The sequence below is a fragment of the Triticum aestivum genome, chromosome 3A (genome assembly GCF_018294505.1).
Source record: "Triticum aestivum cultivar Chinese Spring chromosome 3A, IWGSC CS RefSeq v2.1, whole genome shotgun sequence".
Lineage (NCBI taxonomy): Eukaryota > Viridiplantae > Streptophyta > Magnoliopsida > Poales > Poaceae > Triticum > Triticum aestivum.
Window position 1 is genome coordinate 179,559,179 of NC_057800.1, and position 72,089 is coordinate 179,631,267.

Genomic DNA, 72,089 nt, shown 5'->3' on the forward strand with positions numbered 1-72,089 from the left:
GACGTTGGCTATGTCGATGTCCCTCTCAATGAGGCTTCGATGCGACTTTGCAGAGTTCGCACAACATTCGCTGATTCCCAATCCAGCCCCTTGTTAATCCATGATGCAAGATGAATTGGGGGGCTGGATCGGAATGCGGGCGCAGTTGCCCACTTGGAGCCGCGGGGCTCTGTGATATAGAACCTCCCCTGCTACCACAGATCGGAAGATTTGGTGAAGGATCCTTTCAGCCAAACGGCGCTAGCAAGCTTGCTCACTGTAGCGCCACCGCACTCGGCCTGCTCCCCCTCTACCACTTGCGGCTTCACATCGAAGGTCTTGAGCCACAAGCCGAAGTGCGGAGGAGGGCTTCGCACGTGACGATAAACGCCGAGATAAAAATAATAGAGTCCGGGGCCAAATCGTGAAAGTCTAGCCCGTAATAGAACATGAGCCCTCGAACGAAGGGGTTAAGTGCAAACCCCAACCCGCGAAGGAAGTGGGACACGAACACGACCCTCTCGCCGGATCTGGGGGTGGGAATAACCTGCCCCTCGGCAGGAAGCCGATGATGGATTTCAGCGGTCAGGTACCTTGCCGCTCGAAGCTTTGCAATGTCTTCCTCCACAACAGAAGAAGCTACCCGCCGGCCTTGACGGCTGGATCCAGACATGATTGGGGCTGGTGGCGACTGAAACCCGGGTGTTGGAGCTCGGGGTAGCAGGGGTTGAGAAAGAGGCAAGCGTGGAAGAAAAAGCGGGTCTGTACCCCTATATAAAGGCTGCAAATATCAAACATCTCCTCTTGGGCCTCAAAAACTTGCTTGTTTCCAAGGAGTTGTACCTAGGCGACGGTTGGGTTACCCACGTCTGGCTTGACAGGAATCCCTTAAAAAAGGGAGGCATGATCTCCGCTTGGATAAGACGTGCCAATAAGGCCATGTCTTGGGATGTGGGGTGACGGGCCTGCTAAAACGGTTCGCAAGTAGTGGCCGTGCAGGCGTGGTGTCATACTGCCAAAAAGTGGTCGGTGGGTTGGACCCGTGAAATATTATGTCATCTGTGGTTGTGCATACAAGTCTAGATACAATCATTACATCTGAAGATCAACTAGGAGTTCGGAAGGGGGAACCCGCCTTGCAATGTCGAAGACAATCTGCGCGTCGGACTCCTCGTCATTGAAGCCAGGTTCAGGGGCTATTGAGGGAGTCCTGGACTAAGGGGTCCTTGGGCATCCGGCCTATTATCCCTGGGCCGAACTGATGGGCCGTAAAGACATGAAGGCTGAAGACTGTACTTGTGTCCGAATTGGACTCTCCTGGGCGTGGAAGGTAAGTTTGGCAACCGACTATGAAGATTCCTTCTTATGTAACCTACTCTATGTAACCCTAGATTCCCTCCCCGGTGCCTATATAAACCGGAGGGGTTAGTCCGGGAAGGATATACTCATTACCATAGTCATACAGGCTAGGCTTCTAGGGTTTAGCCATCACGATCTCGTGGTAGATCAAGTCTTGCAATAGTCATATTCATCAAGATCAATCAAGCAGGAAGTAGGGTATTACCTCCATAGAGAGGGCCCGAACCTGGGTAAACATCGTGTTCCCCGTCTCCTATTACCATCGATCCTAGACGCACAGTTTGGGACCCCCTACCTGAGATCCGCCGGTTTTGACACCGACAATGACTAAAACAGGTCATAACCAGGGTCGGCGTAATCATAATCATATAGAATTAAAGAATATCATACATGTGATACTTAATCGCACTACCGGCTTATCATACCAGTGCAGTAAGGGTGTCAACCCAAAAAAGATTGGACACATAATGACCTATTTAACTGTCATATACAGTAAGGGGTAATATCCCAAAGTTCAAAACCAGAACTCCAAGCACATAGGCTATTATCATATACTGGCGACTTATAGTCGGAAACCAGTCCGGGTTATCAAACTCCATATATGGTTAAGCATGATCCATAAGGATGAAGACTTCATGGCCTGAATTGTCTCAAGCCAGTTCACGACAGTAGTAACGCTATGTTCTCTTTGGTGAATACACCTCTGTTCTAACAGGAAGCCCCACGTGCTTTAGGGCATATAAGACGGACCAAGAGGGATATTCAAAGCAATGCTCAATGAGCAGGAAGCCCCCAAGTGCGTTGTGGCATTGAGCCGATCAAGAGGGATATTCACAGCTATGCTTCAAATATGAGCAGGAAGCCCCCAAATGTCCATTTATAGTGAAAAAGACTCATTATTCTTTGAGATGAAACAAACAAAGACCTTGTATTAGTAGGGGTTCCATCTTTATTATAAACATCATAATATATACATTGTCAAGATATGTACATCGTAAGAGCCGGTGGCTCAAGTGTAGTAAGGCCGAAGATGTGCAATATTCCACGGCCGGCAGGTCTCCTCCTTTGACGTGCGTGAGTCCTTGTGGTCTCGAACATCGACAAGGTAGTATGATCCATTGTTCAGATTCTTGCTGATCACAAAAGGCCCTTCCCAAGGTGGGGATAGTTTATGCACATCAATTTGATCCTGAATAAGCCGGAGCACCAAGTCACCTTCTTGAAAGGTTCTGGTCTTAACCCGATGGTTGTGATAACGATGCAGATCTTGCTGATAAATCACTGATCGAGCCGCCGCGAGGTCACGCTCCTCATCTAACAGGTCAAATGCATCTTGACGTGCCTTTTCGTTATCAGCTTCAACATAAGCCGCCACACGGGGTGAGTCATGACAGAAGTCACTGGGGAGAACGGCCTCTACTCTGTAACCATGAAGAAAGGCATGTAACCCGTAGATCTGTTGGGGTAGTATTGATACTCCATAACACCGAGGATAACTCCTCCACCCAACAACCTAGTGTAGTCTGCAAAGGAACCATAAGCCGGGGCTTGATGCCTCTCAGGATTTCTTAGTTAGCTCTCTCCGCTCGACCATTAGACTGTGGGTGAGCCACTGATGATACATCAAGCCGGGTATGCTCACGTTGGCAAAATTCCTCCATGGCACCCTTGGATAAATTAGTGCCGTTATCGGTTATGATACTGTGGGGAAAACCAAAATGGAAAATCACCTTTTTCATGAATTGAACCGCTGTCGCTTGATATGTCTCCGTCGTATCTATAATTTTTGATTGTTCCATGCCAATATTCTACAACTTTCATATACTTTTGGCAACTTTTTATACTATTTTTGGGACTAACATAGTGATCCAGTGCCCAGTGTCAGTTCCTGTTTTTTGCATGTCTTTTGTTTCGCAGAATATCCATATCAAACGGAGTCCAAACGGGATAAAAACTGGCGGAATTTTTTTTGGAATATATATGATTTTTGGGAAGAAAAATCCACACGAGACGGTGCCCGAGGGAGGCACGAGGCAGAGGGACGCGCCCCTGACCCTCGTGGCCACACCGTAAGGCGGTTGGTGCCCTTCTTTCACCGCAATAAAGATAATATCCGGATAGAGATCGTGTTAAAATTTCAGCCCAATCGGAGTTACGGATCTCCGGGAATATAAGAAACGGTGAAAGGGTAGAATCTGAGAACGCAAAAATAGAGAGAGAGAGAGAGAGATCCAATCTCGGAGGGGCTCTCGCCCCTCCCACGCCATGGAGGCCAAGGACCAGAGGGGAAACCCTTCTCTCATCTAGGGAGGAGGTCAAGGAAGAAGAATAGGAAGGGCCCCCCTCTCCCCTTCTCTTCCGGTGGCACCGGAACGCTGTCGTGGCCATCATCATCACCGCAATCTTCACCAACAACTTCACCTCCATCATCACGAACTCTTCCCCCCTCTATGCAGCGGTGTAACCTCTCTCTTACCTACTGTAATCTCTACTTAAACATGGTGCTCAACGCTATATATTATTTCCCAATGATGTATGGCTATCCTATGATGTTTGAGTAGATCCGTTTTGTCCTATGGGCTATTTGATGATCAAGATTGGTTTGAGTTGCTTGTTTTATTATTGGTGTTGTCCTATGGTGCTCTCCATGTCGCACAAGCGTGAGGGATCCCCGTTGTAGAGTGTTGCAATATGTTAATGATTCTCTTATAGTGGGTTGCGTGAGTGACTGAAACACAAACCCGAGCAAGGGGGTTGTTGCGTATGGGATAAAGAGGACTTGATGCTTTAATGCTATGGTTGGGTTTTACCTTAATGATCTTTAGTAGTTGCGGATGCTTGCTAGAGTTCCAATCATAAGTGCATATGATCCAAGTAGAGAAAGTATGTTAGCTTATGCCTCTCCCTCATATAAAATTGCAATAATGATTACCGGTCTAGTTATCGATTGCCTAGGGAAAAATAACTTTCTCGTAACAAAAAGCTCTTTACTAAAACTAACTTAGTTGTGTCTTTATCTAAACAGCCCCTACTTTTTATTTACGTGTTCTTTATTATCTTGCAAATCTATCCAAAAACACCTACAAAGTACTTCTAGTTTCATACTTGTTCTAGGTAAAGCGAACGTCAAGCGTGCGTAGAGTTGTATTGGTGGTTGATAGAACTTGAGGGAATATTTGTTCTGCCTTTAGCTCGTCATTGGGTTCGACACTCTTACTTATCGAAAACTGTTGCGATCCCCTATACTTGTGGGTTATCAAGACCTTTTTCTGGCGCCGTTGCCAGGGAGCAATAGCGTGGGGTGAATATTCTCGTGTGTGCTTGTTTGCTTTATCACTAAGTAATTTTTATTTGTTGTTCTTAGTTGTTCTTTATCTTTAGTTATGGATATGGAACACGAAATACCAAAAAAATTAGGTGTACTTGCTGCTCATGGAGATGAGGAACCTCCTAAAACCCTCGATGCTCATTATGTGATAGATATTATGTACTACTTTGATAATCCAGAGAAAACCCCATTCAATTTGGTAATGGGAGACACGTTGGATCAACATGAATACTTTAGAGATTATTGCTTGACTGAAAAAGGGAAACTATTATGGGATGAAATTTATATGTTGTATTGGTATGCTAGGCAACTATGCTTGAGATATGATTATACTTGTTGCTCTAGGATGAAGGCTCCACACCTTCCCCTTCCCTTTTCATGTGAATTTAATGATAATAAAACTTTGGCTTCTTATGCTAGAGGTATATATGACTACTATGATGTGGAACAAATAGAAGAATTTGTTGCTTTTATGGGTGCTTATGAAATTGAATCTATGTTCAAAGAATATGAAAATCTTTATGATGCTGTGTATAGACCTGAAAATTTAGCTATCCTTAAATATTGTTATGAGAATTATGAATACAATTCTGATATTGATGCGTTTATTGAGAAAGTCTCCGCTGTCCCAGAAGAGACTAATATTTTGCAGGAATCTATGGAAGAAGAAATTGATGAAACTGTGAGCTCATTGGATGAAATAGATGAGGAGGAGAGCGAAGAACAAAAGGAGTAAGAGCGGATTGATCACCCATGCTCACCTTCTAATGAGAGTAACTCTTCAACTCATACATTGTTTAATTTCCCTTCGTGCTTACCGAAGGATGAATGCTATGATAATTGCTATGATCCCGTTGATTCTTTTGAAATATCCCTTTTTGATGATGCTTGCTATGCTTGTGGCTAAGATGCCAATATGAATTATGCTTATGGAGATGAACTTGCTATAGTTCCTTATGTTAAACATGAAATTGTTGCTATTGCACCCACACATGATAGTCCTATTATCTTTTTGAATTCTCCAAACTACACTATATCGGAGAAGTTTGTGCTTATTAAGGATTATATTGATGGGTTGCCTTTTACTACTACACATGATGATTTTGATAGATATAATATGCATGTGCTTGCTGCTTCTACTTGCAATTATTATGAGAGAGGAACTATATCTCCACCTCTCTATGTTTCCAATACGATAAAATTGCAAGAAACTGTGTATACTATGCATTGGCCTTTATTTTGTGTGCATGAATAGTTCTTTTATGACATGCCGATGCATAGGAAGAGAGTTATACTTCGTTGTTGCATGATATATGTTACTTTGTGCTCACTACTAAATTACAAATCATTGTTAATTAAAATTGGCTTTGATATACCTTGGGATCCGGGTGGATTCATTACTTGAGCACTATATGCCTAGCTTAATGGCTTTAAAGAAAGCGCTGCCAGGGAGACAACCCAGAAGTTTTAGAGAGTCATTTACTTCTGTTGAGTGCTTTTATATAGTTTAAAAACAACAAAAATAAAGAGGGGAACCCAAAACTTATTCAAGAAGGAAAGCGAAAGTGAGAAAGACGAGCATTGTTGAAGTGGGAGCTAGCCTTGAACTTTGTTCATGCTCACAGAAACTTTGTGAATCTTGATTACAGAAACTTTTCAATAAAAATAATTATCCCCTTGTACAATTCCATTGTATTATAAAAATAATGTGCCAAGGTTTGCCTTTAGGATGTTTACAATGCTTGTTGGTTTGTACGGTGCAGGACAGAAACTTTGGCTGTAGTGCATGATTTTTACATTTTTTTACTGGAACGTCAAATGGTTCTGATTCTTTTTGCACTCTCCTTCTATACAAATTGTTTAGTTTTCCTAATTTTGGTAGAATTTTTGGAGTACCAGAGGTATGGTGAATGTTCAGATTATTACAGACTTTTCTGTTTTAGACAGATTCTATTTTTGATGCATAGTTTGCTTGTTTTGATGAAACTATCGATTTATATCAGTGGATTAAGCCATGAAAAAGTTATATTACAGTAGACACAATGCAAAAACAAAATATGAATTGGTTTTCAACAGTACTTAAAGTAGTGATTTGCTTTATTATACTAACGGATCTTACCGAGTTTTCTGTTGAAGTTTTGTGTGGATGAAGTGTTCGATGATCGAGAAGGTCTCGATGTGAGAAGAAGGAAGAGAGGCAAGAGCTCAAGCTTGGGGATTCCCAGGGCACCCCAAGTAAATATTCAAGGAGACTCAAGCGTCTAAGCTTGGGGATGCCCCAGAGGGCATCCTCTCTTTCTTCAACAAATATCGATATGTTTTCGGATTTGTTTCGTTCATGCGATATGTGCAATCTTGGAGCGTCAATTGCATTTAGTTTTCACTTACCTTTTATGAAACATGCTGGTATGAGATAGTCCTTGGTTTATTTATAGAATGCTCATTGCACTTCACTTATATCTTTTGAGTATGGCTTTATAGATTGATTCATGTGCTTCGCTTATATCATTTGAAGTTTGGATTGCCTGTTTCTCTTTACATAGAAAATCGCCATTTGTAGAATGCTCTTTTGCTTCACTTATATTTGTTAGAGCGTGGGCATATCTTTTGTAGAAAGAATTAAACTCTCTTGCTTCACTTATATCTATTTAGAGAGATGACAGGAATTGGTCATTCACATGGTTAGTCATAAAATCCTACATAAAACTTGTATATCACTGAATATGATATGTTTGATTCCTTGCAATAGTTTTGCGATATAAAGATGGTGATATTGGAGTCATGCTAGTGGGTAGTTGTGGATTAGTATAAATACTTGTGTTGAGGTTTGTGATTCCCGTAGCATGCACGTATGGTGAACCGTTATGTGATGAAGTCGGAGAATGGTTTATTTATTGATTGTCTTCCTTATGAGTGGCGGTCGGGGACGAGCGATGGTCTTTTCCTACCAATCTATCCCCCTAGGAGCATGCGCGTAGTACTTTGTTTCGATGACTAATAGATTTTTGCAATAAGTATGTGAGTTCTTTATGACTAATGTTGAGTCCACGGATTATATGCACTCTCACCCTTCCATCATTGCTAGCCTCTCTAGTATCGCACAACTTTTGCCGGTACCTTAAACCCACCATATACCTTCCTCAAAACAGCCACCATACCTACCTATCATGGCATTTCCATAGCCATTCTGAGATATATTTCCATGCAACTTCCATCATCATCATATACATGACTTGAGCATTCATTGTCATATTGCTTTGCATGATCGTAAGATAGCTAGCATGATGTTTTCATGGCTTGTCCATTTTTTGATGTCATTGCTACGCTAGATCATTGCACATCTCGGTATACCACCGGAGGCATTCATATAGAGTCATATCTTTGTTCTAGATATTGAGTTGTATTATTGAGTTGTAAGTAAATAAAAATGTGATGGTCATCATTATGGGAGCATTGCCTCACTGAGGAAAGGATGATGGAGACTATGATTCCCCCACAAGTCGGGATGAGACTCCGGACTTCAAAAATAAATAAAAGAGGCCAAAGAAGCCCAAATAAAAAAGAGGCCAAAGAAGCCCACCAAAAAAACAACAGAAAAACAAAAAATGAGAGAAAAAGAGAGAAGGGGCAATGTTACTATCCTTTTACCACACTTGTGCTTCAGAGTAGCATCATGTTCTTCATATAGAGAGACTCTTGAGTTATCACTTTCATATACTAGTGGGAATTTTCATTATAGAACTTGGCTTGTATATTCCGATGATGGGCTTCCACAAATGCCCGAGGTCTTCATGAGCAAGCAAGTTGGATGCACACCCACTTAGTTTCAGTTTGAGCTTTCATACACTTATAGCTCTTAGTGCATCCGTTGCATGGCAATCCCTACTCTCTCACATTGATATCTATTGATGGGCATCTCCATAGCCCGTTGATACGCCTAGTTGATGTGAGACTATCTTCTCCTTTTTGTCTTCTCCACAACCACCATTCTATTCCACCTATAGTGTTATGTCCATGGCTCACACTCATGTATTGCGTGAAAGTTGAAAAGGTTTGAGAACATCAAAAGTATGAAACAATTGCTTGGCTTGTCATCGGGGTTGTGCATGATTTGAATATTTTGTGTGGTGAAGATGGAGCATAGCCAGACTATATGATTTTGTAGGGATAACTTTCTTTGGCCATGTTATTTTGAAAAGACATGATTGCTTTATTAGTTGGCTTGAAGTATTATTGTTTTTATGTCAAATGATAGACTATTTATTTGAATCACTCGTGTCTTAATATTCATGCCATGATTAGATACATGATCAAGATTATGCTAGGTAGCATTCCACATCAAAAATTATCTTTTTTATCATTTACCCACTTGAGGACGGGCGGGAATTAAGCTTGGGGATGCTGATACGTCTCCGTCATATCTATAATTTTTTATTGTTCCATGCCAATATTCTACAACTTTCATATACTTTTGGCAACTTTTTATACTATTTTTGGGACTAACATATTGATCCAGTGCCCAGTGCCAGTTCCTGTTTGTTGCATGTTTTTTATTTCGCAGAATATCCATATCAAACGGAGTCCAAACGGGATAAAAACTGACGGAGATTTTTTTGGAATATATATGATTTTTGGGAAGAAAAATCCACGTGAGACGGTGCCCGAGGGAGGCACGAGGCAGAGGCGCGCCCCTGACCCTCGTGGCCACCCCGTATGGCAGTTGGTGCCCTTCTTTCGCTGCAGGAAAGCCCATATCCGAATAGAGATCGTGTTAAAATTTCAGACCAATCGGAGTTACGGATCTCCGGGAATATAAGAAACGGTGAAAGGGTAGAATCTGAGAACGCAGAAACTGAGAGAGACAGAGAGACAGATCCAATCTCGGAGGGGCTCTCGCCCCTCCCACGACATGGAGGCCAAGGACCAGAGGGGAAACCCTTCTCCCATCTAGGGAGGAGGTCAAGGAAGAAGAAGACGAAGGGGCCCCCTCTCCCCTTCTCTTCCAGTGGCGCCGGAACGCTGCCGTGGCCATCATCATCACCGCAATCTTCACCAACAACTTCACCGCTATCATCACCAACTCTTCCCCCCTCTATGCAGCGGTGTAACCTCTCTCTTACCCGCTGTAATCTCTACTTAAACATGGTGCTCAACACTATATATTATTTCCCAATGATGTATGGCTATCCTATGATGTTTGAGTAGACCCGTTTTGTCCTATGGGCTATTTGATGATCAAGATTGGTTTGAGTTGCATGTTTTATTATTGGTGCTGTCCTATGGTGCTCTCCATGTCGCGCAAGTGTGAGGGATCCCCGCTGTAGAGTGTTGCAATATGTTCATGATTCGCTTATAGTGGGTTGCGTGAGTGACTGAAACACAAACCCGGGCAAGGGGGTTGTTGCGTATGGGATAAAGAGGACTTGATGCTTTAATGCTACGGTTGGGTTTTACCTTAATGATCTTTAGTAGTTTGTGGATGCTTGCTAGAGTTCCAATCATAAGTGCATATGATCCGATTAGAGAAAGTATGTTAGCTTATGCCTCTCCCTCATATAAAATTGCAATAATGATTACCGGTCTAGTTATCGATTGCCTAGGGACAAATAACTTTCTCGTAACAAAATGCTCTTTACAAAAACTAACTTAGTTGTGTCTTTATCTAAACAGCCCCTACTTTTTATTTACACGCTCTTTATTATCTTGCAAACCTATCCAACAACACCTACAAAGTACTTCTAGTTTCATACTTGTTCTAGGTAAAGCGAACGTCAAGCGTGCGTAGAGTTGTATCGGTGGTCAATAGAACTCGAGGGAATATTTGTTCTGCCTTTAGCTCCTCGTTGGGTTCGACACTCTTACTTATCGAAAATTGTTGCGATCCCCTATACTTGTGGGTTATCAAGATCGTTGCGTCACATTTACTGACCGGCTCTGCTTCAACCCACTTCGTAAACTTATCAACTGCAACTAGGAGGTGCATCTTTTTGTATTTGGACCTTTTGAAAGACCCAACCATATCCAGCCCCCAGACTGCAAATGGCCAAGTAATTGGAATCATCCTTAATTCTTGAGCCGGCACATGAATGCGCCGTGAGAACTTCGGACAACCATCACATCTACTAACTAGATCCTCTGCATCCGCGTGCGTCGTCGGCCAATAGAACCCATGACGAAAAGCCTTGGCTATAAGAGATTTAGACTCAGCATGATGACCACAATCCCCTTCATGAATCTCTCGTAGAATCTCACAACCTTCTTCAGGAGAAACACAACATTGAAACGCCCCTGTGACACTACGATGATGCAATTCCCCATTGATAATAGTCATTGTTGGTGTCAAAACCGGCGGATCTCGGGTAGGGGGTCCCAAACTGTGCGTCTAAGATCGATGGTAACAGGAGGCAGGGGACACGATGTTTTACCCAGGTTCGGGCCCTCTTGATGGAGGTAATACCCTACATCCTGCTTGATTGTTCTTGATGATATGAGTATTACAAGAGTTGATCTACCACAAGATCGTAGAGGCTAAACCCTAAAAGCTAGCCTATCGTATGATTGTATGTATATGATCTATCGACTAGCCTAGCCCTGGTTTATATAATGCACCAGAGGCCTAGGATAACAAGAGTCCTAGCCGAATACGCCAGTGGGGGAGGAGTCCTTGTCTTGATCACCAAGTCTTGTGGAATCTTCCTTGTATGCGGCAGCTGTCCAGACTGGCCCATGAGTATACGGCCATGGGGGTCCTCCGCCCAATCCAACTGATCGGGAGACGACGTGATGAGTACCCCCTAGTCCAGGACACTGTCAGTAGCCCCTTGAACCGGTCTTCAAGTTTGGGACGCTCCTCGATTCTTCCGAACTGCTCTTCATCTTCGGTCGTCGTTCTTGAAAACCGGTTCAACAAATCTTCTCATCTTCGATCTTGAGGATTGCCGAAGTGCATCCGATGAGTTTACACGTCGGGTATCCGAGGAGCCCCTTTAAGTGTCCGGCCTTTATCAATGCCTTGTTATTTTTATGCCACACCTCAGGTTTGAAGTTGTTCCCGGGAGGCAGTGTCCTCTTGCGTCCAAGCTCTAACGCCGGACTGCATTCGAGGTATCTTTTGCAGCCGAGCACCAATGCTGGACTGATTCCGAGCTCCAACGCCAAAATGTAACCGAGCTCCAATGCCGGACTATGTCCAAGCTCCAACGCCAGACTATATCCAAGAAGTCATAGATCATCTTGGTCCAAAAAAGTTGAAGGAGTTTAGCCGCGCTTAATGCCGGAAATGCCCTCTATGGAGCTAGCCGCTAGCGCCCGAGCTTTATGCCGGACTGCTTCCAAGGTGGTGCACCACCCCGACCGCGGGCTGATTTATTGTGAATATTTTTAACTGGTGCAGTTTATTCTCTGCCGATGTATATCCAGTAGCCCTCAAGGTGTATATCAGTCTAAAACCCGAGATGCACCTGAAGGAAAGCATAAAACCGCTGTTCCTAGTAGCCCCTGAGACTCAGGTCGATGCGCGAAATCGGCCTGAGGATAAACTCCTAGCTCGACAGCATACATAGGAATAAAAACACAGTGTAATATATTAAAGATAATAGTGATCGGTGAACGGGCCCCTAAGAGAGGGTCGTGAGAAGTCGTCGTGATATATAGCTTGATGCCAGATAGGTCCACATGGTACTTATTGCTGTCTGAAGACGCGCTTCCCATAGTTCGGTCAAGCCGAACACTGAGCCCTTTGAATTTTCTGCATTGAATAGGCAATGCAGTAGCCCCCGAGACACTGGTCGGGTGGCAACACCAGATCAGGGGATCGATGTGCCCCTTTAATATTTGTAAATAATGAGCGCAAAGCCCAGTAGCCCCCGAGCCTTAATGTGGGCACGGGTGGCCAAATTAGGGATCAATATCCAAAGTAAAATCACAGATTATGTGTAATGATTCTATGTATCCAAGTACTTTACATCATTATTTTGACTCCATTGTGACCGTTTCTCAGTTGAAAGTGGCCCATCGTCTGCTTCTACCCCTTGGTAGATACTACGTAGGGTGTTTCCGCAATAACAAAGCAACCCTTAGTTGACGTCTCGGTGCCAGAAGGCAGTTGTGTTAGCGGAAACGAGGCAATCAGATATGCGGGCTTTAAAACTTTCGTTTAGTCATAGGAGCTTTAAATTGGGGAAGCTAGCTATGAGCCCCCAATTACTGTTCGGCCACATCTGAGGTCAAGCCGTAAACACTTCGGCCAATGTTATGAACGGCCCATCATTTAACATAGTCATCGGATCCCTGACCAGTTTACGCCTATTGTGACAGTCAGTTTTCGGCTTTCTCCACTAAGGTGCTTGACCATGCGAGCTCGAAGCACAATCACTGTGGTTCTCTCTTTGCACACCTAGCCGAACAAAGCGAAACGTAGGAGGCAAGCACAGGAGCCGGGCAACCCAACTATTGACCGAAGAGACAATTCGAAACCGATGCATATATAGCAATATCCGAGAATGTTTTTGCCGAATCCCTATAGGTGTCCGGCGTTGCACTGCGAGACTAATGCTGGAAATGCACAGATAGTTTAAAAGTACCATAGGCTCGAAAAGGCAAGAAAAACTTATTCAAAAGTTTAATGTCCCAACTAGATCAAGTGTTCGGTGCCAATCCGAAAATTGGACCTGAAAAAAGTGCTCCTGTCCTGCTTTAACATGACACATCCTATCTCAAGACTTCAAGCGGGTCAGCCTACGGCTTCAACCTCCTATCCCGAAGGTGGAGTACTTCTCATTAGGCTAGTTTACCAAACTAAAGTCTAGCGATTTCGAGAGAGAAATTAGGCTCCTCAGCTAGTGACCACATACTTGTGTCAAAAAAAGGAATGATAAATAATAACAATAAAAAACTTTGCAACGACTAAGAAGAAAAACACTTATTATAAAATGGCTCAAATAAACTTAAGAGCCCCCAAGTGACTTGGGTAAAAGAATGATTGCATGTACCGAAGTACTTATATCATATCTATGTTCACCCGAACTTTAAACGCGTCTTAACCGACCGTCGGCTTGTCCCTCTTCGGTCAAGGACCGAAAAGTGTTATGTACTCCACATGTCGAGAATATCGATGGTGTTTCCAATAACCAGGCAATCAGGCCATAAGGCTGTAACAGACAAAGCGCGCTCAGGGAACTTATGCTATATTACTGCGAAGTGTAAGAAGCATCTTCGAAGAAAATAGTACCCCCACTGATACCTTTCATCGGTGCTCATTGTTACTATGAGACTTGTGAAATAGATTTTTTGTACTCATGAGTTCCTTTGTGTGCCGACCATCATTGAAAACTATAAGAGCGCTAGCTTTCGGCTTCACCCAGTCTGAGGTCCGGCTTGGATGACCCGATCGTGACAATCGCAGAGGTGCTCCCTTTACTCCCTAGCCGAACAATCGGGAACGTAGGGGTAAACACAGGAGCGAGGCAACCCAGCTTACAAATCGCTTAAGTCAATATGGTGCATATTGTGGCGTAATACACGAACAAGGAACGAAGCCGTACAAGTATAATCATATGTATGAGCAAAGGCTTCATGAAGGAATGTAACGCCCCATATATAACTTTCCCAATTTGTACTCCAACTCTTGCCGTTTCCGGCGTTAAGTTATATTTATTTTTCTCGGGTTCGAGTCTTTGTCTCCGTGTGTTGTTGTCTTTGTCATGCATCTCATATCATGTCATCATGTGCATTGCACTTGCATACGTGTTCATCTCATGCATTCGAGCTTTTTCTCCGTTGTCCGTTTTGCATTCCGGCGCTTCGTTCTCCTCCGGTAGTCGTTTCCACCTTTCTTTCATGTGTGGGGATTAAACATTTCCGGATTGGACCGGGACTTGCCAAGCGGCCTTGGTTTACTACCGGTAGACCGCCTGTCAAGTTTCGTACCATTTGGACTTCGTTTGATACTCCAACGGTTAACCGAGGGACCGAAAAGGCCTCGTGTGTGTTGCAGCCCAACACCCCTCCAATTTGGCCCAAAACCCACCAAACTCTGCTCCATCTCCTAGAGCGTTCGATCACGATCGCGTGGCCGAAAACCGCACCTCATTTGGACTCTCCTAGCTCCACTTATGCCTATAAATAGCCTCCCCCCCGTTTTCGGATCTCTCTCCCTCTCCGAAACCCCTAAAAAAAAGCAGATCTCGCGCGCCGGACGTGTCCGACCTGCGCCGGACAACGTCCGCCGGCCGCCACCGCCAATCCGCCGCCGCCACATGGAGCCGCCACCTCGCCGCCGCCGCGGCCCGGGAGGCCCAAACCGGGCCCCCGCGAGCCCGAGCCGCCCCCGCGCCTCCCGGCCTCTTCTCGCCGCCGCCTCCCTCGGCTCAGGCGGGCGCCGCCGCCGCGGGCCGCCACCGCCGTCGACGCGGGCCGCCACCGCTCCGCCCCGAGCCGGCCGAGCTCCGCCGCCAATCCTCACCGCCTCGCGCCGCTGCCTCCGCCCCCGGCCTCTCCCTCCTCGAATCCGGTCTCCGGCGACCTCAACTACGGCAGTGAACAGTGTTTTCCGGCGATCCTCGGAATCCGTACCGATCCGGATCTGAGATCTGAAATTTGACGGTTGACTTTTCCCTCCGAACCCTAATTTTTATGCAATCTTTGACCTGTGATATCTCCGCATCCGTAGCTCTGATTTGGGCATGTAGTATATAAAAATGTTCGTCTCGATGAGTACATCATTTCATTCCATTGCATCATTTTCATTTGAGTTCATCTTGATGCCCAAAATGCTGCTAGAAGGAGGCTTCATGAGTTAATTGTCAGATCCGATAGTTCATCTTAGACTTTTGTCATTTTTGCCATGATTATTGTGTGCATGATATGCCTGTGAGTCCTTCTTATATTTTGTTAAGCATCTTGTTATCTTTCTAGAGGTGCAACCCATGCATTTTTAGGATGTGTGTGGTGACTTGTGCAAGCTTGCAAAGTGAGGCACCCAGTAAATCTGTTTTCAGGGACTTAGTAGTTTTCACTAAGTCTGGGATTATTTAGTTCACGATGCCATATATTCATGCTATTTCCTAGTGATCCGTGCCTCTTTTGAGGATGGTCAGTAAGGGAGTTTTGTTAACCTTATAGTGCTCTATCCATCCATGTCTTTGTTTGCAATTATGGAGCACCCTAGCTTGAGTCAATTGAGCTCTACTTTTGCTTCGTTGTGAATCTGGGCAGATCGTCAACTTGTTTGCGATTTTGCCGATGCTATTGTAGTTGATTCGTGCATGCTATGCCATTGTTCTTGCCATGTCTAGCTTGCATTTTGTGCCTTGTTAAGGGATGTATGCTTGTCTTGCCATGACTTGCACCGTGGTGAGTGCATCGAGCAGTTTTGATGCAAGAGAAGAAAGTGGTTGCTTATACATCTCGCCAGTTGAAGCCTAATGAGAAGAACTACCCCACTCATGATCTCGAGTTGGCGGCAGTTGTGCATGCTCTTTTGACTTAGAGACATCTTCTATTGGGAAGAAAAGTGGACATTTTCACTGATCACAAGAGTCTCAAGTACATCTTCACTCAGCCTAATCTCAACCTCAGGCAAACTCGATGGGTCGAGATGATTCAAGAGTATAATCCGAGTATTGAGTACACTCCAGGCAAGGCTAATGTGGTTGCTGACGCTTTGAGCAGAAAGGCTTACTGCAACAGTCTGATTCTTAAGCCTCATCAACCCGAGCTTTGTGAAGCTTTCCGCAAACTTAATCTGCAAGTTGGTCCTCAAGGTTTCCTTGCCAACCTTCAAGTCTCTCCTACCTTGGAAGACCAGATTCGCCAAGCTCAGCTCCTTGATGCTATGGTGAAAAAGGTGAAGATTGGGATTGCCAAGAGTCAGTCCAAGTACAAGTGCTACCGCCTTGATGACAAGGACACTCTCTTCTTCGAGGATCGTATTGTTGTGCCCAAAGGTGACCTCTGTAAAGTGATCATGAACGAGGCTCACAATTCTCTCCTCTCCATCCACCCTGGGAGCACGAAGATGTATCAGGACCTCAAGCAAGCTTATTGGTGGACTCGAATGAAGCGCGAGATCGCTCAATTCGTGAATGAATGTGATGTCTGCAGAAGAGTGAAGGCAGAACACCAAAGGCCAGCTGGTCTCCTCCAACCTCTTGCCATTCCAGAATGGAAGTTTGACCACATTGAGATGGACTTCGTGACTAGGTTTCCAAAGTCCAAGCGTGGCAATGATGTTATATTCGTTGTCATCGACAAACTCACCAAAGTGGCTCATTTTTTGCCTATCAAAGAGTCGATCACTGCAGCTCAATTGGCAGAACTCTATACCTCTCGTATTGTCTCTCTGCACGGTATTCCTCAAGTGATCTCTTCAGACCGTGGCAGCATATTTACCTCTAAATTTTGGGATTCTTTCCAGAAGGCCATGGGCACTAACATCCACTTCAGCACAGCTTTCCATCCTCAAACAAGCGGTCAAGTCGAGCGTGTCAACCAGAGTCTTGAAGATATGCTCAGGGTTTGTCTGATCTCCTTCGGCATGAAGTGGGAGGATTGTCTTCCTTATGTTGAATTCTCTTACAACAACAGTTTTCAAGCAAGTTCGGGCAAGGCCCCATTTGAAATTCTGTATGGCAGGAAGTGCCGTACCCCTCTCAACTGGTCTGAAACTGGTGAACGTCAGCTTTTTGGTAATGACTTAATCACAGAAGCAGAAGAAATGTGCAAAGTCGTTCGAGATAACCTCAAAGCAGCCCAATCCCGCCAGAAGAGCTACTATGATAGTAAGCACCGTGATTTGGCTTTCGAGATCGGAGATCATGTTTACCTCCGCGTCTCTCCTATGAAAGGTACTCGTCGCTTCGGTATCAAAGGGAAGCTTGCCCCTAGATACGTGGGACCTTTCAAGATTGTCAGCAAGAGAGGCGACCTCGCCTATCAACTCGAGTTTCCTTCAAACTTTGCAAATGTTCATGACGTGTTCCATGTCTCTCAGCTTCGAAAGTGCTTCAAGACTCCTGACCGCACCGTCAACTTCGAGGACATTGAGCTCCAAGAAGATCTCTCCTATCGTGAGGACCCAGTTGCTATTCTTGAAGAGACTGAACGCAAGACTCGCAACAAGTCAATCAAATTTCTCAAAGTCAAGTGGTCACACCATTCCGACCGTGAAGCTACCTGGGAACGCGAGGATCACCTCCGTTCTGAGTACCCGGCGTTCTTTCAGTCCTAGATCTCGGGACGAGATCCTTTCGTAGTGGTGGAGTGTTGTAACACCCCGGATATAACTTTCCCAATTTGTACTCCAACTCTTGCCGTTTCCGGCGTTAAGTTATATTTATTTTTCTCGGGTTCGGGTCTTTGTCTCCGTGTGTTGTTGTCTTTGTCATGCATCTCATATCATGTCATCATGTGCATTGCATTTGCATACGTGTTCATCTAATGCATTCGAGCTTTTTCTCCGTTGTCCGTTTTGCATTACGGCGCTTCGTTCTCCTCCGGTGGTCGTTTCCACCTTTCTTTCATGTGTGGGGATTAAATATTTCCGGATTGGACCGAGACTTGCCAAGCGGCCTTGGTTTACTACCCATAGACCGCCTGTCAAGTTTCGTACCATTTGGACTTCGTTTGATACTCCAACGGTTAACCGAGGGACCGAAAAGGCCTCGTGTGTGTTGCAGCCAAACACCCCTCCAATTTGGCCCAAAACCCACCAAACTCTGTCCATCTCCTAGAGCGTTCGATCACGATCGCGTGGCCGAAAACCGCACCTCATTTGGACTCTCCTAGCTCCACTTATGCCTATAAATAGCCCCCCCCCCCCCGTTTTCGGATCTCTCTCCCTCTCCGAAACCCCTAAAAAAGGCAGATCTCGCGCGCCGGACGTGTCCAGCCCGCGCCGAACTACGTCCGCCGGCCGCCACCGCCAATCCGCCGCCGCCACCTCGCCGCCGCCGCGGCCCGGGAGGCCCAAACCGGGCCGCCGCGAGCCCGAGCCGCCCCCGCGCCTCCCGGCCTCCTCTCGCCGCCGCCTCCCTCGGCTCAGGCGGGCGCCGCCGCCGAGGGCCGCCACCGCCGTCGACGCGGGCCGCCACCGCCGCCGCGGGCCGCCCCGCCACCGCTCCGCCCCGAGACGGCCAAGCTCCGCCGCCCCTTCTCACCGCCTCGCGCCGCTGCCTCCGCCCCCGGCCTCTCCTTCCTCTGATCCGGTCTCCGGCGACCTCAACTCCGGCGGTGAACAGTGTTTCCGGCGATCCTCGGAATCCGTGCCGATCTAGATCTGAGATCTGAAATTTGACGGTTGACTTTTCCCTCCGAACCCTAATTTTTTATGCAATCTTTGACCTATGATATCTCCGCATCCCTGACTCCGATTTGGGCATATAGTATATCAAAATGTTCGCCTCGATGAGTACATCATTTCATTCCATTGCATCATTTTCATTTGAGTTCATCTTGATGCCCGAAATGCTGCTAGAAGGAGGCTTCGTGAGTTAATTGTCAGATCCGCTAGTTCATCTTAGACTTTTGTCATTTTTGCCATGATTATTGTGTGCATGATATGCCTGTGAGTCCTTCATATGTTTTGTTAAGCATCTTGTTATCTTTCCATTGGTGCAACCCATGCATTTTTAGGATGTGTTTGGTGACTTGTGCAAGGCACCCGGTAAATCTGTTTTCAGGGACTTAGTAGTTTTCACTAAGTCTAGGATTATTTAGTTCACGATGCCATATATTCATGCTATTTCCTAGCGATCCGTGCCTCTTTTGAGGATGGTCAGTAAGGGAGTTTTGTTAACCTTATAGAGCTTTATCCATCCATGTCTTTTTTTGCAATTATGGAGCACCCTAGATTGAGTCAATCGAGCTCTACTTTTGCTTCGTTGTGAATCTGGGTAGATCGTCAACTTGTTTGCGATTTTGCCGATGCTATTGTAGTTGATCCGTGCATGCTATGCCATTGTTCTTGCCATGTCTAGCTTGAATTTTGTGCCTTCTTAAGGGATGTATGCTTGTCTTGCCATGACTTGCACCGTGGTGAGTGCATCGAGCTCGTAAACATGCCTTCGTGAGTTATGTTTCAGCATGTCCCAGTTTTCACTAAGTATGAAAACTGATTATTTTTTTTGCTATGTTCGTGTGCTTGTTAGTATATTTTGTGATCCCTTTTGGCTCAAGGTCACTAAGGAATTTTGTTAAGCTTGTTGAGTAGCTCCATGCCATTTCTTTCTTTGTCATGTTCAGGTCCTGTAGCATGTTGTTTTTTTGCTCCGAAGAGGGCTATATGATCTGAAATTCCAGACAAGTGTTAATTTCACTGTCTGAGATCTGTTTGTCATTTACGTTTTTGCCATGCTTGTTTGAACCTGTTAATGAATGATTTGGCCGTAGCTCAGTGCTAGGCTTTTGTTAAGCATCTTGTGTGCATCCCTGCTATGTATTTTGTTGTCATGTTTGGGTGTTGTAGCATGTTCATCTCATTGCATTTAGATGCCTACTTGCTGCAAATCGCAGACCGGTGTCATTTTTGAAACGCTTGCCATTTCCAAACCGTAACTCCGATTCCAGCGTTCTTTATATCGTTTTCAAGCGATTTCATCTCATCTTTCCAGTGGGCACTTGGTTTTCCATGTTGAGGCCAGGTTCATGCATTTCCTGTCATGTCTTGCATTTTGCATCCCGCATCGCATCCCGCATAGCATATCATCTTTACATCGTGTTGTTTGAGTTTGCACGTGGTTGATTGAATCCTTGTTGCTTGTTTGTCTTGTTTGGGTAGAGCCGGAAGACGAGTTCGCTAACGAGGAGCCCGTTGAGTTTGCTTTTGAGGATCCAGTCAACTCTGACAACTGTGCAGGCAAGATGATCATACCCTCGAAATCACTACTATCTTTGCTATGCTAGTTTGCTCGCTCTTTTGCTATGCCATTGCTACGATGCCTACCACTTTCTTGAAAGCCTCCTAAATTGCCATGTCAAACCTCTAACCCACCATTGTCCTAGCAAACCGTTGATTGGCTATGTTACCGCTTTGCTCAGCCCCTCTTATAGCGTTGCTAGTTGCAGGTGAAGATTGGAGACCTTTCCTTGTTGGAACATCTTTTATTTACTTGTTGGGATATCATTATATTATCTTGCTATCTTAATGCATCTATATACTTGGTAAAGGGTGGAAGGCTCGGCCTCTCGCCCAGTGTTTTGTTCCACTCTTGCCGCCCTAGTTTCCGTCATATCGGTGTTATGTTCCCGGATTTTGCGTTCCTTACGCGGTTGGGTTATAATGGGAACCCCTTGATGTTTCGCCTTGATTAAAGCTTTTCCAGCAATGCCCAACATTGGTCTTACCATTTGCCACCTAGCCTTTTCTTTCCCTTGGGTTCTGCAGACTCAAGGGTCATCTTATTTTACCCCCCCCCCCCGGGCCAGTGCTCCTCTGAGTGTTGGTCCACCTGTCAGCTACCGGTGGCCACCAGGGGCAACTCTGGGCTGGCCTACCCATACCTAGGACAATCTGAGTGTGCCCTGAGAAAGAGATATGTGCAGCTCCTATCGGGATTTGTCGGCACATTCGGGCGGTGTTGCTGGTCTTGTTTTAACCTGTCGAAGTGTCTTGAATTACCGAGATACCGAGCCTGATCGGAACATCTTGGGAGGAGGTCTATTCCTTCGTTGGCCGTGAGAGCTTGTCATGGGCTAAGTTGGGACTCCCCTGCAGGGATTGAACTTTCGAAAGCCGTGCCCGTGGTTATGGCCAGATGGGAATTTGTTAATGTCCGGTTGTAGATAACTTGAACCTTAATTAATTAAAATGAATCAACCGAGTGTGTTACCGTGATGGCCTCTTCTCGGCAGATTCCGGGAAGTGGACACGGTGTTGGAGTAATGTTTGCGCAGGTTGCTCTCTAGTTTCTCGCTCGTGCTTTGCCTCCTCTTCTCGCTCTCTTTTGCGAATAAGTTAGCCACCATACTTGCTAGTCGCTTGCTGCAGCTCCACTCATATTTTACCTTGCCTTACCTATAAGCTTGAATAGTCTTGATCACGAGGGTGTGAGATTGCTGAGTCCCTGTGGCTCACAGATTACTATTACACCAGATGCAGGGCCTGATGATTCCGCTCCAGGAGACGCGTATGAGCTCAAGTGGGAGTTCGACGAAGACTCTCAACGATACTACGTTTCCTTTCCCGATGATCAGTAGTGGTGCCCAGTTGGGGGTGATTGGGACCATGTCGCATGTTGGGTTCTCTTTTATTTTGGCGCCGTAGTCGGGCCATGAGTGTTTGGATGATGTTATGTTATTTATGTAATTGATTGACGTGGCGAGTGTAAGCCAACTATGTTATCTCCCTTTTATTATCATATTACATGGGATGTTGTGAAGATTGCCTAACTTGTGACATATGCCTTCAATTCGATTATGTCTCTAAGTCGTGCCTCGACACGTGGGAGCTATAGTCGCATCGAGGGTGTTACAAGTTGGTATCAGAGCCTTCCCCGACCTTAGGAGCCCCATTGCTTGATCGTTTTTTAGCGGCCGAGTTGTGTCTAGAAAAATGTTTTGAGTCTTTAGGAATTATATATCGGAGAGTTTAGGAATTCTTTTTACTTCCCAGTCTCCTCATCACTCTGGTAAGGCATCCTAACGTAGAGTTTTGACTCTTCTCTTCTCAAATTTCACTAAATTTTTTTTAGGATCACGCGAGTATCTTGGAATCGTTCCGATGGTTTTATGATGAGAACATTGTCTTGGTGCCTCCTGTCAGGGGTTTAGTGGAAGTGTCCCGGGGAGTTGAGCTCTGAGGTGTTGTCATCATAATTTTATCGTTGCAATTCTGGAATACTTGAGATATTTTCGCCGACATCGAAAATCTCTTTTATGCAGTTCGTTGGTGAGATAACCTCGACGCCACCCAGTACTGGGGCGGGAGTTTGGGAGTATCGCCATAACTTGTATAACGGATGATTTTCGAAGGTTGAGGTAGATGGTTTCCGAAGGTTTCTTGGTTATGTGTTAAAGGATGGATATAGCTAGATGTAGGATTTGCTAGTTTGGGTGAGATATTATGCTTCCCCTGTATCCCCAACACCTGATTGCATAACCGGAAAGGTTCGGGAGTTTCATAGGTGGGAATTCTCATAGCTCTAGTTCTTCTTCCACGGATATTGGTTTGAGATTGGGATTTCTTACCGATTATTCGTTCTTGATCCGTACCTTGTTGATTTATTTCTCAACCTTAATTCTACGTGGCTTCTCAATTTATGGATATGTGACCATTTCAAGAGGAATGCATTCGTTCATTTTGTTCGGATGTGAAGACTAGATGTTGCAATTTTCATCCTGTTGGATTCAGCTTCAATATTTATCTGTCAATGTGCTAATGGTAGTCAACCTCTTCAGGATGGCTCCTCCAACGTGCACGACTCCGAATCCTGATCCGCCATCACCTCCACCTCCTCCAGAGGCATGGCAAGCTGTGATGGCCGCAACCAATGCAAACACACAGCTGATCATGCAAATTCTTCAAGAGCGCAATCAAGGCAGTCAAGGGAATCAAGGCAGCAATCAGAGTCACTTTGCTACACTCAACCAGTTCCTTGCTAACGGGCCAAAGACTTTCAGCAATTGTGTTGAGGCAACCGATGCTGACGATTGGCTTGTGGATCTGTGTAAGCATTTCGAGTGCAGTAACGTCAGGCCTGAGGACTTTGTCAAGTTCGCTTCCTTCCAACTCAAAGATCAAGCTGCAGAATGGTTCCAGCAGTACAAGGACTCCAGACATGGACGTGTTATCACTTGGGATGATTTCCGTCGAGATTTCCGAGCTCATCATATTCCGCAGAGCGTGGTTGAAAGAAAGCGTGAGGAATTCCGCAATCTGAAGCAAGGCTCTTTGTCTATCTATGACTACAACAAGTTGTTCCAGAAGCTTGCCCGCTTTGCCAAGCAGGACGTGCCTGATGAGAAGAGCATGATATACCAGTTCAGGGGTGGTCTCAGAGAAGATATTCAGCTCGCTATTGTTCTCTTCGAGCCCTTGAGATACGATGAGTTCTACAACATGGCACTGAAGCAAGAGGCTGCTCAGTTGAGGTGTGATGCTTCCAGGAAGTGGGTCAGAGATGTTACTCCTTCTTCCTCTACTCAAGTGGCCAAGTAGCAGAAGTTTTGGCTTCCTCCTCCTCCGTTCCGTCAGCCGTATCAGCAGAAGAGCAAAGGTGGCAGTGGTTCTTCCCACCCACCCAACCCTGGCTTTCAGAACAAGACTTCGTCTCAAGCTCCAAGATCGAGTACTCCGTATCACCGTCCTCTTTCAGAGGTCACGTGCAACAAGTGCCAACAGAAGGGTCACTATGCCAACAAGTGTCTCAACCAGAGGCGTCTTCCTCCTCCTCCTCCTGTCAGATCGGCAAGTACAGCTGTGGTCAAGCATAACCCCAAGCATGCCAAGGTCAATTTGATGAATGCAGCTCAGGCAGAGGACTCGTCAGATGTGATCATGGGTAACCTTCCTGTTAATGATATTCCCGCAAAAGTTCTTTTTGACACTGGTGCATCGCATTGCTTCATCTCGAGACCGTTTACAAATAGGCATGAATTGGTTTCGCAAGTTTTGCCTAGTCCTTTAGCAGTTGTTTCTCCCGGTAAGCGCATGCAGGCTAACTCCATCGTTCCGGATGTTTCTATCACTTTGGGTGACTACAAGTTCTTGGCTTCTCCTATGGTTCTCGGTGACTCGGATATTGATCTTATTCTCGGAATGGATTGGCTTTCTAAGCACAAGGCACATCTTGATTGTGCTGCCAGGCAGATTCAATTGACTCATTCGTCTGAGGATGTAATTGTCTTTGCCGCTCGTGATAATACTATCCGTCTGTTTTCTCTCAATGAGAAGGGTGAATTGGATGCCATCTCTCAAATTCCAGTCGTTTGCGAATATCAAGACGTCTTTCCAGAAGAGCTCCCAGGAATGCCTCTGCACCGGCCAGTTGAATTCGTTATTGATCTTAAGCCTGGCACGGAACCTGTGTGCAAGCGTCCTTACAAGCTCGGACCTGAAGAGTTGAAGGAGCTGAAGAAGCAACTCGATGAGCAAGAAAGAATGGGTCTCATCCGGCCTAGTTCTTCTTCGTGGGGTTGTGGTGTTCTTTTTGTGAAGAAGAAGGATGGAACGGACCGACTTTGTGTTGATTACCGTCCAGTGAACAAGAAGACCATCAAGAACAAATATCCACTTCCCAACATCAATGAGCTGTTCGAACAACTCAAAGGTGCCCAAGTATTCTCCAAGCTTGATCTCCGTATGGGTTATCACCAGATTCGCATTCGTGAAGAAGATATTCCCAAGACAGCATTCAGAACAAGCTTTGGTTCATATGAATACACTGTCATGTCTTTTGGCCTCGCCAACGCTCCTCCGACATTCTCTCGCATGATGAACTTCTTCCTTAACGCCTACACCAATGACTTCGTTTTGGTCTATCTCGACGACATTCTGGTTTTCTCGAAGAACAAGGAAGATCATGCCAAGCACTTGCGTTTGGTTCTCGATAAGCTCAGAGAACATCAGTTCTACGCCAAGTTCTCCAAGTGTGAATTTTGGCTTGATGAGGTTCTTTATCTTGGTCATATCATCTCTGCCAAGGGCATTGCCGTGAATCCTGAGAAGGTGTCTGCAATTGTGAATTGTGAACCTCCTCAGAACGTGAAGCAACTCCGCAGTTTTCTCGGTCTCGCAAGCTATTGCCGAAGATTCGTTGAAAACTTTTCTAAGATCGCGAAGCCTCTCTCTAATCTTCTTAAGAAGCACGTCAAGTACGTTTGGTCTCCGGAGTGTGATATTGCTTTCAACACTTTGAAAGAGAAATTGATCACTGCTCCAGTTCTGACTCCGCCTGATGAATCCAAGTCGTATGAGGTCTTTTGTGATGCCTCTCTCCAAGGTCTTGGCGCAGTTTTGATGCAAGAGAAGAAAGTGGTTGCTTATACATCTCGCCAGTTGAAGCCTAATGAGAAGAACTACCCCACTCATGATCTCGAGTTGGCGGCAGTTGTGCATGCTCTTTTAACTTGGAGACATCTTCTATTGGGAAGAAAAGTGGACATTTTCACTGATCACAAGAGTCTCAAGTACATCTTCACTCAGCCTAATCTCAACCTCAGGCAAACTCGATGGGTCGAGATGATTCAAGAGTATAATCCGAGTATTGATTACACTCCAGGCAAGGCTAATGTGATTGCTGACGCTTTGAGCAGAAAGGCTTACTGCAACAATCTGATTCTTAAGCCTCATCAACCCGAGCTTTGTGAAGCTTTCCGCAAACTTAATCTGCAAGTTGTTCCTCAAGGTTTCCTCGCCAACCTTCAAGTCTCTCCTACCTTGGAAGACCAGATTCGCCAAGCTCAGCTCCTTGATGCTATGGTGAAAAAGGTGAAGATTGGGATTGCCAAGAGTCAGTCCAAGTACAAGTGCTACCGCCTTGATGACAAGGACACTCTCTTCTTCGAGGATCGTATTGTTGTGCCCAAAGGTGACCTCCGTAAAGTGATCATGAACGAGGCTCACAATTCTCTCCTCTCCATCCACCCTAGGAGCACGAAGATGTATCAGGACCTCAAGCAAGCTTATTGGTGGACTCGAATGAAGCGTGAGATCGCTCAATTCGTGAATGAATGTGATGTCTGCAGAAGAGTGAAGGAAGAACACCAAAGGCCAGCTGGTCTCCTCCAACCTCTTTCTATTCCAAAATGGAAGTTTGACCACATTGAGATGGACTTCGTGACTGGGTTTCCAAAGTCCAAGCGTGGCAATGATGCTATATTCGTTGTCATCGACAAACTCACCAAAGTGGCTCAATTGGCGGAACTCTATACCTCTCGTATTGTCTCTCTGCACGGTATTCCTCAAGTGATTTCTTCAGACCGTGGCAGCATCTTTACCTCCAAGTTTTGGGATTCTTTCCAGAAGGCCATGGGCACTAACATCCACTTCAGCACATCTTTCCATCCTCAAACAAGCGGTCAAGTTGAGTGTGTCAACCAGAGTCTTGAAGATATGCTCAGGGTTTGTGTGATCTCCTTCGGCATGAACTGGGAGGATTGTCTTCCTTATGTTGAATTCTCTTACAACAACAGTTTTCAAGCAAGTTCGGGCAAGGCCCCATTTGAAATTCTGTATGGCAGGAAGTGCCGTACCCCTCTCAACTGGTCTGAAACCGGTGAACGTCAGCTTTTGGGTAATGACTTAATCACAGAAGCAGAAGAAATGTGACAAGTCATTCAAGATAACCTCAAAGAAGCCCAATCCCGCCAGAAGAGCTACTATGATAGTAAGCACCGTGATTTGGCTTTCGAGATCGGAGATCATGTTTACCTCCGCGTCTCTCCTATGAAAGGTACTCGTCGCTTCGGTATCAAAGGGAAGCTTGCCCCTAGATACGTGGGACCTTTCAAGATTGTCAGCAAGAGAGGCGACCTCGCCTATCAACTCGAGCTTCCTTCAAACTTTGCAAATGTTCATGACGTGTTCCATGTCTCTCAGCTTCGAAAGTGCTTCAAGACTCCTGACCGCACCGTCAACTTCGAGGACATTGAGCTCCAAGAAGATCTCTCCTATCGTGAGCACCCTGTTGCTATTCTTGAAGAGACTGAACGCAAGACTCGCAACAAGTCAATCAAATTTCTCAAAGTCAAGTGGTCACACCATTCCGACCGTGAAGCTACCTAGGAACGCGAGGATCACCTCCGTTCTGAGTACCCGGCGTTCTTTCAGTCCTAGATCTCGGGACGAGATCCTTTCATAGTGGTGGAGTGTTGTAACACCCCAGATATAACTTTCCCAATTTGTACTCCAACTCTTGCCATTTCCGGTGTTAAGTTATATTTATTTTTCTCGGGTTCGGGTCTTTGTCTCCGTGTGTTGTTCTCTTTGTCATGCATCTCATATCATGTCATCATGTGCATTGCATTTGCATACGTGTTCATCTCATGCATTCGAGCTTTTTCTCCGTTGTCCGTTTTGCATTCCGGCACTTCGTTCTCCTCCGGTGGTCGTTTCCACCTTTCTTTCATGTGTGGGGATTAAACATTTCCGGATTGGACCGAGACTTGCCAAGCGGCCTTGGTTTACTACCGGTAGACCGCCTGTCAAGTGTCGTACCATTTGGACTTCGTTTGATACTCCAACGGTTAACCGAGGGACCGAAAAGGCCTCGTGTGTGTTGCAGCCCAACACCCCTCCAATTTGGCCCAAAACCCACCAAACTCTGCTCCATCTCCTAGAGCGTTCGATCACGATCGTGTGGCCGAAAACCGCACCTCATTTGGACTCTCGTAGCTCCACTTATGCCCATAAATAGCCCCCCCGTTTTCGGATCTCTCTCCCTCTCCGAAACCCCTAAAAAAAGCAGATCTCGCGCGCCGGACGTGTCCGACCCACGCCGGACAACGTCCGTCGGCCGCCACCGCCAATCCGCCGCCGCCACGTGGAGCCGCCACCTCGCCGCCGCCGCGGCCCGGGAGGCCCAAACCGGGCCGCCGCGAGCCCGAGCCGCCCCCGCACCTCCCGGCCTCCTCTCGCCGCCGCCTCCCTCGGCTCAGGCGGGCGCCGCCGCCGCGGGCCGCCACCGCCGTCGACGCGGGCCGCCACCGCCGCCGCGGGCCGCCCCGCCACCGCTCCGCCCCGAGCCGGCCGAGCTCCGCCGCCCCTCCTCACCGCCTCGCGTCGCTGCCTCCGCCCCCGGCCTCTCCCTCCTCGGATCCGGCCTCTGGCGACCTCAACTCCGTCGGTGAATAGTGTTTCCGGCGATCCTTGGAATCCGTGCCGATCCAGATCTGAGATCTGAAATTTGACGGTTGACTTTTCCCTCCGTACCCTATTTTTTTATGCAATCTTTGACCTATGATATCTCCGCATCCGTAGCTCCGATTTGGGCATATAGTATATCAAAATGTTCGCCTCGATGAGTACATCATTTCATTCCACTGCATCATTTTCATTTGAGTTAATCTTGATGCACGAAATGCTGCTAGAAGGAGGCTTCGTGAGTTAATTGTCAGATCCGCTAGTTCATCTTAGACTTTTGTCATTTTTGCCATGATTATTGTGTGCATGATATGCCTGTGAGTCCTTCATATGTTTTGTTAAGCATCTTGTTATCTTTCTAGAGGTGCAACCCATGCATTTTTAGGATGTGTGTGGTGACTTATGCTAGCTTGCAAAGTGAGGCACCCGGTAAATCTGTTTTCAGGGACTTAGTAGTTTTCACTAAGTCTGGGATTATTTAGTTCACGATGCCATATATTCATGCTATTTCCTAGTGATCCGTGCCTCTTTTGAGGATGGTCAGTAAAGGAGTTTTGTTAACCTTATAGTGCTCTATCCATCCATGTCTTTTTTTGCAATTATGGAGCACCCTAGCTTGAGTCAATCAAGCTCTACTTTTGCTTCGTTGTGAATCTGGGCAGATCGTCAACTTGTTTGCGATTTTGCCGATGCTATTGTAGTTGATCCGTGCATGCTATGCCATTGTTCTTGCCATGTCTAGGTTGAATTTTGTGCCTTGTTAAGGGATGTATGCTTGTATTGCCATGACTTGCACCGTGGTGAGTGCATCGAGCTCGTAAACATGCCTTCGTGAGTTATGTTTCAGCATGTCCCAGTTTTCACTAAGTATGAAAACTGATTATGTTTTTGCTATGTTCGTGTGCTTGTTAGTATATTTTGTGATCCCTTTTGGCTCAAGGTCACTAAGGGACTTTTGTTAAGCTTGTTGAGTAGCTCCATGCCATTTCTTTCTTTGTCATGTTCAGGTCCTGTAGCATGCTGTTTTGTTGCTCCGAAGAGGGCTATATGATCTGAAATTCCGGACAAGTGTTAATTTCACTAAGTCTGAGATCTGTTTGTCATTTGCATTTTTGTCATGCTCATTTGAACCTGTTAATGAATGATTTGGCCGTAGCTCAGTGCTAGGCTTTTGTTAAGCATCTTGTGTGCATCCCTGCCATGTATTTTATTGTCATGTTTGGGTGCTGTAGCATGTTCATCTCATTGCATTTAGATGCCTACTTGCTGCAAATCGCAGACCGGTGTCATTTTTGAAACGCTTGCCATTTTTAAACCGTAACTCCGATTCCGGCGTTCTTTATATCGTTTTCAGGCGATTTCATCTCATCTTTTCAGTGGCACACTTGGTTTTCCATGTTGAGGCCAGGTTCATGCATTTCCTGTCATGTCTTGCATTTTGCATCCCGCATCGCATCCCGCATAGCATATCATCTTTACATCGTGTTGTTTGAGTTTGCACGTGGTTGATTGTATCCTTGTTGCTTGTTTGTCTTGTTTGGGTAGAACCGGGAGACAAGTTCGCTAACGAGGAGCCCATTGAGTTTGCTTTTGAGGATCCAGTCAACTCTGACAATTGTGCAGGCAAGATGATCATACCCTCGAAATCACTACTATCTTTGCTATGCTAGTTTGCTCGCTCTTTTGCTATGCCATTGCTACGATGCCTACCACTTGCTTGAAAGCCTCCTAAATTACCATGTCAAACCTCTAACCCACCATTGTCCTAGCAAACCGTTGATTGGCTATGTTACCGCTTTGCTCAGCCCCTCCTATAGCGTTGCTAGTTGCAGGTGAAGATTGGAGACCGTTCCTTGTTGGAACATCTTTTATTTACTTGTTGGGATATCATTATATTATCTTGCTATCTTAATGCATCTATATACTTGGTAAAGGGTGGAAGGCTCGGCCTCTCGCCTAGTGTTTTGTTCCACTCTTGCCGCCCAAGTTTCCGTCATATCGGTGTTATGTTCCCGGATTTTGCGTTCCTTACGCGGTTGGGTTATAATGGGAACCCCTTGATGTTTCGCCTTGATTAAAGCTTTTCCAGCAATGTCCAACATTGGTCTTACCATTTGCCACCTAGCCTTTTCTTTCCCTTGGGTTCTGCAGACTCAAGGGTCATCTTATTTTACCCCCCCGGGCCAGTGCTCCTCTGATTGTTGGTCCACCTGTCAGCTACCGGTGGCCACCAGGGGCAACTCTGGGCTGGCCTACCCGTACCTAGGACAATCTGAGTGTGCCCTAAGAAAGAGATATGTGCAACTCCTATCGGGATTTGTCGGCACATTCGGGCGTTGTTGCTGGTCTTGTTTTAACCTGTCGAAGTGTCTTGAATTACCGAGATATCGAGCCTGATCGGAACGTCTTGGGAGGAGGTCTATTCCTTCGTTGGCCGTGAGAGCTTGTCATGGGCTAAGTTGGGACTCCCCTGCAGGGATTGAACTTTCGAAAGCCATGCCCGCGGTTATGGGCAGATGGGAATTTGTTAATGTCCGGTTGTAGATAACTTGAACCTTAATTTAATTAAAATGAATCAACCGAGTGTGTTACCGTGATGGCCTCTTCTCGGCGGATTCTGGGAAGTGGACACGGTGTTGGAGTAATGTTTGCGCAGGTTGCTCTCTAGTTTCTCGCTCGTGCTTTGCCTCCTCTTCTCGCTCTCTTTTGCGAATAAGTTAGCCACCATACTTGCTAGTCGCTTGCTGCAGCTCCACTCATATTTTACCTTGCCTTACCTATAAGCTTGAATAGTCTTGATCGCGAGGGTGCGAGATTGCTGAGTCCCTGTGGCTCACAGATTACTATTACACCAGATGCAGGGCCTGATGATTCCGCTCCAGGAGACGCGTATGAGCTCAAGTGGGAGTTCGACGAAGACTCTCAACGATACTACGTTTCCTTTCCCGATGATCAGTAGTGATGCCCAGTTGGGGGTGATTGGGACCGTGTTGCATGTTGGGTTCTCTTTTATTTTGGCGCCGTAGTCGAGCCATGAGTGTTTGGATGATATTATGTTATTTATGTAATTGATTGACGTGGCGAGTGTAAGCCAACTATGTTATCTCCCTTTTATTATCATATTACATGGGATGTTGTGAAGATTGCCTAACTTGCGACATATGCCTTCAATGCGATTATGTCTCTAAGTCGTGCCTCGACACGTGGGAGCTATAGTCGCATCGAGGGTGTTACAAGGAAGCCCCCAAGTGAACTGGGTATTTAAATTTGTGCTTCACAAACAAAGTTTGGACAAGGAAATTTTTTAGAAGCAACTTTTTTTCCAAAAAGGTATAATGCTTGGCCGAACCGAACACAAGTTAAAAATTTAAAACTTGGAGCATGAAGGCAACTTAGCTGGTTAATGTGTTCGGTGTTGACGACACGGTCCAAGCTTGATGCGGGACAAGGTTCCATCCCCCAAGCCGGTCCCGAGGTGGTGGAGCAAAGAGCTCGGGCACTCCGAAGTTGTGACATAACATGGTCAATGCAGGCCGGCAGAGTGATGCTAAAGTCCCCGGCATGGGGTAATGAAGTGTTGACGAAGCCCCCCGTCCAGCCGAGGTGACGCCAAAGGATATGGTCCGGCTGGATCATTTTCCTGTGCACAAAAAATAGTGCAAACCGGAGATAATAGTAATAATAATAAAAAAATCGTTGCATAACAAATAATTTATGCAAAGTGAGTAATAAAAGAAATATGGCCTGGCGCCGAAGTCAATGTCGATGCAGGGCGTCGGCGTGATGCGGTAAAGGCGTGGCAAAACCTGAATCCACAGGTCGGTCCGAGTTCCGGATGCGGCGTTCGCCGAACTATGTACGTAAACTGACCAAACCACCATGCGATTGTCGTTACTTCGGCCACTATTTGATAGACCTGCGTACATATGATGGACAAACCAGAGTAATAATTTCTTGGGAAAAATGAACCCAAACAAGCAAAAAATACTAGGATTAATAGCACCTGGTTTATTTGTTGTAGCAATCCGAAGAAAGGTGATTCCCAAAATTGGGACTCGATCCGCACACCCATTGCCTCATGGGAGATAAAGCGACGGCACGGCGATGCTGGCAAAGGTTGGCTCGCCGAGGCAAAGCCCTTAGTCCAGCTAATGTGACGGAGCTGGTCGGCTAGTGACGCCGAAGTCTCCGGAGTATAGGTTGATGAAGAGATGGCGAAGCCCCCAGTCCAGACGAGATGTCGAAGCCTCGATGTCAGCCGATGAGTCGAAGTAGGTCGGCGTGATGGACACCGGCTTGAAGGAGCAACAGTGCGGCCCTGCCAATGCAGGTCGTGACGTGGTCAATGCCGGCTTGATGAAGTGACCGTGCGGCGATGCCGGTGTGCCCGCTTCGTGTAATCCGTGGGGTGGCGATGTTGGTGATGATTTATCCTTCACGAAGCTGAACTCCTGTTCGGCTCGCCGAGATGATGATCCGAAGATATTGAGCTCGTCTCAACAAAGTCACGACGTGTCTAGCGCAGGTCAGCAGCCGTGGAGCAATATTGCCGGACTGGTTTGACACCAGCATGATGGTGACGATCATGTTCAAAAGATCTTAAAGTTAGTGGGATGTGTTCGGGAACAAAACACAATACCCCATACAAAACTTCCTTCAAAAATGATGTCCGAAATCCCATTCATAAAAAAGACGAACTCGGGTCGGATTTGTTTTTGCGCAGAAAACAAATCCGAAAAGTGGTGCACTAATCGGAAGGTTGACGAAGTTTGTACGGTCGGATCGAGCTTAAATTTTGAGGGGTGGTAGATATAAGAATTCTGCAGCCGATCAACAGTTGGATCTTCCAAAGGACGTCCGAGCTAGAAGCTGGACACCACGCCCCAAACTCATCCAGATTCCCATCCAGATTTGACAGGGCTCCGGTATATCGCGGATTGCCAGAGATTCCTCCATCGGAACTCGACGAATTTTTCCAGAGTTGTTGTAGACCCAATTCTGCACAATTCCACTGAAGCAATCGTTAAAACGACACTTGAGGAGGTTGTGGCAGCGTATACGAGTTCGATGTCCAAAAAAATAGCACGGTCGCCCGATGGTAGTGTTGACGTTGAGCCCCCGGGCTCCCTGTATGATTTCTCCATGATCTTGAGAGAGATTGGAGTTGATGTTGATGAAGGCCCTCATCCGAACATGACGATCGGAGGTAGGGCACAGTCCTCAGTCCAGCCAAGGTGACCGGCCGAGCCATTGATGAAGAAGCCGGCGTCATAGTTGACCTGGGGGCGAGCCATCGATCCTTTTGCCGATCACACAGCGGAACTCTCAATGAAAGCACCAATGTCGGTGTCAAAACCGGCGGATCTCGGGTAGGGAGTCCCGAACTGTGCGTCTAAGATCGATGGTAACAGGAGGCAAGGGACACGATGTTTTACCCAGGTTCGGGCCCTCTTGATGGAGGTAATACCCTATGTCCTTGTTGATTGTTCTTGATGATATGAATATTACAAGAGTTGATCTACCACGAGATCGTAGAGGCTAAACCCTAAAAGCTAGCCTATGGTATGATTGTATGTATATCATCTATCGACTGGCCTAGCCTTGGTTTATATAATGCACCAGAGGCTTAGGATAACAAGAGTCCTAGACGAATAAGCCGGTGGTGGAGGAGTCCTTGTCTTGATCATCAAGTCTTGTGGAATCTTCCTTGTATGCGGCAGCTGTCCGGACTGGCCCATGAGTATAGGGCCTTGGGGGTCCTCGGCCCAATCCAACTGATCGGGAGATGACGTGATGAGTACCCCCTAGTCCAGGACACCGTCAGTCATTGACTTAGACCGCCGGGTTATCTGTCTGGCCAAAGTTTCATCCTCAGGTAATTCACCCCGGGTCATATAAGCCAAATAGGGAACTGTCCAATTAGGAATAGCATGAAGAGCCTCCACCAGTTGTGCCTCCGGGTTAGGAATAGCAAGATCCTCCTCTGTAGGCAATTTGACAGAAGGGTTATGCAGAATATCCAGGAAAGTGTTAGGTGGCACCGGCTTACGCTGAGACCCTAACCGGCTTAAAGCATCAGCCGCCTCATTTTTCCTATGATCAACATGTTCAACTTGATAACCCTTGAAGTGACCTGCGATAGCATCGACCTCTCGATGATAAGCCGCCATGAGTGGATCTTTAGAATCCCAAGAGCCAGAAACTTGCTGAGCTACCAGATCTAAGTCGCCGAAGCATCTCACCCGGCTTAATTTCATTTCCTTAGCCATCCGAAGACCATGGAGCAAGGCCTCATACTCAGCTACATTGTTAGTACAAGGGAACATCAACTGGAGAATATAAGAAAATTTATCACCTCGTGGGGAAGTTAAGACAACTCCAGCCCCCGAGCCCTCCAATTGCCTGGACCTATGAAAGTGGATAGTCCAATATGTGCTATCTGGCTTCTCCTCCGGCATCTGCAACTCTGTCCAATCATTGATAAAATTCACAAGTGCTTGAGACTTGATTGTTTGTATGAGGCACATACTTTAAACCATGAGGTCCAAGCTCAATGGCCCACTTGGCTATCCGACCTGTGGCTTCTCTATTTTGAATGATTTCCCCTGAAGAGGCAGAACTAACCACAGTGATAGGATGACCCAGAAAATATGGTTTCATCTTCCGGCTAGCCATAAAAACCCCGTATACAAGCTTCTGCCAATGTGGATACCTCTGTTTGGACTCAATAAGGACCTCACTGATGTAATAAACCGGTCGTTGAACCATATATTCTTTGCCTGCTTCCTTCCTTTCTACCACAATGGCTACACTAACAGTTGGGCTATTGGTAGCCACATATAACAGCAAAGGCTCCTTGTCAACAGGAGCAGCAAGAACTGGTGGTCAGTCAATTGTTTCTTGAAGGCCTCAAATGCCTGATCAGTAGCATCACTCCAGACAAAGTGATATGTCTTCTTCATCATCTGGTACAGAGGGATAGCCCTCTCACCCAACTGGCTTACCAACCAGCTTAAGGCCGTAATACGACCCGCCAAACGCTGAACATCATTGATACACGCTAGCTTAGCCAGAGAGGTGATAGCTTTTATCTTCTCTGGCTCAGCTTCAATACCCCATTTTGAAACCAGAAAACCCAAAAGCTTACCAGCTAGCACACCAAAAACACACGTGGCCGGGTTAAGCATCATCTTATAAACCTGGAGGTTGTCAAAGGTTTCCTTCAAATCATCAATCAGGGTCTCCTTCTTCCTAGACTTCACCACAATATCATCCACATAGGCATGATATTGCGCCCAATCTAATTATGAAGACAATTCTGCACACACCGCTGGTAAGTCGCCTGGGCGCTCTTGAGCCCAAAAGGCATATACACATAGCAGAAGGCTCCAAATGGAGTGATGAAAGTTGTCTTCTCCTGGTCCTTAACTGCCATCTTGATCTGATGATAACCAGAATAAGCATTCAAAAAGCTCGAACGCTCACAACCCGCCGTAGCATCAATAATTTGATAAATACGAGGGAGAGCAAAGGGATCAGTCGGACAAGCTTTGTTTAAGTCTGTGTAGTCCACACACATATGCCAAGTGTCGTTCTTCTTAAGCACCAACACTGGGTTGGCTAACCACTCAGGATGAAAAACTTCAACAATAAACCCAGCCGCCAAAAGCCAGGCCACTTCTTCACCAATGGCTTTACGCCTTTCTTCATTGAAACAACGAAAAAAATTGCTTGACCGGTTTAAACTTTGGATCAATATTAAGAGTGTGCTCAGCGAGTTCCCTCGGTAAACCTGGCATGTAAGAAGGTTTCCATGCAAAGATGTCCCGGTTCTCATGGATGAACTCGATGAGCGTGCTTTCCTATTTCGGATCCAAATTAGCACTGATGTTGAACTGCTTGGATGAATCACTAGGAATGAAATCAACGAGTTTAGTGTCATCAGCCGACTTAAACTTCAAGACTGGATCATGCTTCGTAGTTGGCTTTTTCAAAGACGTCATGTCTGTCGGGTCAACATTGTGCTTGTAGAACTTCAACTCTTCTGTCGCACAAAAAGACTCAGCATAAGCAGCATCACCTTCCTCACACTCAAGGCTATCTTGCGACTCCCATGTACTATTATAGTGCCATTGTGAACCGGCATTTTGAGCTGTAGATATACATAACAAGGCCATGCCATGAATTTGGCATAAGCCGGCCGTCCGAATAGAGCATGATAAGGGCTCTTGATTTTAACCACTTCAAAGTTCAACGTCTCAGATCTGGAATCATACTCGTCTCCGAAAGCAACTTTCAAAGATATCTTACCGACCGGATATGCTGACTTACCAGGTACTACACCGTGAAAAATAGTATTTGACAGTTTAAGGTTCTTGTCAGTCAACCCCATGCGACGGAAAGTATCATAGTAGAGGATATTAATACTGCTGCCTCCATCCATGAGTACCTTAGTGAACTTGTATCCTCCAACTTGAGGCACCAACACCAGCGCCAAATGACCCGTATTATCAACCCGGGGCTGGTGATCCTCACGGCTCCAAACAATGGGCTGCTCAGACCATCATAAATAACGGGGAACCGCCGGCTCAACGGCGTTTACTGCCCTTTTATGAAGCTTCTGAACCCTCTTACATAAACTTGTGGTGAAGACATGGTACTGCCCACTACTCAACTGCTTCGGGTTACTCTGATAACCAGATTGTTGTTGTTGATTCCCCTGACCGTACTTTTGATAACCACCCTGATTGCCTTGATTGCTTGGACGACCCTGGAAACCAGAATTAGAACCGCCACCACCGTAACCCGGACCATGAGAACCGGATCCTGAGCTGCCTCCCGGCTCATGATTTTTCTAGAACACATTTGAATTTTTGAACTCCTTCATAATTTGGCAATCTTTCCAAAGGTGACCGGACGGCCTTTCCCGCGTACCATGCTTTGGGCAAGGCTCATTCATCATCTGCTCAAGATTGCTAGCTGACCCTCCTGCCCGAGGTGGTGGCTTTCCCTTACGACACTGACCATTATTCTGCATGTTGGTGTTGGCCACAAAATCTGACTTACCATCGGCCTTACGCCTACCATTGCCCCCCTGATTCACCGGGTTACGATGCTGGCCCTTGGTGTTGCCACTCTTCTTTCCCTTTCCCGTCTTTTCATCATAAGACTCGGGGTCCTTGGTACTATCAGAGTCGACATATTTAATCAAAGCTACCATCAGCTCCCCCATGTCATTGTAGTGGCGCTTGAGTCGCCCTAGCTTCTGTTTAAGAGGCAAAAATGGCATTTTTTTCTCCAACATTAGGACCGCTGAGCCGGCATTAATGTTATCCGATGAGTGTAGGATGGCTTTGACCCGGTGCACCCAATGGGTCGTTGACTCGCCCTTTGCTTGGGCACAGGCATCCAAATCCACAATTGACATGGGCTGCTTGCACGTATCTTTAAAATTCTGGATGAACCGGGCCTTTAACTCGGCCCACAACCCAATGGAATTGGCAGGCAGGCCCTTTAGCCAAGTACGGGCTGTCTCATCCAGCATCATGGTGAAGTACTTGGCACACGCGGCATCGCTGACCTCCAACAATTCCATGGCCATCTCGTAACTCTCAATCCACGCCTCGGGGGGTAAGTCGGCTGTATAATTAGGCACCTTACATGGTCATTTGAAATCCTTGGGCAAACGCTCATTACACAAAGCTGGTACTAAACATGGTACGCTCGTGGCTCTAGAGGTCATGCCCTGCCTCCACCGAAGTTGTCAGATAAACTGGGGGAGGCTGATGAGCCACTTGCTGACCCGTCTGCTGAGCCGCCAGTTCAGCCTCTCGACGTGCTCCACCCTGGCCCACCAAATTCTGAGCACAATCACGCGTCGGGTCATGCCCACGAGGCTGGTTATGGCGCCTGTCGCTGCTGGAAATGGTCGGGGAGTCCATGTGTCTACTATAACTCCGGCTTGGGCGAGGGGTCGAGTGAATCCTTTCACGACTGTAAGAATAAGCCTCCTGCTGCACCAATGCTATCTAAAGAAGCTCTCTAGCCCTCCTTGTTTCAACCGTAGCTGGAGACTCGCCTTCAACTGGGAGAGCCGCCAGTCGTGTTGCCACGGCGATCATGTTATCCAACGGGTTAGAATAATGACCTGGTGGCGTCGGTACATACTACAGCGGGGTATTATTCAAACAAGGCGGATCTGTTGTGCGTGGCTGAGCTGGCGCCCCGGTCCTCGACTCATAAACCGGAGGCAGACGACTCTGATGCCTTCTCCTCATAACTTCGTTTGAAGCGTTCTGATCCAACGAGAGTCAGAAGGAATTGTCACAGCCCTAGAATTGTTTGCAATAGTTGCATAAGAGAGCATCCATGCATCATGTCTAAATTCTGAAAGTTGAATTGAGGTTAGTTGAAACCCTCAGAAATCACTTCAGAAATAATCAACGTTAAAAATCTTTTCAAATGAGTCCAAGGAAATGTTCCTATTATTCTGTAAAAAATATTGGCAAGAGGTAAAATTCAAACCAATATTTTTGGAGTTTCAGAAATATTTATTTTGGCCATTTGAAATTAATTCAATAACTATTTGAATTCGATCTATATTTATTATATAATAAATATATGTTCAATAATTCTGAAAATTGTTGTGCAGCTTTGGAGAAGTCCATTTAGTTCACACAATTATTTTCATGAATTTTGAAAATGGTTTGGTCTTTGAACTAAATGAAAACATAATAGCAAAAATAGAAAAAGAGAACAAATTAAATAACCAGAGAGAGAACCTACCTGGGCCACATACCTGGCGCAGCCCACCTAGCGCCCAACCGGCCCAGCTCTATGACAGCCCAACCGGCCCGACTGGCCCAGTGGCCAGTCATCGTTTCCTCTTGCCAGGAGGACGCAGCACGCGTGGCCGCCGCTCGCGAGCAGGCGCCTCGCCAGCTCCTGCTTGCCGCCGGTGCCTGGACACCTCCAACGTAGCCACGCACCCCCTGACCTCTCTCTCCCTCACCCGTGGCCTCTCCCCTCCTCTGCTCTCTCACTCGCACGCACCCGAGCGGCCCCGTCGCCACCGACGTGCACCACCGCAGCCACCGCCTCCCCCTCGCCTCGCCGACATGCCCAGGAGCTCCGCCACAGACGTCTACGCCTCTCTGTCGACTCACGCGATGCCAAACACCGCCGAACGCCGTCTTTGCCTTCGTCCTCAACCTCGGGCACCCGAGCCCATCTTCGGTCGATTCGGCGCCGCCAGGACCTCCCCGAGCTTGCTGACCTTCCCTACGTGATCGCCGTGAGCTTCTGCTCCCAACCCCTCTCTCCTCCCACTCGATTTCTTCCTCTAACTCCGCTCGCCACCGCGGCCGAAGCTCGCCGCCGCCATGCCATGTCGCTACCACGGCCAGAGCTGCCTCTGCCCGCTTTTGAGCATGTTGCCATTCTCACCGTGCTCCCAGGAGCCGAACGCATGCACCAGCTCCTCCTGTCGTGCTCCCTAACACCAAACCCGAGCTCGCCCGAACTCCGGCCGCCGCAAAAGTTGCCGCCGCCGTCGATTTAGTCCACTCTGGCGCGAGCTGTTGCCTCCGTTGGATGCGCGAGACTCTCAGCTTTCTGTAGTCACAAACCGCGTCCAAAACTGAGCCCTGTGGGTGTTTTCCGAAGCCCTCCGCCGCGTCTGGACTCGCCGGCGGCTAAACACCGGCGACCGCTGACCCATTGACCGGCGTGGGTTGACCCCACTGCCCGGTTTGACTTCCCCCTCTCTCTCTCTCTCTCACTGACTTGCGGGCCCGCCCGACTTATTACTCTAGTTAGCACTAATTAACTAGTTAGGTTAGTTACTACAGTCACTGATTAGTGGGCCCTGCCCAGTTAGTTAGGGCTAACTAACTTAGTTAGTTGACTGGATCACTGACTAGTGGGTCCCACTGGTCAGGTTTGACCTGGACTGTGCCTGTTGACCTGCTGAGGTCAGCATAACATAATGCTGACGCAGCAAAGTTTTCTGGAATTAAAATAAATCAGAAATGATTTATAAGTTTCAGAAAATACCCCAATCTTCTAAAAATCATAGAAATTCAACCGTAGCTCAAAATGAAATAATTTATATATGAAAAATTATTAGAAAAATTCAAGGAATCCATCTGTGCCATGATCATGCATGTTTGAACAAGTTAACCTCACTGAATAGGAAAAATGATGATTAGGGCAATTTATGAAATAACATTTGGAGTTGGAATTTGATCTTGTTTGAGTTCCACTTCAATTAAATTGGCTAGATATTGCATTAGGTGAATTCAGTACCTTAACATGACATGTCATTCATGTGAACGTGCATTGCATTGATTGTGTTCCTTCTTTGCTAGTCGGTGGTTGTTCCCCCCTCAGTAGACGTATGTTCCGACGATGTGATCGATGACACCGATGAAGAACTATACTATCTTCAGAAGTGCCAGGCAAGCAAAACCCCCTTGTTCATTTCGATATAATCTCACTCTCTCGCTCTTGCTCTCTTTTACTGCATTAGGATAACAACGTTTCAACTGTTACATGTTGCGGTAGCTGAACCCCTTTTCCCTGCATGACCTGTCATTGCCACAGTAAATAGATGAAACCCACTAGCATGAGTAGGAGTTGTTTGAGCCCTGATGTGCCTACTCATTCCTTCTTGTTTGTCATGCCTGCTACTTCTTAGAGTTGAGTCAGGTCTGATTCATCGGGGATGAATTGGAATGGTGTTGAACATGTCCTACTGTGTGTGAGCTAAGTGTGTGAACATGATTTGGTAAAGGTAGTGGTGAGAGGCCATGTAGGAGTACGTGGTGGGTTGTCTTATTGCAGCCGTCCTGAGGAACTGAGTTCTATGTTTGTGATCCATGAACAGTTACTAACACGCATTGGAATGCTTAAGTGCCCCTCTCGACTTATTAATCTACCTGATCTCTGTCCAGGAGTTGCAACTAGTTTCTGGTGTTTGTAGGTAGTGTTAGTAGTCTACCAAGTGGCACCCGGTACAGATAGGCTTGGGACAGACTAGGCACAGTGGCACAATGTACCAAGTGGCACCCAGATGGTGGGCTTGGGAACCCTGCACACATCATTTGGGGCCGTGAGCGACACCCCGGCCGGATCTCCTTGCGGATGGAACCCGAATAGGCGATAAACCTGGACGAGAGACTTGTGTGATTAGTCAGGTCATGGCCGACTCCCTCACCAGGCTTCCGCTTTAAGGTTGCCGAGATACACGACATCTACATGGTGGTATGTGGCGAGAGCGTGTGTGAAGAAGTACACCCCTGCAGGGTTATCATTATCTATTTGAATAGCCGGATTCCTCGGATATGGAAACTTGGACCCCTTGCATAGTTCATAGACAAGTGAAAGTGGATACTCTAAAATGCGCAAGATAAGTGTGAGTCCTATGGATGTCGTTCTCGCAGGGAGGCGGGAGCGGATCCATAGTGATGTATTGGTATGGTGAATTTGTGGACTCGTGTGCGCCACCTCAAAAGAGTTACTTGCAGTCGTAGTTCAGGATAGCCACCGAGTCAAAGCTGGCTTGCTGTAGTTAAACTCCACCACCCCTTTCTTGATACTGATGCATATGTAGCTAGTTCTGATGTAAGTCTTGCTGGGTACATTTGTATTCACATTTTCTTAATTTAAGTTTTTGCAGAGAGACTTCAGCCTCGCTAGTAGTTCCATGTGGACTTTGACGTTTAGCTTGTTACCTCAGCTACGATCTTGTGCCCTCGGCAGGATCTGGTAGTTAGTCAGGCTTCTCAGCCTTTTTCATTTGTAGATGTCTGTACTCAGACATGTTAAGCTTCCGCATGTGCTTTGTCTGGTATGCTCTAAATGTTGGGTCATGAGACCCATGTCTGTAATATCTGGCTCTTCGGAGCCTAATGAATAAATACTTGAGTCGTAGAGTTATGTTGTGATGCCATGTTGTATTTACACATATCGAGCATATTGTGTGTATGATTGAAATGCTTGGTATATGTGGGATCCGACAACCTAGTTGTTTATCCTTGGTAACCTCTCTTACGGGGAAATGTAGTCTTGTGCTGCCATGAGCCATAGTAGTCCGCTACAGCCCGGTTCACCAGAGTCCTGCTAGCCCAGCACTACTGCTCCGGAACATTTAACTGGCCGGCATGTGATTCACTTCGTTCTTGTGTCTGTCCCTTCGGGGAAATGTCACGCGATGATATCCGGAGTCCTGCCTAGCCTGCTACTGCCCGGGTTCCCGAAGTCCTATTAGCCCCGTGCTACAGCCCAGATTCGCACGCTGCTGACCGACATGCTCGATGTTGATTCATGTATGCCCGTCCCCGTAAGTTAGTGCCACTTTGGGTTCACGACTAGTCATGTCGGCCCGGGTTCTCTGTCATATGGATGCTAGCGACACTATCATATACGTGAGCCAAAAGGCGCAAACGGTCCCGGGCCATGGTAAGGTGACACCCGTGGGAATACCGTGCGTGAGGCCACAAAGTGATATGAGGTGTTACAGGCTAGATCGATGTGACTTAGAATCGGGGTCCTAACAGCTTTGGTATCAGAGCCTGACTGCCTGTAGGATTACCAAGCCAGACTGGTCGAAGTCGAGTCTAGAAATGCTTTAGTTATATAAGGGAATTGATTGTGGAAGGGAACGTAAGGCTCTTTTTACTCCTTATCCTCATGACCTTCTGATCTGAGTCATCTTATCTTTTCTACGGGGTTAAGAACTAGGTTTCTCTTCTATCTCTCAGGATGACATGTTACTAAACTGTAGTTGCCTCGGATTGTTGAGTTCAAGCCTCAGTTCAGTTCCTACTACTTCCATATGTTCATAGCTGGCCTCAGAACCTTTATATTGTGATGTTGAGTGGTCATGCCACCATTTTTTGCAGGATGTCTCAAATCATTTTGAGCATTTACAGCCGTTATGCTGTCCGAGTCATCTCAGGTTTCTAAATAGTCTGATGCACTTGCAAATCTTTCCTTCATGTTCCCGTTGTATTTTGGGCCAGATTAAGCACACTAATCTATGTGTTGAGGTACTCTGTTGCCTTGACGTGTATGTTGGAGTAAGTATTATGACCCTGGGTGTCCTCGAGAATTTAGCAACGCTTTCGTATCCCCAGTGTGGTGATTCTGGCCATCATTCTTGAAAGCATCCCATGATGCCATTTAGTAGTAGGTATTCTACTCTTGTGTTCTTGACCCAAGAATCACTCTGTTCACTCCATGTTGATATTGTTGCTAGTTCCTTTAGGATATTAGTAACCTTTGCGATAGTCCTCGAGGTTTGTGGTATTTCCTTCTTCCAAATACCATGAACCATTAAGGCAGAAGTTCTTTGAACCAAAAGATCACCATTAGAGTACTCCTGAGGAGTTCTCCATTCATAATTGTGATTCTGTCAGTTCTACCTTTCTGCATGGGTTATCCGGAAGAAATATGTTGAACTCATTCGACATAATAATCTATGCATCCACAACTCAGAAAGTTATATGCTCCTTTGAGTTGTCCCCCTTCAGTTATCTTCCGACCTTCATCTATCAATTGATAGTCAAGGGTATGTGAGCATTCGTTCATCGGTGCCTATTATTCTTGTGATTCGTCGAGCCATTCTATTCCAGAATGACTAGGAGAAACAAACTCCAGTACCTCATCCATATCCAGGATTGGGTCAAAGTAGTTGTATTCCGCAGATCAAATGCCAATCCATCTTTTGTTCTGTTCTACCTTGGAGTATTACCCTATTCATGTCAAGAATATCATAGGAATTGCACCATCTCTTATGAAATTTTGACGCAGTGATACTTCTTGCCATCATTGTTCATTCCTCGGCTCCCGTGTTGTTGCAACCGGAATACCGACAAGTGAACCGTGATGTGTGAAATCAATACTCCTAGCAACCCCGTTGCTTGGTGGTTAATGGACAATAACCTCATTCTTAGCGTGTTGATTTTTGAATCATCACCCTAAGGTTGATCGTGCTACCTAGCCTTATTTCCAGTGCACTTTTCGATCAATGAGTTAGGATAGTGACAATCCTTGCTTATTTGATCATATCGTCTTGCCTGAGAAGCAAGATTGTTCTCGAGCTTAGTGACATATCGGTGGTTCGTGATTTTCCGAATATCTTCTCGGAAATATTACCGGGTTGTCACCTGACTGCTATGTGGAGTTCGTGATCAAGTTGGTTTTTCCATAAACCACTCCTTCTCTAAGAATCTGTGTTGGATACCCCGAGCTAGTTGGTTAAGCCAAACAACAACTTGGAGAGTTGGAAGATAAAAGCTTGCCTAACTTAGTTCGTTCCAAAAGGATATCCATGTGTTTGTGTGTTAGTTGAAGAAAGATGATATCTTCATCGATTGGTCCCTGTGATCAGTTGTTGGACCTATTGTCTTATCAAAGCTTTGATTTGAGTATGGGCTATCACCAAATCAAATCAGTACCAATGATGTCGTAATGTTGTCTTACTTGTGGTTGATCCCTCCAGCATACATCATTACATCTTTTGGCCTGATCAATGCTATCATATTGTTCACATAACCATGTAACCCCATCTTATGGAAATTTTGATAAATTGTTGTTGAGCCCATCGACAACGTCTTTATCTCCTCCATGATTCATGTTGAACATTAAGCTAGTGTTGGAAACTTTTGAAAGCATTTCTTCATGCTAGCTCATGAAGCATATGTTTGGATGAAAGAAGTGACTTCCTCTAATTCATGTGCATTCGATGCAAGTTGCCGCCGTGAATTCGAGAGAGTTTATTTTTGCCTCCTCTGGAATCATCCCAAGTTAGTCATGCACATGCAAAGTGCTCTATGGTTTGATAGGTTGGCCGCCTCCACTCCATATGTGTTCCTAGCACACCAATCCACTGTTTAATTTGTTCGAGAAAAAGGAGTTGATGTGCGAATACTAGTTCATGTACAAGATTCCAATATCCTCAATGATGGTTCCCAACTAGAACTCGGTAGTGTTTTGTTGCAAGATTACCATGTGGTCATGCTTGTCTGGGATAGCGTGTTCACATGTTTGTAGCAGAACCAGCTCATGTTTTGGAGCTTGCTATCGTAGTTCATTCTCGAGAATCTCGCAACACCATCCCGTCGATTTGTGTTGCTACCTTTCTTTTTCCAGACATGTTGTCTGAAATATCCAGTTACCAACCAGATCTGAATCTCAGGCAGGTATGATGGTTGGGTCATTCCCAGCTAAAGCGGCAGCATTTTCCGGACCCTTACGCCCGCAGCGGGTGGCGTCATCCGCCCCGTTAAAACACCACAAGGGGTGCCCACGATATTGAAGTGGTTGCACTCCCCGCATTATGCAAATGGACATAACTTCGATTACTATCAATCCCGATCGAGCCAGTGCTTTAATCCAGTTCATCAGATAGAGGACTTCTCCATTGTCTTCCACCTGGGGGCTCCGTGGGTGCCAACTTCGGTGTTTCTGCAGAGGACCATTGTTGAACTCAGGAAGACCCCGCCGAATAGGGTCCGGAAGGGGAATGTCCTCCATATAAAACCATTCTAAAGGCCAGTCTTCGTATGACTTCTTCAGAGTACCGGACAGGTATCCGGTATCGGCGATGCGCCATATTTCGGCTCCGCCCAATTGATAAAGTGACCCCCTCTGTGTCCGAGGGACGAGGCAAAATAGCCTTTTCCACAACTCGAAGTGAGCCTCGCAACCAAGGAACAACTCACAGAGAGCAACATAGCCGGCGATATGTAGGATGGAGGCGGGGGTGAAATTGTGTAATTGGAGGCCGTAGAACTCCAGGAGCCCGCGGAGGAACGGATGAATTGGAAATCCGAGTCCCCTTAATAAGTAGGGAACAAGCACTAGTGCAGAATCGGGCAATAGCACCGGTTCGTAAGCGGCTTTAGTGCCGGTTCGGTAACCGGCACTAAATTGTAGGCACTAAAGGCCCCCCCTTTAGTACCGGTTCAGCACGAACTGGTGCTAAAGGGCAAACACGTGGCACGAGCCAGCTCCGTGGGCGCGTAGGACATTAGTACCGGTTGGTAACACTAACCGGTACTAAATGTTTTGGTGTGTTTTGGTTTTATTTTTTATTTTTACTTTAATTTTGTGTTTTCAATTTAATTTAGTGATTGTTTTACATTATAATGAGTTGTTAAATCATTAGGTGATTAGTTTGACTGGATGCGTGTGGATCCTAGCTAAGTCATCAAGTATATGTCATATCCATATTATATATACTTGATCACCTACTTAACTGATCGAGGTAATATGGATATGGCATATACTTGATCACTTAGCTAGAATCCATCTAGTTGAAACTAATATGCAATTTCTTTCATAAATGATATAATAACTCATCATCATCATCATCATCATATTAATTAATATAAAAACTCTTGCATCATATATATCATCACCAACGGTTTTCATAGCAAAGATATCATCGAGTTCAACATGGTAATGATATTATAAGCATTCATAACACCACAAAAGCAAACCACTCTTTGAGATTAAGTTCAGGACGAAGAACACGGACATGAGAGGACAAGTACTAAGAGCATGAACTAGCTAATTAATCACTCCTGCTGCTCTCTCTGAGGTAAAATAGCATAGAACATGTATAGCTTTGCTGATTCATCATATTGGAGTTTGCAGATGAACCTGTCTCCTAATCGTGGGTTGCGCTTCTGATTGCTGCCCCTAGTACTTCTCTGTGATCGTTCACAATTTTGCTCCAGTCTTTTACTGTTAAGCATTCCTCGCTATTAGAAATCTTGAATACACTAAAGTGCATTGTAGGATATCTTAGCCGTAAGCTAACAATATTCATGGTACCTTTAGTCTCGATCCAATCAGGCACAACATTCATCGGGAGTCCCTATTTAAGAACATCGTATAGTAACATACTTAGCAAAGAAGTTTAGCTTAAAAAATAATGTATGCAAAAGATGCACTGAGGAGAAATAGTAGAAATCTTACCATCTTTCCTAAATATATGTGACCGTATTTCAGTACGAACACTATTGGTCACACATTTTGAGTACTAACATTTCTAAGTGCAGGAAAGAAATTTGTCTTGACAGCATCAAGATCCTCAAGCCATGAAACATAATGACTTGTCTCCTTGCAGTTTAGTTCAGCCCGGGACAGTGGACGGTCCTGTCTACCAAGCGCCGGACATGTTTGCTTGATTGGAAGTAAGCTGTCAATATAAATTGAGATCTATTAATTATTCAATTGGTTCAAATAATCTCATATTGAAGACATAAATATGGTTGAGAAACTCACATAATGGTAGAACTGGAGGCGTCTGCACATCGACCCAGATGTCTCTATTACCTTCAATATCATCTTCCGGACGAATATCAAAGGTGATAACCATATCAGGCTCAAATGCATAAGCCTTGCATAGTGCTTGCCAAGTTTTGCATTCAAAATAGGTGTATGTGTCTGCATTGTATAATTTGACGTTGAAGGTATAACCATGCTTGGTCTTCAAGTAAACTCTTTTTACCTCCATAGTTTCGTCAGGACTGAAACCTATCTTATCCAAGACAAAAATTCTTGCATGGCAGGGGATACGCTAGTAGAATAGTGAAAAATTAAAATTAAAAGGTGAAGCAAATGAAGCATAAGTCATGCTTAATTACGAAAAAAGACTTGTCGTTGTGACTTACTGTATCCACTTCGAAGTTCTCATCCAGCTTGATGCTGAAGCGTCTATCATCAACTAGAAAATTTCTGCCGCACAGGCCGCGCTGGTCTTCGTAGTATTCAAACATAATGAAATCGTGTTCGTTGTCAGACGACATTCCTATGCTCATAGGTGAAACATTAAACACTTATTAGTTCTATTAATTCAACTAATTCTGTTCATTCAACTAGTTCAACTAAGCACTTACGAACAATATACCTAATTAATTGAACTAATTCAACTAACTAGTTCAACTAATTAATTCAACTAAACTAGTTCTATTAATTTTCTTACTAAAAATAAGGTAGCTAGTTCTATATAATAAAATGTTAATAAGATAATGAAATCTCATATAACTAAATTAAATATATATCTAACATATAATTTATATCTAATATCTAACATATATGTTCATATATAGGTGAAACATTAAACACTTACTAGTTCTATTAATTCAACTAAATAAACTAGTTCTATTAATTCAACTAAGCATTTAATAAAAATAAACTAGTTCTATTAATTTCTTACTAAAATAAAGTAGGTAGTTCTATATAGTAATATTTTGATTAGATCGTCAAATCTCATATACCTAAATTTTCTTACTAAAAATAAACTTGTTCTATTAATTTTCATACTAAAAATAAACTAGTTATATTAATTCAACTAGTTCAAATCTCATATATATATACCTAATTAATATCTAGCTATACTAATTCAACTAGTTCAACTTGTTCTAATTCATGTAAAATATATTTGACATTAATATTTAACATCTTTTCCATATAATTCATCTAACATTAACATTCTAACATTATTATCTACGTAATTTATCTAACATTAATCTAAACAACAGAAAATAGAAAATAAGTAAAAACAATGTGTGTGTGTGTGTGTGTGTGTGGTGTGTGTGTGTGTGTGTGTGTCTGTGTGTGTGTGGTGTGTGTGTGTGTGTGTGTGTGTCTGTGTGTGTGTGTGTGTGTGTACGACTGGGGGGCGGCGGCATACGGGCGGCAGCGGGCGAGAGGCGGTGGTGATGTACGTGCGCGGTGGGGGCAACGGGCCGGGCGGTGACGGCGACGATGGGTGGCGGGGGCGATGACGGTGACGGCGACGACGGGTGGCGTGGGCGATGGCGGTGACGGCGATAACGGGCGGCGGGGGCGGCGAAGGCGGCGCGCGATGGGGCGACGGGCGCGGCGAAGAAGTTTGGATCGAGAAGAATTACTGGTGGTCGATGAAACTGATTTTTTCGTAGGTTCCATATATATAGGAGGGGTCTTTAGTGCCGGTTGGAGCCACCAACCGGTATTGAAGGCCAATTTTCGCCAGGCCAAGGGGGAGGAAACGGCCCCTTTAGTACCGGTTCGTGCCACGAACCGGTACTAAAGACCCCCCTTTAGTACCGGTTGGAGCCACCAACCGGTACTAAAGGTTGTGCGCTGCCACCGGCGGTGCACAATGTTTAGTCCCACCTCGCCGAGCGAAGGGCAGCCGCACTGGTTTATAAACAGAACCGTGGCTGCTCCTTCGAGCTTCTCTATATAGCAGGCTTCTGGGCCTAATTAACTAGGGCGCGCTGCCCTGTGAGCCTGTTGGCCCTTCTGGGCCTGCATTTGCACACCCAAGGTCTGGCAGGCCCACTGGGCAGCGCGCCAACAAATTTTTTATATAGTTTTTTCTTTTCTGCATTATTTATTTTCTTCTATTTATTTTTGAGTAGTTTTTATATAGTTTTTTCTTTTCTGCATTATTTATTTTCTTCTATTTATTTTTGAGTAATTTTTTTGTATAGTTTTTTTATTTTCTGCATTATTTCTTTTCTTCTATTTATTTTCTTCTGGAAATTGAATGCTGCATACTGAACACAAAAGAAGTCCGGAGTTCAAATAAGTTTAAAAACATTGAAGTGGCCGTGTAACAGATGAGTTCTCGTCCGAAACCCTGATACTCTGAAAGAGTTTGTCCAGTTTGTACACGAAGTGCGTCCAGTTTTTGCCGTGACCCTCTCTACTCTTTCGCACATGCTATGCGGGAGAAATGATGATACCATGCCAAGTTTCAACATTTTCAGGATTCATTTTGTAGTGATTTTCAATTTCACGGTCATTTAGCTCTCTAAACAATTAGGTAAATGATCGAAAAACAACAAATGATGTTAGAACATGTTGGAAATTGATGACGTTGCTTTTAATGCTGCATACTGAACACAAAAGAAGTCTGGAGTTTAAATAAGTTTAAAAAACATTGAAGTGGCCGTGTAACAGATGAGTTCTCGTCCGAAACCCTGATACTCGGAAAGAGTTTGTCCTGTTTGTACACGAAGTGCGTCCAGTTTTTGCCGTGACCCTCTCTACTCTTTCGCGCATGCTATGCGGGTGATATGATGATACCATGCCAAGTTTCAACATTTTCAGGATTCATTTTGTAGTGATTTTCAATTTCACGGTCATTGAGCTCTCTAAACAATTAGGTAAATGACCGAAAAACAACAAATGATGTCAGAACATGTTGGAAATTGATGACGTCGCTTTGAATGCTGCATACTGAACACAAAAGAAGTCCGGAGTTCAAATAAGTTTAAAAAACATTGAAGTGTCCGTGTAACAGATGAGTTCTCGTCCGAAAACCTGATACTCCGAAAGAGTTTGTCCAATTTGTACACGAAGTGCGTCCAGTTTTTGCCGTGACCCTCTCTACTCCTTCGCGCATGCTATGCGGGTGATATGATGATACCATGCCAAGTTTCAACATTTTCAGGATTCATTTTGTAGTGATTTTCAATTTCACGGTCATTTAGCTCTCTAAACAATTAGGTAAATGACCGAAAAACAACAAATGATGTCAGAACATGTTGGAAATTGATGACGTCGCTTTGAATGCTGCATACTGAACACAAAAGAAGTCCGGAGTTCAAATAAGTTTAAAAAACATTGAAGTGGCCATGTAACAGATGAGTTCTCGTCCGAAACCGTGATACTCCGAAAGAGTTTGTCCAGTTTGTACATGAAGTGTGTCTAGTTTTTGTCGTGACCCTCTCTACTCTTTCGCGCATGCTATGCGGGTGATATGATGATACCATGCCAAGTTTCAACATTTTCAGGATTCATTTTGTAGTGATTTTCAATTTCACGGTCATTTAGCTCTCTAAACAATTAGGTAAATGACCGAAAAACAACAAATGATGTCAGAACATGTTGGAAATTGATGACGTCGCTTTGAATGCTGCATACTGAACACAAAAGAATTCCGGAGTTCAAATAAGTTATTAAAAATAAAAAAGAGGTGCAATGCTGGTTAATTTGCTTCAAGCCATTCGGAATAGTGTAGACTGCACTACACATAGCTTAGTGCAATCTATGCTATTCCGCAATGCTTGAAGCTAATCAACATGTAGGTGAGCATTGCAACTCTTCGTCATTGTCTGTGCACTCACGGCTTATAAACAGCTCATGTTGCCTCTCTCTTGGCGAGGTGGGACTAAAAATCAGCTTACAAAGAAACTCTAGTACCGGTTCATGGCATGAACCGGTACTAAAGGTCTTCGTGGGGGCCCCAGCCTGACCATAGCCTGACATAGCCTCATTAGTACCGGTTCGTGGCATGAACCGGTACTAAAGGTTGCCCACGAACCGGTACTAATGATGCCCGCCCACCTAGCCATTGGAACCGGCACTAATGGTCACATTAGTGCCGACTCAAATTCAAACCAGCACTAATGTGCTTCACATTTGACCCTTTTTCTACTAGTGAAGGCAGACCCGTTCCCCCATAGAGGGACAGGGAAAGCTCTCCGCTTGCTCCCCGCCATTGTAGGTGGCAAGCCCGGCTCGAACGGGCACCATATACGCCGGAGGGAGAAATCCCTTCGTCTGCAGTTCGACTAATCGACTGTGTGGGACTGAACACCTCTCCCAATCACCGGGCTTAGGGCTTCGGGGGCGGGAGGAGGAGCTGCGGAGGTCGGCCATGCTAGAATGGATCTTTTCAGAACACGCTCTGATGGATTCTCGCTGGGGAAGGATGGTCTGGATCGGATCTAAGGATCCCCATAACTTTAATAGACAATTTATTTATCTGGCTAGGGCGGCGAATGTAAAAACACCCTAGCGCATCGTATTCATTTGATGCGTGGGAGAAAGCCCTTATTGGGCACAAAAGCCAAGAGGTCCAAACATTTATGGGACCGAACACTGCTTTACAAACATTCAAAGGATGGAGAAGAACCCGCCTTGCAATGCCGAAGACAACACTGCGCGCCGGACTCATCGTCATTGAAGCCTGGTTCGGGGGCTACTGATGGAGTCCTGGATTAGGGGGTATCCGGACAGCCGTATTATATCCTTTGGCCGGACTATTGGACTATGAAGATACAAGATTGAAGACTTTGTCTCGTGTCCGGATGGGACTCTACTTGGCATGGAAGGCAAGCTAGGAAAACAGATATGTATATCTCCTCCTTTGTAACCGACCTTGTGTAACCCTAGCCCCCTCTGGTGTCTATATAAACCGGAGGGTTTTAGTCCGTAGGACAACATACAATCATACCATAGGGTAGCTTCTACGGTTTAGCCTCTCCGATCTCGTGGTAGATCAACTCTTGTAATACTCATATCATCAAGAATAAATCAAGCATGACGTAGGGTTTTACCTCCATCAAGAGGGCCCGAACCTGGGTAAAACATCGTGTCCCCTGCTTCCTGTTACCATCTGCCTTAGACGCACAGTTCGGGACCCCCTACCCGAGATCCGCCGGTTTTGACACCGACGGGCCTTCTATAAGGTTTAATAAACTATCGTCTTGAATGTTTACTGGGCTTCTTACGTAACCCGCCATTGGGGCTGACCCGGCCCCTCTTGGGTGGGTCATGACTGATAGTAATATCCCCAACATTAGGCCCCAGGTTGACTTTGAATTTCATTCTTTGTCAATCTTCAATACTTATACAAAAAACCATCTTCTTATCTTTGTTGAAGTTTTCGTAACCCGCCGTGACATCATCTCTTGAAAACGCAAAGAACTTTCATGATGTCATCTCCCAACGGATCTTTTATCTTTAATGCTTCCCGAGAATCGAGGCGTCTGTGTAGCTAGATAATCATTATTCGGCTCTGGTCGATTTTTGCGCCCGTCTGTTCACATGTTTCCTTATAAATAGGCACGCCTCGGCCTTCTCATTCTCCTCTCTCGCTCCGTCTTCTTCCTCTCGCGCACCCCCTGCTGTTCGAGCTTCGCTGCCACCGTGCTTCACCTCCGTCTCCTTCGACGTTGGCAGCTGCATCAACCTGAACCGATCCAGAGAACAGCGGCGACCTCCGCAGAAGACCTGTGACTGTAAGTTCTCTTCTTTTCACTTCTCAGGTCCGCACTTAGGGTTTCCACATTCTTTCGTGTTCTTCCGAGTTCATCACAGTCCCTTGTAGTTTTTCCACTGCAGGCCTCTTCTTGATCCATATATATATATATATATATATATATATATATATATATATATATACACTCGTGCGGTAGTGTTCTTGTGCCTTTTCTTGATCCATAGATCCCTTTCTCTGTTTCAAAGGCTGCATTAGAACTTACGTACTCTTCTGCGCTGAACTTTTTTAGGTCTAGAATTTTTTTCATTTTGAATAGCCATTTGATTTGGAATAATACAAAACAATTTAGGAAACTTGTTTGTCTCAATACTTAGCTGAAATTGCCTTCTTCAAATATCTGTAGTCATTGCGGCTTATCATGTCAGCTTAATTTTCCTTATATGTCATTAGCCCTTAACTAAGCCGCCATTACTTGTTTGCATCTTCATCACTTAACTGTCAATCTCGCCATTAAACGGAACCGGCATGTTGCTTTTCTTTTCAGTTCTTCTTTGCCCATCATGCCGTCCAAAGCACCAACCATCTGTAACTGGGTTCCCTCAACCATAACTGAGGAACGTTTGAAAGAGTTCTTCACCATAGGATTTCTGCCAGCAAAAATCGTCATGTCTTACCGTGCCCCTGACTCGGAAGAAGAACGGCCCAATCCTAGAGACGGCGAAGTGATCGTTTTCACTTACCATATGAACCGTGGCTTCTCACCGCCCAGCTCAAAGTTCTTCAGAGAGGTCCTCCACTTTTTCAAGGTCCATCCTGAAGATATCGGGCCTAATTCCATATCTAACATATGTAACTTCCAAGTACTCTTTGAAGTATATCTTCAACAAGAGCCGACCGTGGAGTTGTTTAGAATACTTTTATCTAAACCGGCAGAACGAGTGCACCAACGGCCTTAGCTTAGAGCTTGGAGGCATATCAATTCAGCGACGGCAGGGTGCCGTCTTCGCCCTCATTGTCTTACCAAGTCACCCAAAGGATTGGAACCAGACTTGGTTCTACTGCCAGGACACTTCACCAGCAAACGAGAAGCCACTGCCGGGTTATCGCCCCAATCGTCTTGACTCCAAGTTCGCGCTTCCTGATAAGCTTACCGTCACTGAACGCAAGAGGCTGATACCATCCATCAAAAAGATCAATGCTCTGTTGGGGAACAGGTTAACTGGAGTTGATCTGACCCACTTCTGGATCTCATGGCGGGTCATCCCTTTGAGCCGCTGGTCAAAGCTGATGTATGAGTATGGTGGAGGCCCGGATGAGTCTCTTCGTCACAGCCCCATTCAATTGACAGAAGAAGATATTGTCTCAATGTCAACTCTTCTGGTGAATGGGAAATACGAAGATTGTAGTGTCGTCGGGTTAAACCCCTTCTGCCAGCTTAACCTGGTGCCAGAAGTAAGGATGTCGTTATTTCTCTCCTATGTATTTTCCCAGCCGTATTGTTTTAATACTTGCCTGACTCTTTATCTTGTTTTGACCTGTCTGCAGGCCAACTCTGACTTATGGAAAGTTAAGTATGACCATGAGGCTGCCAAGAAAGCGAAAGCCGCTGCCATAAATGCCAAGAAAACGACCCAGAGGTCGAAAAAGAAGAAAAAGAGCACTGCTGAAGATTTGATGAAGGTTGATGATGCATCTGATTCAGAGGTAGCCCTTGATTCCCTTGGCCAATTTTTTAACAATCTTATTGACATTGATCATTACTAGGATGACATTGGGGCCAGTTAGGCTGTGGAAGCAGAGGTAACTATCCTTTCCTCCGACTCAGAGCCCTTGCCAAGACAAAACATTCGACGAGTGATCCGTAAAGTAAGGTTTTCTAACCTTTTAGCTCACTTGGATCCCACCTTTCGTTTGGAAAAACAGCAACATGAAAGCCGCCGCCAGGCTCGGACTGAAGATGAGCCGGCTGTCATTCTTCAACAAACTCCTCAGAAGCGCCCGAATGAGGTTTACTTCTTTCTATATTTAACTCTGTTTAATGGATCCTTTCCCCTGCCTTACTTTAACTTTATTTTATCTTTTCAGGTGGTGTCTCGCTCGCAGACGCAATCTCCGGCCTTCAAGACTACCCCTGGGTAATGAAAAATCCTCCTTTTTCGGTTTTGCTCAAATTGTATCTTTATACTGACAATCGTGCAACATTTCTGTTAGTGGCCAGGCTAAATCCTCCTGAGCCGTCGTTTGATGAGACCACTGTAAACCCTTCCGTCACTGGACCATCAAGCTCAGCCAACCCGCCATCACCGTCTGCCCAAGATGTTCAGATCACCGGGAGCCGTTTTATTGAGCTGGGGAATCCAACCGTGCTGGCTCGGTGTACTGCGAAACAAGAGGCATTGGAGAGGCAAAAGTGCGCTTTGACGTTGCCAATTACGACCATTTAAATGCCAACGATATTTTATCCGGCTATCTCAGCCACGTGCACTTCAGTCGCGACTCTGAGATCGAAATGGTCAAACAGTTGCAGCTGAAATATAAGGTATGTTCTTCCGGTTTATCTATGCTCCTTCAGCCCCCAAGTCTTCAGATTATGAGACAACCGGAATGATCTGTAGACTTTAGCATATAGGCCAAGACCTTCACCTTTGATTTTCTTGAGAACAAAACTTCACCTGTAGTCCCCAAGGGTCGGTTCTTTTTTTATCATAAATGAGTCGATACCTTAAATTGTTTTGTATCGTATTCAAAGAACTTAATATTCCGGCTTAACCTAGAGAAACTTGCTGAACTGCATACATTAGCCCCCAAGTGCCAAGTGTTGTTACTTTGTAAAGTACTTGGGACTTAAAGTATGTCTTTAGAGTCATAAAACTTTGATTTGGCATACATTAGCCCCCAAGTGGCAAGTGGTTTTTTGTAAAGTACTTGAGACTTGAATCTTGATTTTTGAACTTGAAGCAAAATCTTAACTTATCTGAGTATGTATTCTTGCAGAATGCCTTATCCGAACTAAACTCGCAATTGACTGATGCGAAGACCCGGCTAGCTGGTCAGGAAGAAGAAATTAAGTCTGCTAACTCCAAATTGCAAATAAGTCTCTCTGAGACGGAAAACTTAAAGACCAGTTTGGCTACCAAGAAGAAAACCTAGGCAGAGGAAAAAATGCTTCTGACACAATGCGCCGAGAGAGCCAAAGCAGCCCTTGAAGAGGTGTCAACAGAGCTGAACGGCTTAAAGGGCCGGGTGTATCAAATGGTGGCTGCCATCTTTGGTAAACCGTCCGTTTTTAATCTTATGTACTTTTTGCTAATCCGGAATATAAGCCGCCAGCTGACTTTGTGTATAAAACATGCGCAGGCCCATGAAGCAAGAACCTGAGCCAAGATCCTTTGATTAAACTGAAGGCAGTGTACACTTTAGTAGAACAACTATATACTGGCGCACAACGGGCACTTGCCGCCGTCTCTCCTGCCAATCAAGGACCCAAGCGGCTCAGCGACATTTTGAAGAAACTATCGATCCTGCCTGCCAGATTTCAAGAAGTGAAGCGCTCCTGTGCGCGAGCCGGGGCTTTGATTGCCCTGAGCCGCTCCAAGGCTTGGGTGCCAGACCTAGACCTGGCGGATGTGGCCAGAGGCTATACCACCATGAAGGAAGACGGATCTCCCTTTGAGCAGGACGACTTCATGGCTTGCGTGCGCGGAGTCCGGCCTTAGGCAACGACCCTTGGAGATGACACAACATTGACAAATATCAGCCGGGTTTTGATAATGAAAATAATAAGATGGCGACTCCCTCGTACAAGGTGACGGATTTGATCCCGCTTGTAAGAGAAAATACATTTGCCTCGGAAGTTGACCCGGTAGGCCTGATCGACGATGAAGCAGAATTTGTCACCGTGAATGGTTTTGACTGGTCAAAACCCAACCTCCAGCCAACAGAGGGTGGTGAACCGGCAAGGGAGGAATAATAACCATATTTATTGGCTTATAAAAAGCCCTGTAATAGTTTAGCTGTGAAAACACTGAATGCCTTGCTTATGCCATCGTGCATAAAACACTGTATGTGACTCCGTGTTTCCTGATGGCAATATATGCATTATATTGGATGATTGTTTCTGCAACACTTTAACTCTGTTCCCTGTAGATACAAGAGAAAAGACTGCCTTGGCGGCTTAGAACCGAATGGGTTAAAACACCCGGCTTATATCCAATATGTTTATCATAATAGAAAACAGAAAACAGATATAAATAAAGGACAAGGGCTGAAACTAACTCTTTAGTTAATGCAACAGGCAATTATATATAAATAATAGCCATACTTGTACCTTTGATCCTTAGACCACCGGCTTGACTAACCCGGGTAATGAAGCTGATAACTCAATCTTTCTGAGAAATCAATACCTTTGAATACTTTAATGATCGTCATACCTTGGTAGCCTTGTTGTCAAATAGACAAACCGGCGAAGAAGATCATGCTAATTATTTGCAACAAGAAACTCAAAGGAAAATAACAGTTAACAAGTATGATTTAACCTTATATTTAAAGGTTGGTGGCTTCTGATTCGAATACGATCAGTAAACCGGACTAAAAGGGGTTAAGCTAAGGTTCGAATACGACCATATAGCCCCGATAATTGCAGCTAGATTCGAATACGATCATAAGCCGGACCAAAAAAGGTTAGACTTGATTCAAATATGATCAGCTCCTTAATAGTCATTTGAGAATAAGAAATAACAAAGATGCATAATTTTTGAAAAGAAAAGAGACCGATGGTCTTACTTTATTACTTATCATGGTATATACAATGTTAAAGTATGTACATGATGAGAGCCAGTAGCTCAGGTGTAGTATGGCCGAAGTTGAGTAATGTTCCATGGCCGGTGGGTATCCTCCTCTGACTTACACGAATATTTGTGTTCTCGAACGTCAATGAGGTAATACGACCCGTTGTTTAAGTTCTTGCTGACCACAAAGGGTCCTTCCCAAGGTGGGGATAGCTTGTGCGCATCTGACAGATCCTGGATGAGCCGGAGCACCAGGTCGCCTTCCTGAAAAGTCTTGGATTTGACCCGGCGGCTGTGATAACGACGCAGGTCCTGTTGATAAATTGCTGACCGAGCCATTGCTAAGTCTCTTTCTTCATCCAACAAGTCAAGTGCATCTTGTCTGGCTTGTTCATTATTAGCTTCAACATAAGCCGCCACACGGGGCAAGTCATGACGGATGTCACTAGGCAACACTGCTTCTGCTCCATAAACCATGAAGAAAGGTGTGTAACCTATAGACCTGTTAGGCGTGGTGTTGATACTCCACAACACCGAGGGTAATTCCTCTACCCAACAACCCGGCGTTCGCTGTAAGGGAACCATAAGCCGGGGTTTGAGACCTTTTAAAATTTCCTGATTTGCTCTCTTAGCTTGACCATTGGATTGAGGATGAGCTACAGAAGAAACATCAAGCTGGATGTGCTCACGTTGACAAAACACCTCCATAGCCCCTTGGGACAGATTAGTGCCATTGTAAGTGATGATGCTGTGTGGAAAACCAAAACAGAAGATCACCTTTTTCATTAACTGAACCGACATGGCCGCGTCACACTTACTCACTGGCTCCGCCTCAACCCACTTAGTGAATTTATCAACTGCCACTAAGAGATGTGTATTTTTATCCTTAGACCTTTTGAAAGGTCCCACCATGCCAAGCCCCCAAACCGCAAACGGCCAAGTGATTGGAATCATCCGGAGCTCTTGAGCCGGCACATGCGCTCGTCATGCAAACTTTTGACATCCATCACATCTGCTGACCAGATCCTCTGCATCAGCATGAGCTGTCAACCAGTAAAAACCGTGACGAAAAGCCTTGGCCACCAGAGATACCCGGCGTGATGACCACAATCGCCTTCATGGATCTGACGAAGTATTTCTTGACCTTCTTCGGGGGAAACACACCGCTAAAACGCTCCGGAGACGCTGCGATGGTATAATTCTCCATCCGAAATCGTCATTGACTTAGACCGCCGGTTTATCTTTCGAGCCAGGGTCTCATTCGCTGGCAACTCTCCCCGGGTCATGTAAGCCAAGAACGACACTGTCCAATCTAGGATGACATGAAGAGCCGCCACCAACTGCGCCTCCGGGTCAGGAACAGCTAAATCTTCTTCTGTAGGCAACTTGACAGACGGGTTATGCAAAACATCCAAAAAGGTGTTAGGTGGTACCGGCTTAAGCTGAGACACCAACTGGCTTAAAGCATCAGCCACTTCGTTCTTTCGATGGTGAATGTGCTCCACCTAATAACCTTTAAAATGCCATGCAACAACATCAACCTCCCGGCGATAAGCCGCCATGAGAGGGTCCTTGGAATCCCACTTGCCTGATACCTGTTGAGCCACTAGATCTGAGTCGCCAAGACATCTGACCCGGCTCAAACTCATCTGTTTTGCCACTCGAAGACCATGGAGCAAGGCTTCATACTCTGCTGCATTGTTAGTGCAAGGAAACATCAACCATAACACATAAAAAAATTTGTCACCTCGCGGAGAGGTTAACACAACTCCAGCCCCTGAGCCTTCCAACTGTCTGGACCCATCAAAATGAATAGTCCAATATGTGTTGTCTGGTTTTTCTTCTGGCATCTGCATCTTTGTCCAATCATTAATGAAGTCAACTAGTGCTTGAGATTTGATCGCGGTACGTGGCACATAGTTCAACCCATGAGACCCAAGCTCAATCGCCCACTTGGCGACTTGTCCAGTGGCTTCCCTGTTTTGAATGATGTCTCCCAAAGGAGTAGAGCTAACCACGGTGATTGGATGTCCCTGAAAATAATGCTTAAGCTTCCGGCTTTCCATGAACACCCCATATACGAGCTTCTGCCATTGTGGATATTGTTGCTTGGATTCAATTAGCACCTCACTGTCGTAGTAAACCGGCCGTTGAACCGGATGCTCCTTGCCAGCCTCCTTGCGCTCCACCACAATAGCCACACTAACAGCTCGTGAGTTGGAGGCCACGTATAATAGCAGAGGCTCTTTCTCAACTGGAGCAGCCAGGACTGGTGGCTCAGCAAGCTGTGTCTTCAGATCTTCAAAAGCAGAGTTCGCAACATCGCTCCAAACAAAATCATCTGTTTTCTTCATCATCTGATATAGAGGCATTGCCTTCTTCCCTAACCGGCTTATGAACCGGCTCAAAGCAGCAACACGGCCTGCCAGTCGTTGAACGTCATTGATGCATGTTGGTTTGGCCAGGGATGTAATTGCCTTGATTTTCTCTGGGTTAGCCTCAATACCTCGGTTAGACACCAAAAAACCCAAGAGCTTGCCGGCTGGGACTCCAAAAACACACTTGGCCGGGTTAAGCATCATTTTGTAGACCCGGAGATTATCGAAAGTCTCTTTCAGATCTGTGACCAATGTTTCCTCTTTCCTGGATTTTACCACTATATCCACATAGGCATGAACATTATGCCCAATTCGATCGTGAAGACAATTCTGCACACACCACTGGTAAGTCGCCTTGGCACTTTTAAGCCCAAAAGGCATAGACACATAGCAGAAAGCTCCAAAAGGAGTGATAAAAGCCGTCTTCTCCTGATCCTTGACTGCCATGTTGATCTGATGATAACCGGAATAAGCATCCAAGAATCTCAAACATGCACAACCCGCCGTAGCATCAATGATCTGATCAATACGGGGGAGAGCAAAAGGATCAGCCAGACAAGCCTTGTTTAGATCGGTGTAATCCACACACATACGCCAGGTGCCATTCTTTTTTAGTACAAGCACCGGGTTGGCTAACCACTCTAGGTGAAAGACTTCTACAATGAACCCAGCTGCCAAAAGCCGGGCCACCTCTTCTCCAATGGCCTTGCGCCTTTCTTCATTGAACCATCGAAGAAATTGTTTGACAGGTTTGAACTTTGGCTCAATATTGAGAGTGTGCTCAACGAGTTCCCTCGGGACACCAGGTATGTCTGAAGGTTTCCATGCGAAGATGTCCCGGTTCTCACGGATGAACTCGATGAGCGCGCTTTTCTATTTGGATCCAAGTTAGCACTGATGATGAACTGCTTGGATGAGTCTCCAGGCACAAAGTCAACCATCTTGGTGTCATCAGCTGATTTGAACTTCAACACCGGCTCATGCTCTGTTGTTGGTTTCTTTAATGATGTCATGTCTGCCGGGTCAACATGATCTTTGTAAAATTTTAACTCCTCTGTTGCACAAACAGATTCAGCATAGGCAGCATCACCTTCTTCACACTCCAAAGCTATTTTCCGGCCCCCGTGTACTATAATGGTGCCCTTATAACCCGGCATTTTAAGCTACAAATACACATAACACGGCCGAGCCATGAATTTGGCATAAGCCGGCCGTCCAAACAGAGCATGATACGGGCTTTTGATCTTAACCACCTCAAAGGTTAATTTTTCTGCTCTGGAGTCATACTCATCCCCAAAGGCTACTTCTCGTTCAATCTTACCCACTGGATATGCCGACTTGCCAGGAACCACACCATGAAAAGCAGTGTTGGATTGTTTAAGACTCTTATCAGTCAATCCCATCCGGCGGAACGTCTCATAGTATAGGATGTTGATGCTGCTGCCTCCATCCATGAGTACCTTAGTGAATTTGTATCCACGAACCTGAGGCGCCACCACCAAAGCCAAGTGACCCAGATTATCGACCCAGGGTGGGTGATCCTCTCTGCTCCACACAATAGGCTGCTCTGACCAACGTAAGTAACATGGAACTGCCGGCTCAACGGCATTGACGACCCTCTTGTGAAGTTTCTGGTCTCTCTTACATAAGCTAGTGGTGAATACATGGTATTGCCCACTATTCAGTTGCTTCGGGTTGCTCTAATATCCGGACTACTGCTGCTGATTACCTTGGCCAGGTTGTGGATTATACCCTCCTTGGTTACCAGGATGGCCTTGACCGTGGAATCCTCCTCCACCTAAGCCGGCGCCCGGGCCTTGGAAACCGCCTCCACCTGAGCCGCCACCTGGGCCGTGACCTCCATCAAACGCGTTTCAATTTTTAAATGCCTTCATGATCGTACAATCTTTCCATAGGTGGGTGGCTGGCTTCTCCTGGGTGTTGTGCTTTGGACAAGGCTCATTCAACAATTGCTCAAGGGTGGGACCTGACCCGCCCGACCGAGGGGGCTGTCTACCCTATGCATTGGTGTTAGCAGCAAACTCACCAGCCTTACATTTAATACCTCCTTGATTTGCCGGGTTATGCTGGTGACCCTTGCCGTTGCCGTTCGTCTTTCCCTTCGTTGCCTTTTCTTCATCAGACACCGGGTCCTTGGTAGTATCAGAATCAACATACTTGACAAGAGCCGCCATCAATGTTCCCATGTCATTACAGTCACGCTTGAGCCACCCCAGCTTCTGCTTTAGAGGTTCGAAACGGCATCCATCTTATCAGATGAATGTATTATCTCTTTGACTCGGCGCACCCAATGGGTTGAGGATTCACCATCCTCTTGCTTGCAATTGGTCAGGTCCACAATCAACGTAGGCTGCTTACACGTGTCTTTAAAGTTCTGGATGAACCGGGCCTTCAACTCTGCCCATGAGCCGATAGAATTGGGTGGCAATCCCTTCAACCAAGTACGAGCGGTTCCATCTAACATGGTAGTGAAGTACTTGGCCATTGCTGCATCACTGACCTCCAATAACTCCATAGCCATCTCATAACTCTCAATCCAAGCCCCGGGCTGTAAGTCAGCTGTGTAATTAGGCACCTTACGAGGCCCCTTAAAGTCCTTTGGCAAACACTCATTACGTATGGCCGGCACCAAGCAAGGAACGCCTCCGCTTCTTATGGCCACTCCTGCCTCGACTGAGGTTGCTGGATAATCCGGAAAAGTTTGATGAGCCGCCTGATCTGCTGCCATTTGAACTGATTGTTCCGCCTCTTGACAAATCCTCACCTAATCCGCCAAGTTAAGGGCTCCAGCCCGCACTGGCTCATGCCTGTATGTCCGATTATGGCATTGAGCATTGCTTGACATATCTGCGGATTCCATATGTCTACTGTAACTCGGGCTCCGGCTTGGGCGAGGGGTTGAATGGATCCTGTCTTGACTGTAGGAGTATGCATCCTGCTGCGCCAGAGCTGTTTGAAGAAGTTCTCTTACCCTTCGTGTTTCAATTGCCGCCGGTGAGTCACCTTCCATCGGAAGAGCCGCCAGACGAGCCGATGCTGCGATGAGGTTTTCCAAAGGGTTAGAGAAGTGACCAGGCAGCGTTGGGACGTGATGAGGCGGAGCGGTAATTATACGAGGTGGATCCATGGCGCGCGGCTGGACCGGTGCACCGGATGTTGTAATTCAGGGTGCCTCCGCCGGGTTACTTCCCCCGGCTCCGGGTGTGTGAAAAAGATTCCTAGGATCGAGCGTCAGAGGCAGACGTGATTGGGTTTTTTGATGTCTCCTCCTCATGACCTCGTTCGACGCGTTCAGATCCACCAAGAGCCGGAAGGTCTCTGCTTGAAGCTGTTGAGCACGAATGTCCAAAGCCGCCTGCTCTGTTGCCATCCTGACTTCCTCTGCAGCTAGATTTTCCTTAGCTTGCACCATCTCTTCACGTACGCGTGCCACCTCTGCGTCATGTTGGGCTTTATCCGACGGCTCTACCACGGCAGTCAACAGAGTCGTCAGTTTATCCATGAGGTCCATCAAGATCTGACCCGGGGGCACGCGGGGTCTCCTGACCCGGCTGCAGCCGACCTGGTAGCTGCTGCTGCCGCTGCTGTAGAGTTCTGCCCGGGCTGTGTCCCTGCAATGAAGACCCCGGCCCAATTCGGCAGCTCAAGAGGGTCCGGAATACTGCTGCCATTGGAACAGCCCCCAAGCATGCCGTCCTGCAGCTGGTACAAAGAGTCCGTCTCACCCGTTGATGATGCAGTCTTAGAACAGACGGCCATCTCACCGCCCTCCACCGATCCTTTAGAGTATTCACCGCCGTGGACGCAGCCTACGAAGGCATGCTTCACGGAAGATTGAACACGGGCGGTCCTCGCGCGCCGAGCCGTTTCGATGAGGTTGGTGTGGATGTCCGGCTCAGGTCCTGACTCGCTGATCCGGCCGATGAAGACGTGAATTCCGCCGAAGGGGACCCAATATCCGCACTCAATTGAGCTGGCCTCGGGGCCCCAGCCTTCGTTGTTGATGTAGAGCTTGCCGCGACAAGTCTTGGTCATCCGGCCCACAGTGTATCCCTTGAGCTCTTCAAATTTTCCCTTCAAGAACTCAAATCCACCGTGCGCTGGCCCCACGGTGGGCGCCAACTGTCATGGAATTGTCACGGCAGATGTCCTAGAGCAGGGACTTAGTCGTAGGGCCATCGTACTAGGAAGCTTAAAGGGGTTAATCGGGACAAAGGACACGAGAGGGTTTTATACTAGTTTGGCCCCTTACGATGAAGGTAAAAGCCTACGTCTAGTTGGGATTGGTATTGCTGGGGTTTCGATCACCAAGAGGCTCAACTCGCCGGCTTGGCTATCGATTTGTTGTTTCTTGCCCTAAGCCATCACTGGGTCGTCCCCTTATATACATGGGTTGATGCCTGGTGGCATACAGAGTCCCGACCGGCTCATTATCGTGTCCGGCTCGGTGGCTTCCTTTACATGCCTTTCTTTACAAGTCTTTCCTTACATACGTCGGTTTACAATATCGGGCCTTAAGCCGCCTCCAGGCCCTTGGGCCTTCTATAAGGTTTAATAAACTATCATCTTGAATGTCTACTGGGCTTCTTGCGTAACCCGCCATTGGGGCTGACCCAGCCCCTCCTGGGCGGGTCATGACTAATAGTAATATCCCCAACAGAATACCCAGGCAAGGTCAAGTTGTTATTCTCCGCCCCACTGGGCTGCAAATCTTTCCTAGGAGGGACGCATTAGGCTTAACAAAAAATGGGCTTTAAGAAATAATAAATGGGATGTAATTATAAAAACTGGACAGTAACCATAAAAAATGCACCCAACACGTAATTACTTTATGAAATATTATTTTTGGATATTGAAAATTTTAATTTCATTAATTGTTGCGAGCGCAATGTTTCGCTGGATTTTTACATAATATAAATTTATATTGAAATTGTATTTAATCTGACTAGAAATTTCGGGATAAAAATATTTCGGATCCCATCAAAATGTGGGAAAATTTATCAAATTCTATTTTGAATGGTTGGTTTAAATGGGTTGTACTTTTAACAAGCTGTAAATGGGATGTAGTAAATTCCATTAGAATTTAGAAATTGGCTGCACATTCTTACAAATCTCAAATGGGCTATAAGTTCTCTGCCACACACTTGTGGCCTTACTAAGTTGACGCGTCCCCTCAAAAAAAAAAGTGTTGACGCATATGCAAGGCTTTGTCAACTTATAGTGAACACACGGTTCTAGCAGCAGTGGCCGTTGGATGTCCATCCAACGGATGCCGTGCTTCTTCTTCAATATTGGATATTCTAGCTTCACCCGCCCAAAATATGATTCCTCCCCCTGACATCTGGGGCGCACCGTTTCGGAAGCTAACCTGTGGGCCTACAAAGTTGACGCGTACCAAGGGCTTTGTCAACTTAGTCAATATAAACGATTCTAGCTGCAGTGACCGTACGATGTCCATCCAACGGTCGTCGTGCTTCTTCAACCTCTGGTCTTCTTAATCCAGCTGCCTAAAGTAGCGCCGGTCGTGCCGCCTGCTCCTGCCTCCTGTGGCCGGCTATGCTGCCGTGCAGGCCTCACCACCCCCTACTACTCCCACCGCTGGCCAGGGCATCCCTCCACTCACCAACACCCCCTGTTATTCTGTGGCGACGGTAGCCTCACACCGCAGCCGAACCAGTGAACCCTCGTACTCCTCTCCGCGTGGGCATCCGGTGCCGCATCTTCCCCGGCTCTGTGTCGTCCCCTTCCTAGGCCTCGCCGTCATCCATCGCCCTGGTGCTCTCGGCGCGGCGTGGTCAATGTGCTCAAGGAACGACTTCCATCAGAAGAGTATTATACGTGGAGAGGCTGACAGATGGGTCCACGGCAGCTGCAAGGAAGTGCCTCCTTATTACGTGGAAAATAATTATTCCTCCACCTAACAGCAGGGACCCACTGGACGGGCCACCGTATTTGGCGAAAAAAATGTTCCCCTGACCACTGGGATCGAGCGGACGGGCCAACGTATTTCGGGAAAAATGTCCCCCCCCCCCCCGCTGTCAGCTCGGACCCACCGGAGCTGGATCCTTATTACACACAAAAAAATGAATAATCCCCCTGCTAGTTGGGACCCACCTTGGTGGGAGGCTGACTTGTGGGCCTATTAAGTTGACGGGGACGGAGTGCTTTGTCAACTTAGTCAATATGAACGATTCTACCTCCAGTGACCGTACGATGTCCATCCAACGGCCGTAGTGCTTCTTCAACCTCTGGTCTTCTTGCTCCAGCCGCCCAGAGCAGCACCGGTCGTGCCGCATGCTCCTGCCTCCCATGGCCGGCTGTGCTGCCGCAGAGGCCTCACCGCCCCCTACTATTCCCACCGCTGGCCAGGCCCTGCGGCGACGGCAGCCTCACACCACAGCCGAACCAGTGAACCCTCGTACTCTTCTCCGCGTGGGCTTCCACTGTCGCATCTTCCCCGGCTCCGCGTCGTCCCCTTCCCAGGGCTCGTCGTCGTCCTCCGCTCTGGTGCTCTTGGCGCGGCGTGGTCAAATGTGGTCAAGGAACGACTTCCATCAGAAGAGTACTGTATGTGGTGACACTGATAGCGGGGTCCATGGAGGCCGCAAGGAAGTGCCTCCTTATTACGCGGAAAATAATTATTCTTCCACCTGACAGCAGGGATGCACTGGACGGGCCACCATATTTGGCAAAAAAACGTTTCAGCCCTGACTGCTGGGACCCAACAGACATGCCAACGTATTTCGCGAAAAAACGTTCCCCCCGCTGTCAGCTCGGACCCACCGGAGGTGCCTCCTTATTACGCACAAAAAAATGAATACCCCCCCTGCTAGTTGGGACCCACCTTGGTGCGAGGCTGACTTGTGGGCCTAGTAAGTTGACGGGGACGGAGTGTTTTGTCAAATTAGTCAATATGAACGATTCTACCTCCAGTGACTGTACGATGTCCATCCAACGGCCGTAGTTCTTCTTCAACCTCTGGTCTTCTTGCTCCAGCCGCCCAAAGCAGCGCCGGTCGTGCCGCATGCTCCTGCCTCCCGTGGTCGGCTGTGCTGCCACAGAGGCCTCACCGCCCCCAACTATTCCCACCACTGGCCAAGCCCTGCGGCGATGACAGCCTCACACTGCAGCCGAACTAGTGAACCCTCGTACTCCTCTCCGCGCGGGCTTCCACTGCCTCCCCGGCTCCGCGTCGTCCCCTTCCTAGGCCTCGTCGTCATCCACCGCCCTGGTGCTCTCGGCGCGGCGTGGTCAACGTGGTCAAGGAACGACTTCCATCAGAAGAGTACTGTATGTGGACAGGCTGACAACTAGGTCCACGGCGGCCGCAAGGAAGTGCCTCCTTATTACGCGCAAAATAAATATTCCTCCACCTGACAGCAGGGACCCACTAGACAGGCAATTGTATTTCACGAAAAAATGTTTCCCCCTGACTGCTGGGACCTACCAGCTACATCTTCGCACGCATGGAAGTGCATTCGAAAAAAAAACGATTCGCCCCCCTGGCTGCTGGGACCCACCAGCTACATCTTCGCACACAAGGAAGTGCCTGACATCTTTGCAGCAAGGAAGAGTACTGTACGTAGCATTGTCTTTCTGGTCGCGAACGTGTATGTACATACTGCTCGATGTAGAGGCGCGCGCGTGTCGTACTTGAGGTGCGAACGTAGCATGTACACGTATGTACAACGGCCAGTGTGCAAGAAAGAAAATACGGCCGCGTATGTACAGACGGGCAGGGTCTCGAACGCCTACTCACGCATACATACGGCTTGTGTACATGGCTGGGTCGGAACGGAGAAACTGCATCGTCGTCGTGTTCGTGGGTAGCCAACCGGCTGGGTCAGAACGTAATGCGTCGTCGTATTCATCGGGAGGGCTTGGACGGAATAGCCGATAGAAACGAGGCCTGGCATACCACAGAATGGAGGAAATGACCTTGTGTTCGATCGGCCACGTTCGAAACAGGATCCTGTTCATCGGGAGGGGTCTGGCGTACCGCAAAACAGAGGAAACGGACCTCCTATGGTCGAAACGGGGGTACTGTTGATCAGGAGGGGTGTGGCGTACCGCAAAATGGAGGAAACAGACTTGTGTTGGAGCGCTATGTTTGAAACGGGGGTCCTATTCATCGGGAGGGGTGTGCCGTACCGCAAAACGGGACTCCACGGGATACTGTTCATCTCCACCGTCGACCCCCTCTAGCCTCCACGGGCTACTGTTCATCCACGGGCTCCTGTTCATCCAGCCTCCACCGCACGCTACTCCACCGGCTACTGTTCAACCAGCCCTCTCCACGGGCTCCTGTTCAACCACCCCTCCATGGGCTACTGTTCATCCAGCCCTCCACCAACTACTGTTCATCTAGCCCTCCACGGGGAGGTCCTGTTCATCCTTCCTTCCACGGGCTCCTGTTCATCCAGCCCCAACCGGGTCGATCGATTGGGGTCCTGTTCATCCAGAGGCAACAACACGGGGCCTTCTTCATCCACCCCCACCGGGAACTATTCATTCAAACCCCGTAGCAACGCTCACTGTTCATCCAGAGGCAGCATCGATCGGCTTCTGTTAGCAACAGTAGCGAAGGAATCGCTCGATCGAGTTCAGTTAACAGCCATCGATCGATCGCTCGGGTTCAGTAATGCGTAGCCTGCAGTGCAATCGCTCGGGTTCAGTTAGAGCCTAATGCCTTGCTCGGGTTCAGTTATAGCCCAATGCCTCGCACCCAGGTGCGTGCGTGTATGAGAGAAACGCGCATCGCTCGGCCCCGACCACCCACCGTAACCGGGAACACCCCGATATTTTCCTTGCCCTCGCTTCTACCATGGTTTTTTCCATCATGGATGGCCCAAAGAATGTCCTGCAGCTGCGGCTCCGGCCCACCCAGGATGAAAAGCCCATTTTCTGTCATGATTTTTTGTCATAGAAGTAGGACCCCACCACATCTATGATGATACCGGGTTTTGTCACAATTATCGTCATAGAAGTGTCATAAGTATGACAGAATTTTTTTCGTTTGGCCCAAAATGTCACGGATGTGTATTTTTTTGTAGTGCTAGCACCCAAATCACACAAAGCATGGCACTCATAATCTTTAATATGAATCTTAATAGTAGGTCCCACTCATGATAAAGTTTCCTTGGGATAGAAACATCCAATTCAAGCTTTCTTCAAAAGATTGCATCATGGCATCAACAATATGTTGAGTAAAAGCTTTGTTTTGATTATAAGCATGAGGAGAATTCAACATGGAAATACAATATATTAAAGAACAATTATCATAATTAAATTCCTTGAAATCCAAAGGAGTGGGTTCATTTCTACTCAAAGTCTTGACCTATCCAATCCCACTGTTATTATTTTTGGCATCAAGATCTAAAAACTCAGAATCATTGGGATGCCTTTTAACTAAAGTTCATCTTTATCAAGATTTATATTGGAAAAAAAAGATTTAATAGGAGTCACATCAATCACTTTAAGATCTTCATCATTATTTTCACGGAAACTAGAAGAACATGTTTTTACAAACCAATCTCGTTTAGCACACATCTTAGCGGTTCTTTCTTTGCACTCATTATAGGATCGAAAGTATGTCTAGAGGGGGTGATTAGACTACTTGACCAAATAAAAATTTAGCCTTTTCCCAATTTTAAGTTTTGGCAGATTTTAGCAACTTAGCACAAGTCAAGCAATCAACCTACACATGCAAGTTTAAGAGTATAGCAGCGGAATGTAAAAACATTGCACATGAAGGTAAAGGGAGGAGTTTGGAGGGAGCAAACGCAATATAGACACAGATATTTTTGGCGTGGTTTCGTTAGGTTGTGCTATCATACATCCACGTTGATGGAGACTTAAACCCACGAAGGGTAACGGCTGCGCGAGTCCACGGAGGGCTCCACCCACGAAGGGTCCATGAAGGAGCAACCTTGTCTATCCCACCATGGCCATCGCCCATGAAGGACTTGTGTCACTAGGGTAGATCTTCATGAAGTAGATCTCCTTGCCCGTACAAACTCCTTGGTTCAACTCCACAATCTTGTCGGAGGCTCCCAAGCAACACCTAACCAATCTAGGAGACACCACTCTCCAAAAGGTAATAGATGGTATGTTGATGATGAACTCGTTGCTCTTGTGCTTCAAATGATAGTCTCCCCAAAACTCAACTCTCTCTCACGGATTTGGAATTTGTGGAAACATGATTTGAGTGGAAAGCAACTTGGGGAAGGCTAGAGATCAACATTCTTGTTGTTGGAATGGAATATGTTGGTCTCAACACATGAGTAGGTGGGTCTCTCTCTCAGAAAATGTATGCTGGAGGTGTAGGCACGTTCTGATGGCTTTCACCTCGAATGAAGAGTGGGTGGAGGGGTATATATAGCCTCCACACAAAATCTAACCATCACGCACAATTCACCAAACTCGGTGGGACCGAATCATAAAACTCGGTCAGACCGATTTAGTTCAAAATGTGAACGTTAGGCTTTTCGGTGGGACCGACATGTCAACTCGGTGGGACCGATTTCATTAGGGTTAGGTCATAACATGATCTCGGAGATAGCCATCACATAAACTAGGTGGGACCGATTTCTGTAATAGGCAAACAGAGAGTTAGTCAGGCAAACTTGGTGGGACTGAATCGCTCATTTTGGTGAGACAGAAACATTACGGAAAGGAAACAGAGAGTTTGCATTGAGAACTCGGTGGGACCGATCGCTCATCTCGGTTAGACCAAAATGTTACGAAGGGAAATAGAGAGTTTGCAATCCCATCTTGGTGAGACCGAGATCCCTATCGGTGAGACCGAACTGACTAGGGTTTCTAGCAGTGGCTATGTCAAATGAACTCGGTGGTGCCGGATATATCAAATCGGTGGGGCCGAGTTTGACTTTTGGTTTGGGACATATGTGGATATGAGAAAGTGGTTGAGGGATTTTGGAGCATATCACTAAGCATTTTGAGCAAGCAAGACATTAAGCAACACCTCATCCCCTTTTAATAGTATTGGCTTTTCCTATGGACTCAATGTGATCTTGGATCACTAAACTGAAAAGGTAGAGTCTTGAGCTTGAGCCAATATGTGCCCTTAGCATTTTGAGGGGTCCACATTCCTAGTCCATGCCATGCCAATCATTGAATTTTCTGAAATGATCATCTTGAATGAGCATTAGTTCAATGAGCTATATGTTGTTAGAAATTACCAAAACCATCCAGGGATAGTTGCACTTTCAATCTCCCCCTTTTTGGTAATTGATGACAACATATAGAACAAATGTATGTCCTCAAATGAGTAAAGTATGCAACCAACATGCTCACACAATAAAATGGCAAATGAAATATGCGACAAAGCATGCACAAACACTCTAGCAGCTATCAAGCAATTTTCCGATGACTAGGTCATCTATATATGAGTATATTGATTGAG